The sequence below is a fragment of the Papaver somniferum genome, chromosome 1 (genome assembly GCF_003573695.1).
Source record: "Papaver somniferum cultivar HN1 chromosome 1, ASM357369v1, whole genome shotgun sequence".
NCBI classification, from domain to species: domain Eukaryota; kingdom Viridiplantae; phylum Streptophyta; class Magnoliopsida; order Ranunculales; family Papaveraceae; genus Papaver; species Papaver somniferum.
The window spans coordinates 184,140,556-184,212,644 of NC_039358.1; the positions used below are offsets into that span (position 1 = coordinate 184,140,556).

At 37.5% G+C, this 72,089-nt stretch overlaps 1 pseudogene; it reads left to right on the plus strand.

Moving 5' to 3' along the window:
* The first annotated feature begins 25,822 nt into the window (after positions 1 to 25,822).
* Positions 25,823 to 54,852, plus strand: LOC113355534 (annotated as a pseudogene).
* The last annotated feature ends 17,237 nt before the right edge of the window (positions 54,853 to 72,089 follow it).

The window sequence follows — 72,089 nt, forward strand, 5'->3', positions numbered from 1 at the left end:
CTAATATAGAAAAATAAAATGACTACACTTAGCACGTGCAGCAAGCCGTTAAACAGCTAGGTGGCCCTACCGGCGGAGTGTTGTCTCCGGAGGGTTTACCAGAGGTGTACCCACAAAACCTTTACTCCAGACCCTAGCTATCTACACAGAACCTTGGAAGGCACTAAAGAATCTCCTTGGTTGGCATACTCTCATTGACTACAGGAGGAAGTACCCTGATGCGAAATTCCAATTGTTGTACACGAGTTTGCACTCAAGCATACTAAAATTCATATAAGTGACAGAGCTCTACTCAGATAGTTTCTGTACATCATAACTGGAGTCAACCAATCACATGGAAAGATTAAGAAGATGGATGTAGAGAAAAACGTAGATGGTTTTCATGTAGACTAAGGTGAACCTATCTTAATGGAATAAGATACCGGTATGACTAATATCAACACAGCTGGCATATACAAGGGAACCAGCGGGTGATAATCCTAACTCTAGGTCAACACAACTGGCATATACAAGGGCACCAATGGTCGACTTTATTGAATTTATTCCGGTTGGTCTGATGGTCTGGTCTCAAATTTTTTTTTCATTTTTTTTTTCATTTTTTTTTATATATCTCAATCACTCTATTTCACCCAATCACTTATAAGAAAAGAAAAACAAAAACAGAAGGTGAAGGTGAAATGGATTCAACGAGATATGGCGAAACTACCATGTTTCTTTTTATTTCTAACACCTGAGATCTGTGATTTTATGAATAGACTCTTTAGATGTTTCCATCTAATCAGATTGGTTCGTCAACTCCTACAACCAAGATATTCCCATCCACTTAGATTGGTTAGTCCCAACCTTAATAAGCATAGATTTCTAGGCTCTGGAGTTTATTTATTGCAACTAAAAAGTTTCTCCCATACCCCCAAACTTAAATCTAACATTGTCCTCAATGTTCTAAAGATAAAATTAAAAACATGAACAAGGAGAAACTATTACCACTTGAAGCAAAAGAGATAAGGAAAGATATTACTGTGCCACAAGAATATTGGGTTACCTCCCAATAAGTGCTAAGTTTAAAGTCTTCAGCCAGACTAAGAAAGGATTAGTCACCTTATGGAATCATAGAGTAATAGCCGGAATAACTGCGGATCACCAAAACCAAATAGGGCTATCACAAGTAAAAGGAATCTGCAACATGCCAAGAAAATTAGCAAATAAAGCACACCCTTGTCTAGTTTCCTATTTAAGACAACTACATCTAGCTGTGGTTCAGGTTTGGGTTCTATAACTGGGTCTAGATAAAATATTTTCATGGGCTGGAGTTCCTCAAAAGCAGGATCCTGAAGATCAGGTTGTAGAGTCTGAAAATACTCAACTAAGAACTTAGAAGCACATAACAATAACCTGAATAATTGGGGATCCTCTAAGTCAATCAGATTTGACTCACACTATTGACCACAGTAGTGGTCATTCTTAAGCAAATGTGTCGACCCTAATTTTCTAAAGTAATTCGGTTTAGTCTCAAAACTTAATAACTGACACATCTGAAACTCATATGTTCCCACAATTGGAAGGAAAGTTTTTGGTGGGAAAACAAAGTCAATTTTGGTATCATATCCTGGGTTAACCACATCAACCAGAGGATGGGTTTCTAACAACTGAGCTCTCTTACGGACACAACTAGGTTCAGGAAAAAGAGTATGAAGATAATCTTGTAAGATGGTTGAGGCACAAATGTCAAGTCCTACACGAGGGAACTTTCTAAGAGTTAAAGGTAAAGCACAGGGAGAATAATAATCACCCCCAAACTTGGATTTTTGGGTGTCTCTAGATAGACTAACTACAATTTCCCTAATTTCTAGATTATCGGAATCCTGAAAATGGTCAATTGCTTCTTTTAGGTTATACTCAGGTGATGCATCCTCACTCATATTTAAAAGCTCTACGAGTTCATCTTCTTCGTCTAAGACTATTGTTTCTAAATCGCTAGACTCTAAAACATTATTCTCAGAATAAACTCGTTCCTCTAAATCATTATCGGCTTTGTAAACAGGAAATACTACATCGTCTAAAACGAGGGTATCTCTAGTAAAATCCTCGTCCTTTTGAATAGGTGAATAAGTATTAAAATTATTTGGATTTGAACTAGAAATAATATTATCATTATAAAGCTCGATTGGAGTAACCATTTCCTGATCACCATTCCTACATAAGTATGATTCTCCATCAACAATATCCTCATCATAATAACATGAAAGAGATCGAACCTCATCCAAAATAGTGTCTCCAATTCTATCCTCGTCATCTTGATTAGGTGAATAGTAACTATCCTCATTTTCAAGGGTAAAACTGGGAACACTGTGTTGGAAATTCATATAATTTCGAGTAATTATTTCGTTCGTCTCAGCTATCCGCTTGAGGTGGTCTTCTAAAGAAGGTTCACTCATTATTGTAGTTCTTTCGTCTATAATTGTACTATTCATCTCAGCTAACTTACCCGTCGACTCAGCTAACTTCCTGAGGGACTCTTCTAAAGGAGGAATAGGAACAAAGGGATCATAAAAAGGACTACTTTTCAATAGTTTAATTGTATCCTCTAGAGACGAAGAACTAGTACTATTATCTTCTTTCTCGTAAGACTGATGCACGTGTGGATAGTAATTGGGCTCACCAGGGTATGACCCATATCCTTCCAAAGGTTGGCGTTCCCAACCACTATTCACACTATGGTAAGAGTAATGTCCATATTATTCAGTTGGATAATCATATTCATTGTGATGGCTATTATAATACCAGTTTGACATCCTAACTGCAAGGGAATTCTACACAAGCACAAACAAGGCTGACTCGACCACAACAAACCTATTTTATCTAGCAAACAAAAAGCATGATGGCTCCCTTAGATTGTTTCTAGACCAGCTTCTAATCCTTCGAAAGGGAATTCGTTACAATTTGAGCAAACCCCTCTGGAATCAATCCGAGTTAAAGTAAGTTGAATTGAGGTGAGGGAAGCTCAGTGGAGCTTTGATACCCAAGGCCTCACCGGAATTACAAGGCGGCGCAGTCACGCAATCAACTTACAGAAACCATCATGAACTTCGAAGTATGCTTAAAAGAGTAACCAATATTTTTCGAATGACTTTCCTATTAAGCTCGTTACCCTATCGGTCTCGTTCTAGTCAGTATTTTAAGCTTAGGTTCGCGTAGGTTACGTGTTCCTAAGGTGGGCAAGAAGGAAACGGTGATGAAATCCGAGTCCTTATCTTGATTTGGCCAGGCCTTTCCCTTTACTAGAAAATTAAATCCGATTTCAGGTCCTCAACATATATGCATACAAAATCATCTAGTAAACCCGCTGACAGGGGATTCGCGGGTGTTTAGAATTCTTACCTCTCGTTCCAGACGGGGTTGAACCGTTGAAGTCGACTCGGGCCACGACTCCTATGTCATGTACGAACCCGAGGGTCCGAAGCGATATCGTAATCGCCGTCCTTCCCTGTGCAGTTTATATTTGAAACTACCCTTCCGTAGGGTTTAAAAAAAATTAATGTCCAATGTCCAAAAATAAAGTCCAAAGAGAAAAAAGGTCCAAAAATAAAAATATTACAAAAATATAACCCTAATTACAATTTCTGAAAAAAAATAAAATAAAATAATATACAAAATCTTCTTTTTCTTCACTCCTTTTGGATTTCTCTTTTCTTTCCTTTTTGAGATTTTCTTTTCAGCACTTTTTTTTTCTTTAGCTTAGCTCCAAATCTGAAAGCAAACAAAAATACCAAAACGCGTAAAAAAGAACAAATAAAACCTAAAAACAAATCTATAAACAAATCTGCGTCGGCGGCGCCAAAAATTGATCGAATTTTATATAGTGGTAAATAGAGTTGTCGTTCACTCGTACTTGATGAATTGATTTTAAGAATTAATAAACTAAACTAAAAGAAAAAATATACACAAAATATTGTCACAGGATGAAGAGTGTTACTGGGACTAGGATTTCGTCGAATTCATAACATAGGGTTCAATTTATTTATTCTCAACAATTAAAGCTCAATGAATAAAATTAACATGGACTCTGGTTTTTCCAAGGTAGATTCTCAAAAGATTAGTTGTAAATCCTAAGCATGATGTATCAAAACATTTAAGCTAAGCATACCTCATCAAATTAAATGACAACCAATTAATTCAAATCATATTTCAATTAAAATTAATGCAAAATTCTTAAAAAGAATTAAATAATTTTACCCATGTATGAAATTCGTCTTCCTCCGTCGTCCCAGTATTGGGGTTTAGCTCATCACGTCGAAAACACACTTAAAATATTTATTCATGGCTCAAAAAGTGTTTACAAGATGATGAAATGTAATGAGAAGAATAAAACAATGATTTTGCTCTCCCAAAACTCCCCTCTCTCGATCCCTCTGTTTGGTCCTACTAGCACCCTATTTATATACAATAACCCATTACTCAAACATCTTTTCAAAATCTTCTTCCATAACTCCATCAGATCTTCTCTTTAATGAAAGATATCTCATGAATAATTTTTTTCTCCGTTATCACAAATCTTCTTTATTTGCTAGAATAAAATCCTAGGGATATTATCTTTTTTTATTTTTTAAATAAAACCCCAGATTTTCTTTCTCCTTTTCAATAAAAACCAACTCATAAATATATTATCTCTTTTACCTTCAAGATATGGAAACTTTATGTATAATACGAAAGAAGATATCTTTGCCTCGAATCTTTAAAATATCCCATAAATTCCGTGAATTTGTTTCAAATTGAAGAAGGAGAGGGTGCCTCTATCCATTTGTTGGGTGCCTTTAACAAGATTAGTGCTCTTATCTGAAATGAGGATGCCTTTGACACTTTTAAGCCAATTCTTCCAAAAATGTTTATTCCCCAAAAATACCTACAAACACAAAAAAAAACACTGTAAATAAATACGAAATCGAGTGCCAACAATATATAGTATTGAGATCAATTTAGACACAAAAATGTGTCTATCAGGCTCTTCCAAGACAATGCTCCTCTTAATTTCCCAATTCCATTCTACACCGGGTGCCCGTGCATGAATATCATTATCCGAAATGGGTGCCTAAAAATCAATCCGGAGATCATAAATATCGTGAATGTTGTAAAATAAAAGGCGAACTCCAGACAAGACCATTCCAAGTTTTGGAGTACTGAAACCACCATTCTCATAAATATGATGCGGGGGTCGCGAATGTGACTGGAATGTCTCATTGTCCAAATTGAAAGATACTATCTGAATATTGTCATATAAATAATGATTCATCCAAAAAATACAACGATGTGCGTACACACCCGAATCCCAAAAAGTAAAGGGAAATATCCGATGTTCCTCCATCCCCTGTTGTCGCCTAGAGTGTGTACGTCCACTTTACCGTCCACTTGAATTTGAACTACTTTGTATTCACCGGTATGTTGACAAAATCCGAACCCCCCTACGACGAATCGTGGATCCCAACTAATTTGTGGCGTTGGTGTTGGATCGCATATTTTTGGTAGATGGAGGTGCTCACCCGTTGTTGGATTCATAATATAGATAGGATCTTGTATGCTGTGGTATGAAACATAAAAACATACCAGACCATTACAAGATCCAACGATTGGGTGTGACATGTTTTCATCATAGGATCGGTCCAGGTACCATTGTTTCCAAATAACATCTGATAGAAATCTACCATCATCGTGTAGTAATCTTCCTCCTCAATTTGTTCTCTGTAGAAGAGTTGCGTAACTTTTTCTTCTGTCACTTTTTGAGTGAAACCGAAAAGGAGTCCAATTATTTTGTCTGCAAGGACAGAATTCCACTCTTTGCATACACATTTGCTTGCCAAAATACCTTCTGTACTTCGGAGGAGGTGTAGTATCTCGGGAGTTAAATCCGACAACATTTCCATTACTATTACTGGTGAAATATTTTTTTTTAATGTAGAAGTATTTAGGATTTCGTTTTTGTTGAATGCTTATATAGACATCCAATGAATGCAATATGTGTCCCCACACAACACACCTGTTGAAATTTTCACGTATTTTGGTGTTTCAAAATCTATTCGGTTAATGTGAAGCGTAATACGAAGGGGTGCGAACCGTTACACCGTTTGGCCAACGGTCGCATCCTTAATCAGCATGCCTTATTTAAAAATCCAGATCCAAACAAGAAACTGATATTTTCACGTGTTTGTGTGAGATTTATTCCAGTTTATCAACATTCTATTTATGTGTCCATTGCAAATTTAAAAATTAGGGTTATGACCATAGTATATTAATCTTTTTAAGACAAGAAATTAGGGTTATGACCATAGTATATTAATCTTTTGAAGAAAAAAAATGATCCCAATATATATTGTTATTGCCAATTATATATAGCTGTAATTTATGGTGTTGACCAATATACGAAAGCCAAAAAAGAATTTGGGCATGGTTATAGCGCTTGGATGGACGGAATTGTTGCGCATGGCTTTGAGTAGGTGTGAATTACCGAGGGAATTACACCAAAAATAGAAATTTATTCAGAGAAGATTAGGCATGGCGAATCATGGAGAGAGATACTTCAGATATCTACAGATTTGGCAAGAGTTTAGCCAAGGCATGCACATTAGCGAAGAGTACATGATTATGATCTACTGTAAGATAAAGCATATATGTACTCAATCAACATGGTTGTGTTTACGCAATTTTTTCGTGCTATTTTTCCGTATTTAGATAAATCATACTATATACTAAAATCAATGTGGTGTTGTACGCGTATATGAGAATATATTTATCAATATGGAAACTGTTATATTTTGTTTATTTGAGGGTAATATGCGGAATACAACTAAATTAGGTAATTGGAGATAATGCTCCTAACCTAGAAAAAATTAGTGTTTTTCAATATATATATATATATATATATACCACACCAGCATAAAAGATAGATTGATATATTAGTGGAAGAAAATGAGTTCCAATAAGAGGATTAAAACAACTCCAAGGATAGTAATGGTTGTACTTACAAAGCTAAGGATCACCATAACTATTGATTGCGTGTGTAAGGTTCCTGGCATGCCCCTGTTAGCTGAAGTTCAAGCTCACGTTGACAATATTACTCTTCCTGCTTCTGCTTCTGTTGAAATGGATGGTGTCCATGCTCCCATTCCTTCGAATGAGCCTGTTGGTGAAACTGTGTCTGGCGCACCAGAAATACCCAGGGAGATACCTCTAGAGCAAAAGGTACTTGAAGTTCCAGCACAACCTGCTAATGCTGCAACACGAGTACCTGATCCAGTTGCGATGATTTTAGTTGAGCAGATAATCAAAGAAACTTTTGAATAATGTGGTTTTTGTTTTTAGAAATTGTTTATTTTGATTAATTATTTTTTGAAATATTGAGGATGTTGGTATTATTTTGCTTGGTTTAGTTTTATAAAAATATTGGTTCTTTAAATTCTTTGCTTGATATTTGTTTGTTAATCAGTCATTTGTAATTAACTCGTTGAGTCAACACAATTCAGTGGTCAGAATACATTCTAGATTAGAATTAGATGTGTATATGCCTCCACCAGCACCAAGTAGTTTTGTGGGTCAGTGGAATCATGTAGGTTTCACCGGACTCAATCTTGAGTCAAGTTATTACGGCTTTGACAGATGATCTACTGCTTGTTATACCTTTTGTTAATAAACTTAGACTCAGTTATAGTTTTTGGGTGTAGGATATTGTTACCATTAGTGAATCAAGATTGTAGTATGTTTTGAGAAGCAGTTTCTGCACTTTAGATAAAAAACGTCTAGAATAGGATTAGTACCTTACCTTGTACCAGGATTCTAGTTCTGGATAGAATTCAGATAATGCTTTAGTAAATTCATAGATCATATAATACATTTCAACATACCACAGTTTAGCATACCATTGTTCCTTCCATTAGAAATCACAAAGACATCTCCAGCATACCAAATGTAACCCACTATATTCAAATCAACACAAAAAGAAACCGTAATTGCAATTCCATTAACCAGATTTATAATTACTAGTCAAAACCACCATATTTATAAAAAGACCCTAATTCCTAAGTAGTTCCATTACAATCAAACCCATTCACAAGATTCACATCAAAACATGACCCAAAAACCTAGTCTGTAATTCCCTCAAACTTCTAATAGATTAACTATTCATACTAGGAAAAACTAGACTGTTAACCCCCCCCCCCTGCAAACACACACCTTAATTACAAACAAACTAAAACTGTTACCCCCTGCAAAACACCTTAAAACCATTAAACCTTAAAACTTTTAACACCTTATCACCTTAAAACTGTTAGCAATTACCATCTGCATAACAATATCAAAAAAATCCCACCTGTTCCAAAAAAAGAAAAATATCCGAATAGCAACATAACCACAAGAAAACATCTGTCAGGAGATTCAATAATATGAGGAAAATCAGCAATGAGCAAAATGATAAGCAAACACCTACAAGATTTCTTTGAATTTTCACGAAGAAGCTCTTAGTCCGATTTCACAAAATCGAAGCTTTCCCATCGAAATCTTGTTGATGTTCCAGGGATGAGTATTCAGAATCATCACCGTTGTTCTTATTGCTCTGCTGACTGCTATCGTCGTCGTTGTCGATGCCCATCTCATGATCGCTGTAATCATTGCTATACTGACTGCCTTTTTCAGCTGCACTTCCATAACCTTCATCACCTGCATCTTCACTTCCTTCATCATCTTCATTCTCTTCCTCCAAATATCCAACCTCAACTGGTTCACTATTCTCATCAACACCATCAATTGTTTCTCCATCAGAATCAACATTCAATCTCTCATTCATGGTTCTTGCAAAAAGCCTAGGGATTGCTTTTTCTGCTAAGAACCTTTCATACCATGTATCCTCAATCTTCTCTTCCTCCTTTGTTTCTCCGTCTCAGAATTTCTCTCATGATCATCACTTCTCTCAAAATCATTCTCTTTCTCTTCAGAATCACTTGAGGTTGCATTGCGGGTCTTTCTCCAAACAAATCTGCTCCTTCTCCCCTCATCTCTCTCCTCTCTTTCTCTGGCTTTCCTCACATCTCTTGCAATTCTCTTCCTCTTCCATTGTTCATACAGTGGAGCATTTTCCTGACGAACTTTCGAACTCAATCAGACGATTTCTCTCGTCAGTCTCTTGCTGCACAAAATCCATCAAATTCTCCAACTCTCTAGTAGAGAGAGTCTTGGCAACTTTCTTGGCGAACTTAAAAGGTGCAGAAGGATGATTATCTCCGTTAGCATTGTTTCCTCCTAGATCACCCATTATCTCTAATCTATGTTTTCTTTTCTTATTTTCCTTGCGTAATTTAGGATGATTTTGTGTGTTTTGGAAATTCTCTGTTTAATTTCCTTTTGTAGAGAAGATGACATTAATAGTCATTTAAGGCATTCGGTGGAACGTATAGTCCCTTAGCAATTCACGCCTATTCAAAGGCATGCGCAACATGTCCTAAACCCATCATAATAACTCCTGCACACCAACATTTCTAATGGGAGTGTACCAAATTAGCAGGTGGTGGGTTCAAAAATCATAAGAGAAAACTGGTTTTGCCTTGGGGCTGGTATGCCCCCCACTAATTTGGTACACCCCCATTAGCCTAATTAAGGAGTTGATAGACAGTTCAACCAAGCACTAATTATCATATTTGATTTTTTGGTAGATATTGTAGCGCCAGCACCTGTTGAGGGACATGATGTGTCGCTGGTGTACTGCATCTATAATGGAAATGTTCTCACCTGAAATGGCTTAACATTGATGAGATTTTTTAGGTGTACAAAAAATGGTCAAACATAGTTAGGTGTACAAAAATTGTCAAACATATGGTCAAATACCAAATAAAATCAGCACAATGGTCAAACATAAGGTCAAATACCAAATAAAATCAGCACACTTGTGTATATTTGACATAATTATTTGATTTGATAATTAGTTAACAGATGGGCCATATCTTGAACTGCAGCATGGTTTGGTTCAGGCATCATGCCGTATCTCAATACCCTGGTCCCTGAGTCCTGACCAAAAACAAAATAGGTCAAGCAAAATCAAATCAGCACTGTGCCACATAATGCCTAAATTTTAAAGAAAAATAAAAAAGGTCTAAAGAGTTTCGAACCTCCAACCTCAAACTTAAAATAACTAAAGTGAACCATTGTGCCTCACTAACGTTTTTGAAATTTGATTTCCCTTCAAGATATTTTCTATTTTTGTTGTTGTTGTTGTTGTTACCGCTTAACATCTAAATTGGAGCACTTATTATTGTACTAGCTAATTCCTTTGTTACTAGTGCCTTGGATATATAATAGTATCTTTTCTTTACTACTTTAGGCAACTACATTGCACTATTTTACTCCCAATTCACATATTCTTAAAAGCAAACTATAAATTATTACGGAGTAATATAGTACTAGCTAGTGCCTTGGAAGATCATAAATGCTTTTTTGTGCAATTTGTTTTTTGAATATGATAGGGACTATATACTGAGTCTTGTATTAGAGTTGGAAAACAGACGCTGGTGTATTGCCATATCTTGATTTCTCAAAATACATCATTATTATCCTCTCCTGACCCGTCCCATCTCTTAATTGCACACATCGTTATCTTTAAGAGTAAAACGAGGCGGTAGCCTAATTTGAAGGCCATAACTGTAGCATTATGATTCACCAGGGTTCGCATGTTTGGCTCATGTATCAAGTCATATAAGTACCTGACTGAGTGACCAACAATAAGATCTAATTAATAATAAAATAAAATAATAATATTTTACATCGACGAAATTGGGGATGGTCATGGGGAGGGTATGGGGCGGGTAGTGTCAATCCCAGTCACTTCCCCGTTCGTAAAAAAAATACCCATCCCCGCCCCGTTACCCATATGAATTGGGGCGGGGCAGGTATGGGGAATACCCATATGGGGCGGGTTTCCCATGGGTTACCCGTAACACCGACTTAATACATAAATTTGATTATAATCAAAACTTAAATATGATTCAAACAAAAATAATAACGTAAGAATGACACATTCTGGAATCTTAAATTCAGTAATTTATCTTAAAGTGAACAAAAGAATCTGTTAATGACTTATTAGTTTTTCTGTTTTTTCCTGTCCCGTTCTATCTTCGTCCACGTTAACCGTTTCATTATCTGCTTCATTTTCTCTATTTTAACTTTCAGAGAATGTGTTTGATCACAAAAAAAAAGAACGAAAGTGATGAATGTACAAGAACGATCGAGAATATGATAAATGAAAGAAAGCTCGACTAAGTGGTGGAAGTATAAAAATTATACACATTGTTGCATAAAAGTCTAAACCCCTAACTTGTGAAAGATACGGGGAGGGTATGGGGCGGGGACCTTGAATCCCGTCCCCACCCCATCCTCGTAGCTTAGTTTTCGGGTATTACCCATACCCGATCCCATCTCCATTTGTGCGGGTAAAACCCTACCCGAACGGGGCGGGTACCCACAGGGATGGGTTTGGGTGGGGCAAATGGCCATCCCTAGACGAAATAGGCAAATGCGCAACAAGCTGCGCCACGAGCCCTTTTTGAATTGCAACCTAACCTATGGAAAACAAACTCCCTCGAACCATGAGTCATGACATTACTGTGCATGACTTTCTGGACTCTTCTGAGGAGTCCAACCGCCTCCGGAGCTAAAAAACCAAAAGTATCAAAAGCAAAAGGAATAAAGGTATGCCCATTATCAAGACACGCTTTCTCATGTTTCGCTATCTTACCTGAGGCAACCCTCAACGCCGCTTGCCCGACTATAAACGTACCATGTCCAATTCCTACTAATGGAGAAACCCCAGTAAGATTAACACATGCATGTTTTCCGTTATCCCACCCAAAAATTAAAACATCTGCTGGTCTGAGCGTCGATTTCCCTTCGAGTGGATCAGTCAAAAAATTGACAGCCGCTTCTTTCTTTGCAGAAATACCGGCTCTCCATAGTATATCATATAAAATATCCCTCACATGATCATGTGTATGTTTAAAACCAGGGTCTACCTTACAATGAACTGCATGTTCCCCATAATTGGAATAGCAAGTAAGAAATCCTGAACATGCCCGGCTTGCAGACAACCCGTAAACCCTATCCATGTCTTTAACTGGTTTACCAACAATTAAAATCAAAAAATGGTCAAACATAAGGTCCCTGCACAAATTGTGTATATTTATTTATTTAATTTTAATTAGTTAACAGGGGCCATATCTTAAACTGTAGCTAGCATGGGCAACTACCAACACTATGTCAACAGTGCCTGAGACATAGTCTATTCTTTCTCCCAAACGATCAGCAACAGAAATCTCTCTCGAATCCTTTCTTTTTCGTCGAAATCGAATTCCAGTTTCATCTTCATCAATTTCACACCCTAAAATCTCCATCAATCTTTACTCAATTTCGACTTAGATCACAGAGTTTGGATTTGGTTGATTGAATATTCAATCTTCTCTAACCTGTAACCCTAAATTCAAAGTTGGGTGAATTGAACGAACCACCACCACCATCACCATCACCAAGTTCGTCCTCTGCTTTCTAATTGAAGACTGGGTGAATTCATTGAATTAATTCCACGATGATTATCTTCATGTAATATTCATTTGGGGTTTCTTGGAGATTCATCTGCAGAAAACTTCATCAAGAACAATGAATCAATTGATTTTTCTGTGAAAGATCGATTCAGGCCTAGATTTAAGTTTAATCGATCTCTCATAGAAGTATTGCTAGTGATTCATAATTTTGGAAATACAAATCTTGGTCATCTTCATCTAAGGTATTTCTCATTCATTCATTTGGGGGTTTAATGATTTTTCAAATTGGAGGTTACACACTACTGATTTTGAATGGTACAATTTCTGATGGTGATTATGAACATCTCTATCTTTTAGATGGTGTATTATGTTTGCTGTGAATGATATCCTGTTTTGAGAATGTTTTGGTGATTATGAACATCTCTATCTTTCAGATTTTATGTTTATTATGTTGCTGTGAAATGTATCCTGTTTTGAGAATGTATTGTGATTATGAACATCTCAATTGCATGATTTATGCCTCCACCAAGTAGTTTTATATGTCAGTTGACAGATGATCTTAAACTAAGACATAGTATTTGGTTGTATGATGCCATCATTCGTGAATAAAGCTTGTATTCTGTTTTGAGAAACAGCATCTCAGGAGTCACTGTGATTTTTATTCACTGTCAGATTGTATAATTAAATTAGGTGTGCATAAGGCTCCACCAAGTAGTGCTCATGTCAATTATGTGCAAGTCGAATACGACGCAACCAACGCAAGCCAATTATTGTTAGTCACTGTGATTTGATCTTTATATCTAAAGATCAAATATATATGGATGTTCGTAATGTGTCCCTTTGCCAGATTGTAGATTAAGACTAGGTGTGTATATGCCTCTCTATCAAGTGAATTAGACCTGATAGAAAAACACCAAAGTGACTTGTTGTCAATATGCATTTGTTTTTGATACATCTTAGTCTTGTACATGATACAGTTCTTTGATTGTAGTTTTAGTTTCTAGAATACACCCTGCATCTCCAACATTATCGACGCACAATCATTGGACAATATAAATAAGCCGACTTCATCATATTGCATTTAAAAAAGTTACAACCGTTCTGTTCATTCAGTGTTGAGCAACATTTACATGTTCATAAACCTAAACATACCCATTTACAAGTATTTCACCATCTTACCCACAAAAAATCTAAATATCAAAAAGAAAAAGAAAAAAGCAAAATAAACATAACATTCCCCTGCATTTTCAGTCTCCATTGCCAGACCAAAAAAGAAAATAAGATTCAGTGACTTACCATTTGCATTAGACCCTCTCTATTCAAATTCTTCTCTGTACTTTGATAATAGCTATTTCTTAACATTATGTCATCATTTCCATTCGAGCACTTACCCAAAAATCCACCATCTCTCTACAGAAGAATTCAAATGTCGATAAGGCTTACCCATTGTCATACCCATCACTCGGAATCAGAATCATCAGATTCATCTTCCTCCTCATCAGACGCCTCTTCCTCATCATCAGACCCCTCTTCCTCCTCGCCAGGCCCCTCTTTCTCCTCATCAAACCACTCTTCCTCCTCGTCTTCATCTGCATCGTCCGCTTCGGAATCGGTCTTTTGGGCCAACAATGCATCATTAATCCCAAATATCTCATCTTGGCAAAAATCCTCAATCATCACTCTTAGAGCAGATTCTGTATCACTTCGATACCCAAAAAAAGCAGCAGGCTCTTCATCTTCGGAAGCATCACTGTCTTTTCTTTCTTCATTACTGCCCTTTCACCCAACCTCATATTTTTAGCATGCACTTCCCAGAACTTCTCCTCCTCTTCTTCATCTTTGAAAAGATCAAAACGACGCTTGTTTTGCAAAATATGTACCGTTTTTTCAACGGGTTTCTCTTCTGCTTTGATTACATCCACTGCAGCATGCATCTCTTCCCAGAGTGTAGGGACTTCAATATCATATAACAAGTCATTTACTCTCTTGTTTACCTTCTCCAGATCATCCTTGTTCATCTGCCCAATCATCTGCATAGTAGCTGATAGCCTTTCACATCTTTCTTTCTCTTCTATCTCTTTGAATATAGGGACTTCAATATCATATAAAAAGTCATTTACTCTCTTGTTTACCTTCTCCAGATCATCCTTGTTCATCTGCCCAATCATCTGCATAGTGGCTGATAGCCTTTCACATCTTTCTTTCTCTTCTAACTCTTTCAGTAGTTGCTCTTCAGTCATGGGGGCTTTACCCTTTGGTTTGTGTTGATCATCATCACCAGCCATTTTGATTGATTTGATTTGATTTGATTGAGAAAAATTCAAAAAACAGTAATCTCCCTCTACAAATTCTCTCTCTGAATTTTTTTGCTCTTTGACCTTTTGGTTTCCTTGTTAATCCCTTTTGTTTCCCTGTTTATTCTCTCTCTGGAATAAACTATATTCTTATAGGGTCACGGCTATTCCCAAGAGAAAGCTTTAATTGAACACGTACCCTAGTCTAATTGGCACCTATTCTAACCCACAATGTCATAATGACGTGATAAACCTAGGTAAAATGGCATTTTGGTTAATCAAAGGAGAATTTTTTTTTATTTCCTTCTCTTACTTGCGCGGGAGAAAACTGGAAGAGGCGAAATAGAGAAAACCTAGGTAAGGGATTCTTTCATTCTCTTATCAGATTAAATTCAAACTTGTTTAATTTCATGAATGGGGGATGTTTTTATTTTATTAATTTGAAATTACTATTGCTAGGGTTTCAGGTATATACCTTTCCCAAATCTAAAATGGTTTTCTACTGTATTATGTAAACCTAGGGTTCTGTCAATTTTAAGAGTTTTTTATGATCTTGGCTGTGATTTTATATCTTAGTAAGAATTTTAAGAGTTTTTTATTGTCAGGGTTTCTTTTGTTTTGTTCAGGTCTTTCATATTTTTATGATCATAAACCAATTTAGGTCTTTCATATCTTAGTATTAATTGGTTGAAACAATTGATGTTTTGTGTGATTCTTGTGACGGAAATTATGGAATTTGGTTTAGGTTGAGCTAATTTTTGTTACTAGTGGATGTTAATGGATTTAGGAATTTGATTTTGTTGCTTTAAGGAGTAAAAGTTACATTGTAGATTACGCCGGCGTTGTTATATAGCTGGAAAGGAAAATCTGTTACTGTATTCTATCGATTTTGTTTTTCTTCACTTCGCAAAAGTGTTCTATCATGCTAAGCAATTGGTTTAACATGGAAGAAGGCGTATTTGAACCCGGGTTTCGACAAGAAACGCACATGCACTCCACTTGTAGCCTATTAGAGAACCTACTCATTCCCTACCTCCACATATAACAAATGGCATCGTTTGACTCCGCGGAAGATTTGGCAATCACCGAAGCATGGGCAGCCGAAAGTCGAGTTCTAGATCGCTCCTCGACCGAGACTCTTTGGGAGAAGATATATAACAAATTTAGCCAAGATTATGGGAACCCGAGAGAAAGAAGTGTTCAACAAATCAAGGATAAGCACAACATCATCCTAGATGCGGTAGCTGGGTTTTCTAAAATCAAACACCGGATCTGGCACTCAAGCTACCTGAGCTTGTCCCCTCTACAACTTGTACTTATCTTTATGGTTTATTCGGCACAATACTTTTTTCAATTTATATGTAACCAAATAAGTTTGTGTGTTGTTTTTGTAGCACAAAACCGTTAAAGCGCGCAACTTAGAGGAAAAAGGGGAAGCATTCACATTTGATGAAATCGTTTACTTCATAGTATTCATATTTTCGGAGTACCACCAGCTACGGAGTACCACCAGAACTCAATGGTGGGTGAATTGGACTCCATACTCTTATTTGGCTTCCAGATAGCAAAGGCCAATTCTCTGTTAAGAGTGTCTATAATGTGTTGTCTAGTGCATCTAATACTTTTGCAGGTACTAATTCTATTTCTCCACAGGTATGGAAAGCTTTGTGGAAGTTAAATTATTTGTTTGGAAGTGCTTAAAAGATATAGTCCCAACAAGAGATAAACTAGCTAGATATGGAAATTATTTGTTTGGTTTTAAATATCAATGTTAGTAATATTATGGTACAACATTGTTCATTTAGGAGCTAGATTCTCTTTTGGTTTTCTGCAGGAAATAATATTACCTTTGGTGCAGGACATTTGAAGCATCAGTTTGGACAATTTTATGTTCAAAGATTTTTCAGAACATAACTCCAAATAAGACAATGTCAATAGATGTCATTAATAAACTTGTGCCTCCTGGAACTAATCTTGTTTCTTCTACTAATGGGGTTGTGCAGCCGCTAAGATGGAAACCTTCTCATAATGTTTATAAATTTTGATGCTTCTTTTAAGTCAGATTCATTACAAGGTGGAATAGGGCTAATAGTTAGGAATTGTGCAGGTAGCTGCATTCGGGTGCAAGGACAATGCTTCAATGGAGGAATGAAGATAGGAGTTGTAGCTGAGGAGCTGGAATGTAAGGCTATGCTGGCAGCTGTTACTCTGCAAAATCTTTAATCATGTTATCTTTGAATCATATTGACAAACTTTAATAAAATCCATCAATGATCAAACCTATTATGTTAATTGGATGAATCAAGCTTTGGTTTTAGATATTAATTCGAATTGGACAGAACACACAAATATAGTAGTGTGTTTTAGTTCACTTAATTCTAATTGGGGCCATAGCAGTTCTTACGATTTTTATTTTCAACTGCACCAACACGTACTCCACTTTATACAAAGATAGTTTTTTACTTTAGTACCGTTATAACAACTACAACAACACGTACTCCGCTTTTTACTTATCATTTTGATTTATTTATTTATTTTTGATTCATTTTGATTTATTTTCTGAATTCGGTTACGAACAAAAAAATCTTAAGTATGGAATGAATATTAATTGCATCGCATCTAACTCCAGTCATTTAGAGCCGTCAAAGCAGAAAATTATGCAGCAGGATAACAAGATTTGACTGAGAAAATTCTAAGCATAGAACGTGTAGCATGCAAATTGAAGGATATTTACCTACCTATTTTACCAAATTATTTACGATATACACTTAAATATTTTGCCAAATTATTTATTAGTAAAGATATTTCCAAATCTCCATTTACCCTACGTGTTCGTCTCTCTCGTCTTAAATCATTTCATGTTTCTGCTCTTAAATCTTCTAACATCCCCCTAGAAAACAAAACAAGTTGTTTACTTTGATCATCTGATTCATCTCCTGGATAAACCATATATTCCCCTGTCAGTTTTGCTTTGCGAATTAATCGGATCGACCGTGTAAGTAATTCTTTTCAGTACTGCTTTGTTAACTAAGATTGTAACTCTAATGGTCATAGTAGGGTAAATATCGTCTTCACATGCAACTGTATGTAGGTAGATAACCTCTGATTATTTGTATGATTCATATATGATAACTGAACTCACAGTGTGATTTGTGATTACTCTTTGTGACAAGTTTTATTATTTCGTAGTTTTATTCGGACCACAATAACATTTTCACAAGATGTTGACAAGTTTTTTCTCCGTCCAGGTATCTGAGAATTCATAATGGATCCTAGAGTGGATCCTAGAGTAATGGATAAATCTTGGATGTATACCGATAGAACTAAACCGCATTATCAAGACGGAGTCGATGCATTCATAATGTTTGCTACGCATACATTCCAACAGGATATTGTGACTGGGAAACGGAAACCATATAACAAGGGAAAAGTTAAGTTTCTATGTCCATGTGTGAAATGTCTCAACGTCTACGTGCACAAGGCAAGTGAAGTTAAGTATCACTTATGTACTTCTGGATTCATTCAAAATTATTCCGTATGGACTAAGCACGGAGAAGAAGATGAGTCATCATGGTGGACACTTCTGGATGGTAATGGCAGCGACGGTCCGCACTCTGATGAACCGGCACATGTTGCAGAGACTACATAAATGGTTAATGCTTTATTAGGAGAAAAAATTCAAAGGAATCTGAGAAGATGCAACGGATACTCAATGATGTTGGGAAACCCCTACGCGAAGGATTTAAGGATTTTACAAAGATATCTGCAATGTGTGAATTGTTTAACTTGAAGAGCAAGCATGGAGCTTACGACAAGTTCTTTAATGAACTTCTACCACTGTTACAATCCATGCTCCCTCCAGGAAATGAGATGATGAAAAGTACATATGAAGCTAAGAAGGTGATGAGAGATTTGGTTTCAGGTTACGAAAAGATACATGTATGCATCAATGACTGCATTCTCTATAGGAGGAAATACAAGGATGACATCAAGTGTCCCACCTGTGGGGAATCAAGATGGAAAGTTGACGACACCACCAAAGAGGTGCATGAAAAAATTCCGGCAAAAGTCTTGTGGTATTTCCCAATTATCCCAAGACTGAAACGGTTGTTTCAATTAAAGAGAATTGTCGAATATTTATTGTGGCACGACACCAGAAAGAAAGAAGAGGGTGTTTTACGGCATCTGGCGGACTCACCAGCATGGAAAAATATAGATGAAAGATATCCCATAATTCGTGATGATCCTCGAAATCTGCGGCTAGGCATTTAGGCTGACGGGGTTGACGTAAACAAAGGCATGCAAAAACAGCACAGTGTGTGGCCAATTCTGACAGTGATTTACAACCTTCCGCCAGAGTTGTGTATGAAGAGAAAGTTCACCATGCTGTCATTAATTATCGATGGGGGGCCTTGTAAGGACATTGATGTTATGTTACAACCGTTTGTCTAGGATATTAAGGAATTGTTTGAGGGAGTCCAATGTTTTGATGCGCTGAAACAGGAGATGTTTACTCTACGTGCGGTTGTTTTATGGACAATAAATGATTACCCTGCTCTCGGTACACTGTGTGGTTGCCCCTACCAGGGACGAGACGCCTGTAAGGTGTGTGGGAGAAATACTTACTATGTCAGGATAAAACATTGTAGAAAAGAGGTTTATACCGGGCATAGAAGATACCTACCATACGATCATCCATTCAGACGTCAGAAGGGGTTCAATGGAAAAGAAGAAACTGAAAAGGCTCCGGAACTTATGACCCCGTCAGAAATATACAATGAGGTAAAGATTATAAAGAATAAATGGGGAAAGGGACGGAAGAACATTGTGGTGGAATTCGTGCAGGATAACCCTGGAAGAGGTGGAAAGATGAAGAGAATCGAAAAGACCATCGACCCAAAAAGGGGAAGGGGAAGGAGAAGGAGACTGAAAGGTGCTACTGGAAAAAGTTCAATATATGGTTCCGGATCCTCCCCTACTGGCGGTATCATGTTGTCCACCATTGCATAGATTTCATGCACGTCGAAAAGAATGTATGCGAGAGTATCGTTGGAGCATTGTTGAACAATGAATTTAAGTCGAAAGACCACCTTGCTGCTCGAATGGACCTGAAGGAGATGGGTTTTAAAGACGAGTTGCAACCTCGGGAAAATGGGAAAGGGGGATATATACTAAAGGCAACATGTCAGTCATTAAGCCCAGAGGAAAAGGACAAGTTCTATGCAACATTATCCGAGATAAAGGTTCCACAAGGGTATTGTTCAAACTTTTCAACACTGGTGAATCGAAAAGATCGAAAGCTTATCGGACTAAAATCGCATGATTATCACATACTAATGCAACATTTTTTTCCCATTGCGATTAAATCAATTATGCCGCAGCCAACAAGATATGTTATTATCGGGTTTTGTTTTTTTTTCAGGGCAATATCTAGCAAAGAAATCAAGGTGGCAGAGCTAGAAAAATTGCAGTCGGATCTCGTTGTGACGTTGTGCTTGCTCGAGAAATACTTTCCTCCATCCTTTTTCGACATCATGGTTCATTTAACTGTGCATCTTACCAGGGAAGTGCAAATTTGTGGTCCTGTATTCTTTCGATGGATGTATCCGTTTGAAAGGTGCATGAAGGTCATAAAAAGGCATGTGTGAAACAGAAACAGACCTGGAGGAAGCATTGCTGAAGGGAACCTTGTGGAAGAGACAATTGAGGTTATCAGTGAGCACCAACAAAGCATGAATGATACAGTCGGAATTCCACCAGACAAACTCAACACATCTGACACTGGCGAAGATTCTTATTCTTTCAGGGGAAAACCAATGTCAAATCCTAAGTTTCCTCGTGTTGATAAGGATCTGTTTGATAAAGCACATTTCTATGTATTGCGGAATTCGCCTGAAGTTGCTCCTTACGTTGAGTAAGTATAACTAGATCTAACCAGATAACCTCATTTTTTATTTAGTTTTTGATTCTGTGTCCGAATTTCTGTAAAGATAATAACATTAATCATTGCACTGACACGAGAATTTTTTGAAGGATAAATATCTTGGTATGAGTGATAGACAGCTATATCAAAAACATCGTGAAGAGTTCGCCAAATGGTTACAAAAAGTGGTAAGAGTTTGCAGAAAATGTCACTCTTGCTATGTAACTTTTGCGTTGAGACGGAGGCTAATCCTTATAATGTATTTCAGGTTGACAGTGAGTGGGCAGACTCTAGGGAAAACTTCAATCAGGACTTAAGGTGGCTATCAATCCCACCGAATGCACAAGTAGAGACATACGAAGCATATCACATCAATGGATGCCTGTTTCGCACAAAATCTCATGATGGTTCTGTTAACCAGAATAATGGGGTTTACGTAGAGGCAACTGACACGCACATTAGACAAGCGGGGATTACCCTTATTCTGGCAGATTAATATGGTGTTTTACAAGAGATATGTGTACTGACATATCATTCACTGAAAGTGCCACTTTTCAGGTGTAAATGGGTTACCAAAGCAGGGGTCTCAAAAGACAAACTTGGCTACATTTTAGCTGAGCTTGATTAGTTGGGACTCCAGGATGAACCTTTCGTTGTAGCCTCCCAAGCTAAGCAGGTATTTTATGTGCCAGACCAGGAAAATAAAAGAAAGTCTATTATGTTAGGTGCACCTACCCAAATCTGGAAATATGCTAGTGATGAAGTCGACGAGGAATTCAGTACGACAGTTATTTGTCGGAATGAGTATAAATTTCCAAAGGTAGATAAACTTGACCTGGAAAGGACATCCAGGGATGATTACTATCGGGACGACATTAAGGGTAGAACTGCAAGGAAACCACCAGCACCAGCACCAATAGCAGTCCCTGCTTATCGAACGACTGCATCTGAGCAACCATTTCCAAGGACTAAGCGACAAGCCAGGTGATATAATGTAGTTGTTTGGATTTTTCTGTTAACTAGAGAATGAATGTGTGGATTGTTGGAAAAAAATTGATTCTTAAATCATGGTGGGGTTTTGTATGCAGATGGGTTTTAGCAATGTTGGATGAGTTTGGATTTGGCTATACTGATTATTGAATTAATATTCTGTCATGCTAGGATTAGTAGTAATAGTACTAGGCTTGCACATAGATTTTTTTTTGGAATTGGGCGTAAAATCTTTTAATTAATCTTACTCCAACAACATTTTATAAACTGGAGTAATATCCACCATCTTAAACAACATTTTATATACCCTATTGATTCATTAATTCAATCATTCGTACCCATCTCTACTTAACAATCATTGGAATTTTAGAATCATTCACCAAGAACATTGCTTGTTTGTACATTTACAAAAACAAGAAGACAATAACAAAAACAAGTCCAATACTACAAATATTCCTTTAACATTTATCAGCTCATTGAGCATTATATCAAGTTTTTTCAATTTCCGCATCATCACCACAAGTTCACACAACTATCAAACCCTCAAAAGATCAAAGCTTTAAACTACCATTACAACTACTATTACATATTCTCAAAATACCTTCACCAAAAGGCCATAACCCAAACCCCTTTCATTACAAACCATTACTACAAACTTGAAACAACGACTACCCCTTTCAACTTTACAATACAAACATAAGAAAATTCCCTGTATCTTACTACTTTCCCACAAAATCAAAATAAAAGGAAATCCAAAACCGTCCGCATCAACTTTCAAAATACAAAGAAACTTGTCATCTTTCGCACCAACATCAGGAAGAGTAGAAGGAAGGAAAATTACCAGAAAAGCTGTTTTGCAAAAAACTTGTTGATCGTTTTCAGGATTTATGCAATGCCTAAAAATCTAGCCTTTCCTGGTAACTCTGATGATCTTACCACCGTTCATCCTCATCAGTATCCAGACCCTCTTCACCATAGTCCTCGCTATCAGATGGTGCAGGAGAAGTCCCACTGGATGATGATTCATCATCACTATCCTCATCCCCTTCTTCCATTTCTTCCTCACTTGACTCATCATCAAGATCAGCGATTCGACAGCTCACCTTCACTGCAACAGGTTCACCCTCACTCATGGTGCGAGCAAAAATCTTGGGATTGGAAAGTTCATATTCAAATCGTCTTCTCGCCTTCTCATCATGATAAGAATTCATCCTTTGCTTGTCCTCCGCAGCATCCGAATCTAGGTCACTGGTATCCACTTCCTCCACTTCATACTCATACCCTTATGAGGCCTCGGAATCACTTTCTGTTGAACTTCCAAACTTTGGGGTCTTGGCCTGCTTCTCATCCTTTTCCTCATCCTTCCGTTCTTGCCATTCTAAGAACTTGGGTAGCCATGCATTATAGAGAGCCTCAAATCTCCTTTTCTTCCGCTCCTGAACAACCTCTTCTGCCTCTCTCTGACGAGTTTGCTCTTGAATCCGATGATCAATTTCAGACTATGCATCTTCTCTTAACTGCTGCAATTCCTCTATGCTCAAAGAAGGGAGAATTGACTTGGATTGTGCAAATTAAGGTGTTACTGGTGGTGCATTTGGAAGATTTCCGATGGAATTGGTTGAATTCTGGGAAGGATCAGCCATACTCTCAATTTAGTTTGCTAAACCTAAACCTTTCCTCTTCTGTTAAAGATCTCTCTGAAAATGGTAATCTCTCTGCTAATTAACCCCTCAATACCCCATTGTGCCAATTCAATTCCATTTATGGCGCTTAGTTAGCCGTCATGTCACTTTGTTAACTACGCCCATTCAAAGCCATCCATGTCCCCTTCACTCTAATAACCATCATTACCATATCAAGACCTATTTTCAACACCTAATTCCCATTAAGACTTTTACCCGCTTTGGAACTGCCATTAAGGGAGTATCTGGTGGGTCGCCAAACTTTGATGTTTATCTTTGGGGTCTAATTAACTTTTTATGTTTTATGCATACTAGGAGATGGCAGCACCAGTTGGGAGGCTTCATTGCAACCTGCTAAAAATGCTCTTCCTGCTAGAACAGTCCTTCATATAATAGCGTGTCCAAAAAAAGAAAATTTTGGCCATATTACGTTTTCAAAGTAATATTAACAATAATTAAAGCAAATACTAATTAACCACTAAACTCAAAATGGATATTAAGAGAAGTAATAAGGGAGAAGGGAGAATTTCTTATTCACTTAAGAAATTGGGATACAAAATACAATATCCTAAGGGAGCTATTTATACAAGTCTTAAGGCGTTAGCTTATATACACCACCTAGCATTACATGTCACACTACATGTAGGATGTTATGTAGCAATAACACCCCTAGCTTGCAAACCATGCAATTCAACACCCACTAGCTTTAGGTGTTAATCTCATCCAACAAAGTAGCTTACAATTGCTTAAGTAGCTTATACAAGTTGCTTATACAAGGTGCTTATGCAAGGTGCTTGGTGTAACTAATGGTTCTAAGTGGATAGCCACCATATCCCATGCATATTATAACATGCCACACTTTGATTTGGCGTGTTTATTAAAATGTTGAGTAGCTGAACCAGTTTAGTTTTTTCAAAACACCCTATAGACACGTCTAAAGATGGGCAACTTGGTGGATTGATACGTTACCTAACTTCTTTGAGGTCATGCGTTCGAATATTGCGTTCGAAAGCTTTTTATTAATTTTTTCAGAAGGATGGGCTTGTTCAGAAGGATGACAACATCTTCTTCTAGAAGTTTTAAGGTAATTGGGCTTCCACTTGCCACTTCAAGCCCGTCTCTGACGAAAATAGTTGAGGGAAGTTGCGGTGCGGTACTCGGTTTCGACTTCGGGTCACGGGTAGCCCGCTTAGAGAGTCCGCTTGCCAAATAGCTGCCAAGTGTTTGTTGCCGCCTCTTAACGACCAATAAGTTGGGGTGGCGTTCAATAGGTCTTTGCATGCACTTAGTAGGCATGTGCCTCCACGATATCTCAACTAATTGATCTCGATGATTGAAAAAGGATGGGTGAGATGTGTTAACTGTTGGTCTTCTCGTCCATAAGGCCTTTTTGGAAGAAATCAGTTTTAATTTCCAATTCTGTAACTCTGTAACTTCACATTCCATCTCCACAAAATCCCTTCAGTGTTCCAATTGTTGAAGCTATGTCTAAGCGAGGTTATAATGCATATCTAAATCTGAATGATAGCCCAGCCATGTCTACAAATCAGGAATCCATGGGTAGACCAAAGGAAAAGAAGGCTAAGATGAATATGCAAGAAAACCAGGTATTGATTTTTGATAATCATGGAAGAATTGTTGGGTTCAAGGTGTTGAAAGTGAATTTCATAGTTGTAATTGGCTTTATTAGTAACTGTGATGGTGTTATTGATTGGGATTCCCCCATTTCTCCAATTTGACAGGTAGTAGAGATAAGAAGTAGCAGCAGTGAGGAACCAAAGCCAAACATGCAAGTTGGTACTGGAGGTGTTGGAGAAGTCAAAGAGTATAGGGTTGTTATGCATGATAATGCAAGTGCTTATGTGTTGGATCCTCAACTTCCTCAACTCCAAGGGGCTGATGAAGGGTGGGTGGTGTATGCCGTTCATCCTGACAAAGGCTAGTTTGTGATTAATGAAGGTGTGGTTCTTGTAGGGGAGCAACAGGCGGTTTGTGGTGGTGCTAGACAGGGGTTCTATTCTGCACCAGTTCCAGTTGCATGCAAAGCTAAGATTCGGGAGAATGACACTCATGGCCTCCCCAATGATGTGGTAGTCTTCCCCAATATCTTCATGCTGGCACTCGTGATGCGACAGTTGGCAGAGGATGCTTATGATATTGCAATCTTCGGACCAGGGGAGATAACTGATTATAATGAGATTCCTAAGGATTTAGTAGTGCCTATGCCTCCTCCTAGGGGAAACTATTCTGTGCCAAGGAGGAGGGATGCACCAGAAAGGAGTGGAGCTAAGAAAAAGGTTGTTGGAAGTGGTGTGTGGACCTCTGGGGTTGCACCAGGAGCTTGACCAGTATTCAACCATCCCCTTCCAGATGGTAAAGTAAGTATTCCTGTAAATATTTTTTGGGTGAATATTGCTGTAGATGGTGGATTTTCGACAAAGGGTAGAATTGTAAAACTATACTCCAGATTCGGTAACCGGATGAGTATTGAGGCTCATGTTTCTCATCAAATCATGAAAGCTCATGCCATAAAATCTCTGACTGAGAAGGCCGTCTCTCAGAGTACATGTATATGTGTAGTCTCCCAGCTGAAGCCACGGCACATCTCATGAATACTGAGCAATTTCAGTAATTACTCCGGATCCGGAAATCGGATGAGTATCGAGACTCATGTCTCTATGCATGAAAGCTCATGCCACCTCTGATGGATAAAGTCTCTCACGGAAGATGAAGATGTGTAGTCTCTCAGCTGAGGCCATGACACATCTCATATTGTATAGAATCGAAAGATTGGGCGGCTCCTAAACAGCATGTCTGCTAGTATAGAGCGACAACGTCTTCGGGATGTAACCAGGTTTTCCCAGACTATGCAGGAGGAATATGACACTCCAGCAAGTTCATATTGCTCAACCCTCAGATAATTAATGCTCCTAGACAGGATGCCCTTCTAGTATAGAGACAACAATGAATTATCTTAAATCGTCTGAATATCCAGCAATATTCTACGAGCCACCGCCTGAATATCCAGCAATATTCTACGAGTTGCCAATTAATCGCCTGAATATCCAGCAATATTCTACGATTCCTCGTTATATTTCGTTACTTCAATCTGTGGTTCTTCCCAGCAGAATTCCACAGGTTAGTAATAAATATTCAACGAAACAGGCATCTGAGCATCGAATAAGCCCAGACAAAAATGGTGCAAGTTTAATTAGCAGATAATGCACAGACCAGCATTTTGAATGCACGAACGAGCATTTCAAAAATACGAACGAACGAGGAACCTATGCAAAATAGGAAGGAAAAATAATAATAATAAAATATTAAGCAAAAGCGCCAGGGGACTAGGCTCACTAGCCGGCCAGTCATGCTGTGACTAGTCCCGCGCCCAATTTTATATTTTATCATATTTTTACTATCTTCACGATCTCATGAAAATCCTCTTGTTCGAGCAAATTTCCTTTGTTTCAAAGAAATTATCTAAATCACATGATTCTATCAAAAATAAAAAAATTAGGGAAAGGTGTCGCGGGACCGGGCACCAACCGGCCATGTCTTGGCCGTGGCCGGTCCCACACCTCACGTCCCATTATTTTATTATTCCATCTCAAATTATGAAAATTCCTTGATTTTATGAATTTTCCCTAAAATCATGAAAATTACCTAATTTCATGTATTTTTATCTAAATCACATGATTTTATCAAAAATAATAAAATTAGGGAAAGGTGTCGCGGGACCGCCGGCCGTCCGGTCATGCCTTGGTCGTGGCCGGTCCCACACCTCACGTCCCATTATTTTATTATTCCTTCTCAAATTATGAAAATTCCTTGATTTTATGAATTTTCCCTAAAATTACCTAATTTCATGCATTTTCTCTAAAATCATGGAAAATATTAAAACATTAGGAAAACTTGTGGGATCGGGCTCTACCCGGCCGGACATGCCCTAGCCGGTCCCACATGCCCATTATTTTATTATTATTTGGTGTTCTGTTACCTGATTTCATGTAAACTCCCTGATTTCAACAAAATATCTTGGTTTTCAACAAATCCCTTTGATTTTATGAAAATTATCTAAAATCATCAAAATTGCATAAAGTTGGGAAGAGTGTCTTGGGACCCGCGCCCATTGGCCGGTCATGCCACGGCCATTGCCGGTCCCACACTCCCATTCCCTATTTTATATTTTAATTTATGTCTCTCATCTCATGGAAGTTCCCTAATTTCGCCAAACTCTCCAATTTCATGGAATTTCCCTTAAATCAGGGAAAAATACATAAAATCACATAAGACTGGGAAAAGCACGTGGGACCGCGTGTCAGCCGGCCGGCCATGCCCTAGCCGTGGCCGGTCCCACACCTTGTGATTCCTTGTTTATTTATTATTTTCATTATCTCATGTATTTTTCTCAGTTTCAGCAAAACCATGGATTTTTCATATTTTCTCCAAATGTTGCTCAAACGTGCACCAGAAAATATCAAAATTCTCAGGACTGAAGCATGGACATCATGGTGACACGGGCGCATCCCCTTGACCGACCAAGGGTGACCCTGAGGCTTGCAAACAGCTGGTCCCGCATGTTTTAATGATTTTAACCTAATTTGCTCAGTTGCTCATATTAGGTTCGAACTCTTTCCAAGCAATTGGAAGTTCACTCAAACGACCATCTACTGGTCCCATGATGGGATTTTTCAATGATGTTGTAGTAAGATGATTCGTTCACTCAGATTTGTTGAGAATTTGTTTTAAGACTTAATAAAGAAAATAAGGAAAAATATATATACACAATTTGTCACAAGATGAAGAGACGTTGAGACGCGGGATTCCACTACTTTTCATAGTGTTATGGTTCAGTCATTAAATCTAGACAATATAGCTCAAACAAAAGAAGTTGTGACTCTAGTTCTTTGCCAAAAATAGATTTCGTAAAATATTATTTGTAAGTTAAAAGCATGACGCATCTAAATTATTTAGAACTAAGCATGCGGCATCTAAAAAAATAACAAATAATTAACAGAAATCATAAAGCAATTAAATCTATGAAAAAGTCAATAAAAGAATTAATTCATTTACCACAATCATGAAAAGTTGCTTCCTCCGTTGTCCCAGTGATAGGGTTTAGCTCATCATGTTGTTAGAAACACGCTCGAAATTCATTATTATTGCTCAAAAATGGTTTACAAATGATGAAAAAGGAGAAATATAATGAAAACCGGGTTTGTAACAGTTATATGTGTTACAAACCAGAACGACCCACAGTATGTGTCACTGATACTGTAGAAAATAAGTCTGCCTATGATGTACGACCCTCGGCTGTGAGTCGTTATCACTGTAGAAAAACGACTGTCTTTACTGGTCCGTTCTTCGTGTTCTTCGGTATTTTTCTGCTGCTGCTGCAGATTTCTCTGTAGCTTGATTTTTCGACTCTGTGGTGCTCTATTATATCCCCTAACTCTCCATTTCTTCTCCCGTGACACCAACAACCTATTTATACATCACCAATACCCTCAACCACTCGATTAAATACAATATATCTCGTCTTTACTCCCTCTGCCAAATCACAGAGATTTCTTTCTCTCTTTAACTTTTCCACGCATCTCTGGGTTGTCAAAATCTCTCTAAATTATTAGAATTAAATCCAGGGAATATTACTTCCTTAAACTGCACAAAATAACTTCAACAGAGTGAAGTCGAGAATATTTCTTCCCTGTTTTAGCTTATCACGTCTCTGTAGTATTCAACCATCCTCCAAATACGTGAAAACCCATTGCTAAAAGATTCACTCACACTGACTACACAAGCCAGACCGAGAAAATCCCATGAAATCCCGTGAATGTCTCAACCAACTATCCGTTTCCTGTTCTCTTTCATTCCACGTAAATTGGCCCAAGTTTTTCAATTCTAACAGCATTACCATTCCTTTTTAGTCAAAATAGGATATTCTGTGCTAATTCCAGCTATTTAATCTCCTTCAAACTCGTCAAAATCTTCTCTGCAAAACTTCGGGTTTTCAAATAAATTTTCCCGCCAAAACTGTTCTTCACGAGGAAGAAAAAGGTTGCCCCTTAATCAGCGATGGGGTGCGATTAGCAGGTGGGTACCCCTTAGTAATTTGGATACCCCTTATCCAGAATTGGGAGTCCGAATAACACGTGTCCTCCGGGTGCCAAAATCAACTTTTCGAGCCGAATTTTCAAAAAATGTTTATTTCCCGAAAATGTCTACAAACACATAAAACACCAAAATTAGTACAAAATCGAGTGCCAACAATATATAATATTGAGATCAAATTAGACACAAAAATGTGTCTATCATCCCACGACCACCAAGAGCCGGTCCCATGACCTCTTTGTCGGTCCCTCATATTTTCTACATCAGGTTTTATAATTTGTCGCTCACACGAGCATTATTTCAGTAAATGATTAAATCAACATTTAATCATTCTTTCATCAACTGGTCCTCAAGAGACTTTGGTATTTTTGCTCATTCGAGCATTTGTGCGTTATATGGTGAACCCGTCATCCCATGTAGTCGGTCCTATGTGATTTGCATTAAATCATCATCTCGGTAAAATTAGGGTTTTGAATCCAGAACTCTGCAGAAACGTGATTCTGAGCAGATTCGAACACTCTGATAATTTTATGTTGATTCCATGATTAACATTCGTATTTATTTTGCTCGACTCAGCAGTCAATAACTTAAATTAATATTTTATTTGGTCCAGCTACCAACAATTCATCAAAAGAACAATATTTGTTCAAACTAGCAATATTTGCTCAATTAGCAATATTCCCTCGAATCGGCAATATTTGCTCAAACCAAAGAATATTGGTTCAACTATCAATATTCAACAATTTAGCAACACAGTTTTGCTCGTCTTAGGTTATAATGATACCGTCTCAGCAGACATACATTTAATTCATGAGATTCAAAATATTTTCTAATCATGTTCAACTCAGCAATACATGGACTCATCGTCCCACAAAGTCAGCAACTGACTCCATGAGATTTCAATCGTGTCACATGGGGGGATATTAACTAGGGTTTTGGTCTGGCGGTCTACAACACGTGTGTTCAACCACGATGAGAATGTAAGCAAGTCGTGCAATCAGTTGGAAGAGTCAGCAAAGTAGTGGGTGGAAAGTTAACCAAGTCCTCCGCACGATGAGTAATTAGTTTAACATGATTTCTCACTTCCCCACTCTCTGATTCCAGCAACTGTCACACTTCATGGGATCATGGTGTTTTCAACTCCAGCATTATAAAATGTCCCTGAATCCTGATTGATAAGACAGAAGTTTTCGAACACTCGAACAACATTCGCCAAGACGAGCAATTTCTCATCAAAGTTCATACATACAATCTTTCGTGTACACAAACTCACAGAAATTACTCTCAATTGAGAAAAATTCAATCATTCAGAGTATTTTCACGCTGAATTTACAACACACCTACAATCTCAGATCACCATTGATCTCACGTATTTCTCAGCTTCCCTCCTACAGATCAACCCATCCTCTCTTGTGACCGAATTGACTCTGGAACGACCATTGTTCTTGGTTTAGGCCGGGGTCTTACAGATTGATCTCTCGAACTTAAGTCACTCCCTTATTGCAGTGCATCTGTGTGAGGTTCAACATTTCGTTCGGTTCAAGGAGTCTCCACACGGTCGACTCTTCAATTCCGTAAAAACCAGCAAATCGTTTTTCCCCACTCATAGATTGGCGACCACAGTAGGAGATTAATCTCTCGGTTGCAATCTCACGATTTCACAAGATGGATGGTCTTAGATCTGGGTTAGTTACAGGTTCCAACACAAACGACGCTAGTACTAGCAACAACAACAATGACAATCAGAATATCCCGGAAACGATTCCGGCCTCCAACACTGACGGTGGTGACATTACTCCTCCTCACGCTGAAGGTCGTCCCCTGTTCGGTCGACACCCTGAAGAAGTCAGAGGAAATCCACCACCTACCATTGCCTGATCTTATCAAAGTGCAGGAGACTCTCGCAAAGAATCAGACGGACATGGCTGATACACAGAAGGAGCTGTGTGATTATCTCAAAACTCTTACTGATAAGATGACAGAGACGACTCAAGAAAAGGGAAAAGGGAAAAGAGAAGGAGAAATCCTCAGATGTTGTTGATCCTGAAGTAATCCCAATCCATACAGTGGATGATGATGAAACTGGCAAAGCTGCAGATTCATCAGCAAATGAACCATCAAATTTCATTACTCGGGAAGACGTGGAGCGCCTTTTGGAGAATCGTGGAAAAAACAATACATCACATGTCCATCGTCACCAACCTCCTTATCCTTCCGCGACGCAGAGGATTCCCCTTCCAAAAGGTTACATTTCTCCAACTTTCACTCTGTATGACGGAACTGGCAATGCTCGAGAACATGTCTCTCTTTTTCTCGAAGCCTTGGGAGAGCATGAACATAACCATGTTGTTCGTCTCAAAGAGTTTTAAAAATCCTTGAAAGGCAGAGCATACACCTGGTACAACAACATCGCACCGGGGACTATCAACAATTGGGGAGAAATGATCAACGCCTTCTACAGGAAGTACTTTTTCGTGTCAGAGCAAGTCACTCTCTCTAATCTTGGAAGAATGTTCCAGAGGGTCAGTGATAATCCCAATGATTACGTAAAAAGATTCAGAGTCCAGGCCCTGGACTGTCATGACCCAAATGTCCCAGAGCAGCAGCTGGTAGATTTGTGTATCAACGGCATGCTCCCAGTCTACAGAACTCTACTGGAGAATCTTCGATTCCAGACTTTCTCAGAACTTCACGAAGCCGCGAAGAGATCAGCAACCACTGCACCTGCTCTGTTAGAAAGAGCAAAGTCCACAAATACTGAGGAATCACGTGACACTCGAGGAAGCAGACGCCTGATCAACAAGCAGTACAACCTGCAGTCCTCTACAAACGCTGTTGCAGAAGGGACCAAGCGCAAGGCTGAATCCCCGAACAAGCATCCTGCAACTCCTCCAAAGACGCAAAAGAAGGACAAACCAGAGACATAGGCTCCTGGCCAACGCACAGATGCTCCTGATGATGCACCTGATTTTACTTTCCCCATTGGAGAAGTGCTCGAACTATTAGACGCCTGGATCCAAGATGGTGCAATCAAATTGCCATACGTCAGGAGAGACCCAACTGAGGAAGACATGGAAAATCCTCGTTATTGCCGATTCCACAGGTTCTTCAATCACCCCACAAGTAGCTGCAAAGTTTTGAAACGCATATTCAGAAAAAAGGTTGAGTCAGGAGAACTTAACCTTGGATCCGAAGGAGTACACAAAGATCCTCTTCCTGTCAGGACTTTCTCTATTTCTGAAGCACCAGTCAAGGAAGCAGTTCAGTCATTCATAGAGCATGTTTGCGAATTGCTCTATCTATCAAAATCACAAAGAGGAGACATGTTCACATCTTTGAACCACATAGTGTCTGGGAAACGCCTACTGATTCCAGAAGTACCTCCTGAACCATCAGAAACCGACAAAGAAATGTATGACTGGGGACTTCTCACCACCGTGCATATTAAAGGAAATGAATTCAAAAGAGCATTTGTTGATGTCGGAACCACCGTCAACATCATCCCTTTGAAAAATCTCAGAGCTGCTGGCATTACTCGACAAGAGGCTACTCATGCTCCCACACCTATCAGAGACCACGAAGGAATCTCCAGAGATGCATACGGCTTCATCATTCTCAAAGTCACGGAGAATTTGGTCTGCACTGAGACCAAGTTTTACATAATTCGAGAAGATCCTGGATATGACATGATCCTTGGAAGAACTTGGATTCATGCTGGAAGGGTAACTTCAAAGCTTTCAACACACTCTGTCGCCGACAAAGACTCCAAGTCAGAAGAAGAAGTAGAGGACGCCCCACCGTTTGAGCATCTGGAGGAAGTAAAAACCTTGATGAGACTTACGCAAGAACCTGGGGAAAATCCACATACCTTTGTCAAGAGGTTTCGAGCTCAGGCAAGTCTTATTCCTTTTCATGCTCTAATATTACCAATGTTCAAATACGATACTTTGATTCAAGGACTTCTCCCTACAAATAATTTAGCAATTACCAAAAGTTATGAATGGATAACTTCACCTCACCAATATTATACCCAATGGTTGGGTTCAGAGCTTCTCCAAGTCGGTCATTCTATCAAGAGGTTTATTGTTGAGGACCTGGCTAAGCACGACAGACAGTATGCTGGGTACTTTCCTCTACATGAATGTCCATACGTTCCACAACCATGGAATCAGCAAAATATATTCAAGGCGCGAACTACTAAACCAAACAAATTCAAGGAAGGGGATTTGGTTTTCAAGGCGGCTAAACGAGATCTCCACTCTGCAAGGAGCTCCAATTGGGAAGGACCATTTATGGTTGCTAAGTCCATAACTGGAGGATACTACAAATTGATCAACACATATGGTAGAACCCTGCCAGTAATTCAAGAGAATTTTCTTAAGGCGTTTATATGAAATTATTAGGAATTTGAGGTACTGGGCGTTTGAGCACTCATGACGTCTGGATTTGGCATTTAGGATTTTCTTTCATTGTATTTTCATCCCTCCAAAACGTTTCCAATACTTGCAATCAGTATTTGAATTCAAAAATTTATTCAGAAATTCAATTCACTTTACTTAAAGAAAATCTCTATCAAATCCAAAATCAAAGAAAATTCTCAGTCACAGACTCGACACCTATCAAAGAATCAAAACCCAAATAAAATCTCACATCTCTCACAGAGTTCAATGTTCTTGATATTATGGAAAGGAAACTAAAGAAAGCCATCAAATAAAGATTTCTGCTCTTCTGCCTCCTCCAAGACTTTCAAGGCTGCCTTTTCCGCCTCCAGGTTCCTGGTTAGTTCGGCAACTTCATTCATCTTCTTCAACACGTCATCACTGGTAGGGAAGGGAACATCACCCTTTACTGCTTTCCTGATAGCTTCAAGTCTTTGACGGAGCCACTTCAGATTGAAGCCAAGATCTTCAGCATTCTTCAAGTTGTACTCCCAGTCAAAGAGTACGTCTTGGGTAGCAGCATTTCTGGCTATAATCTGGATATCATTTATAACACACAAGATGACTTCTACTTGTCTCGTCAAGAAATAACTGCGTCCTGGATCCTGAGTAACAACAATGTGTCTATACATTTCCCACAGTTCCTTGTACATAGCAGCATATCCGATGGGAACGCTAAATCCTCCAACAAGTTGGTGATATGGGAGTAACTCACCAAATTGAGGATCAAAGGAAATCCCTGCAGTAGGATCCTCGTGCACTATCATCTGGTTCTCAGCTACTGGAGCAGCATCGATAATCATAGAGACGATTTCAGAGGAAGTAGCTTCTGCTATTTCGGGTTCGGGTTCCACCGTCTGAGGCACAATTGGAGTTTCTTCTACCTCCACGGGATCAACGACCAGCACTTCATCATCTTGAGTCACAAATATGGAAGTATTGTCATCAACAACTCCTAGATTTCCCAAACCATCATTACTGGATTCATGATTCCCAACTTCGTTGTTAGGCACCTAATGCGAAGATTACATGGGATTAGAATGATTCAAGGGGATAAATACAATACAATCATAAAATTTAGAGAGTAAGTGAAATAACATCATCTAAGTTCCTTATCATACATCTAAGATGTGTACAAGTAGCATCAAAGTCATGAAACACATTTTCATAGAAACTAAGCTGAAGAAATTTTACACTGCCCTGTGTTCAATGACAAGATGGGAACAATTGGTGTGGAGTCTAGAGTTGGGTTATATACCATTCTCTTCGTATGGAGGTCCTCTACAACATGTAAAAATTTCATGGCAATTGGGCGAACGATCTAGGAGGTGTGATCAAAATATCGGGCAACATACAATCTGAAAAAGTTCTGAAAGTCTCCTGGAAGTTTACTATTTCGTCTTTTTCAGGCCCTAAACGTGCTCAAAACTTAAAAAGCTTCACATTTAAGCTTGGAAATTTTCCGGGCATGAATATGCATATGCAGATCATGAAAATCGGACTCCAGATGAAGATTTTACGGCGTTTTTAGTAAAAAACTGGGTTCTGAATTTTCTGACGACGAAGTTCGACCAAGTTTTTCGTATATACACATGGATTCTCATTCATTCATTCACAAATCTGCACTTTCATACTTCTATGAAGAGGATGCAGGGTATATTCTCACTTTGGGGATCTCCGAAGTACTCAAGGAATTATGATTGTCCGTATTAACGACAAGGGGCTCATTACTTCTATTTGGCTCCGAATCTTTGGAAGTGCCTTCGTCTATATTCTCAGAGGAAGATCGAACATCAACACTTTCCACCTCCATGACGAAATCCTCCTAGAAATATTATCAAGTAGTTAGCATTTTCACATGAAACATTTATGTCTGATGGTAAAGGAAATTACTCACGGCGACTTCTTCTTCAACGTTCAAATCAGAAGTCGTCTGCCCAGTAGCAGAGAATCGAAGACCGTTAATACTAGACTGAGCAAATTCCTGTGACCAAATAACAAATATTGGTTTTGAGATCCTGATAATACGGATGGAAGAAGTCACAGCGGAAAAATATCAACAACTCACCAAAAAGGCGATTGGGGACTTTATGGTGTTGGGCAACAACTTGCAATTCTTTCTCCTGCCTTCTCCACCGTGGGCAATTGCCTCCGCCTATGAGAAATTCACTTCAATTCGAGGTCTCCCAGCATGACCCTCCTGCAAAAGAAATTGATGTGATAATTAAAGACGATTATACGAGTTGTATGAGGAATATGCAAAAGAATACATACTGGTGAACCTCCTGGAGATGTCTTTCGCTTGTCACCACCAGAAATATTCCTTAGTCTAGGACGAGAGGCACTCATTTCAGAAGAAGGAGGATCTTTCACTAAAGGTTGGACGGACGTCACATAATCATTAAGACGCTCAAGCTGCTGATCCCAGAACTCCACGTAGCCTGGAGTCATATACGTAGTTCGATCAGCACAAGGGAACCAATAAGAGCTCCCTTCATCATGTGTGTGATCTAAGAAAGTCTTAAGTTGTTCCACTGATGGTCTTCTCCTTCTGAAGGTTGGAACACATTGGTCCATACCCATCTGACGGGCGGCTCTGTCAATGTTATACTCCTCCACCGAAAAATCTCCATATGTTGTTGATATTAGATGACCGGGAGTGCAACTCAGCATGAAAGATCTTTCTCCATCGCTCAAATCAGCACCAGATTTCAAATACTTACTTTCTCCAGCATTGAAAGTCGTCAATTGAGAAACGTGAGGAGGAACCACCACCCAAGGACAGAAGTTGAACTCAGACTCGTCATCTAATACGTCAATGAAGCGTGTCTTGGACTGAATTTGCTTTGTAGACCAGCGCATAATCCTAACGTTTTCTTTCTCATTGAAGATACGTCGAGCATCAGCAGAGTTCAGACTTTGTAAGACACTACGGGGAATGGGTGCATAGTTTCCAAAACGCTCCCACATCAGAGCTTGGAGAAACATCGTGTTGGCGTAGCATCCAGTCTTCATGAAGCCGTTCGAAACACTGGAGTCTACGACGAAAGAGTCCAGGTTAGAATATAAAGAGCCCAAGAATAAGCTACCTAGCGGAAGTTGTTCACCTTGATCCAGCTTAATAGCGAAAGGAATTACAAACGACTTCAACAAGGTACCATCATTTTCAAACACATCCCTAGACAGCCATAAGCACAAGAAAGCAACAATAGACAACATACCGTCGGGTTCATCAAGAGGGACTTCTTGTGGCCACCAATGTGTCAACCAATGAGCGTAACAACCTTTACCAAAAACCTTGTTGATTCTCTCCATCTCAGCTGTTAAAGTTTTGGAAACTGCATTCTCTTCCGCTGTCCAAAGTTCTTCAGGAAAGTTACCTGTAATTGGAAGATGCAATAAAGCAACTACATCTTCCAAGGTAATAGTGAACTCTCCCCAGCTGCATATAAACGAGTGAGTTGGGATGCACCAGCGAGCAAGAAGAGCTACAATACCTCATGCGTCATGAAAGATATGAAAATCTCCAGATGTTTGAACGACCCTGGTAATTTGTGCCCTATCCAGCATAGCTCTAACACGAGGAAATCCTAGCATGTGTCTAGACCATCACGAGAACTTCTCTAAGGGGCGTCGAGAAAGCTTGAATTCAATCATTGAAGCCTGGAATAATCCTCGTTCAAGACAGAACCGAATAGCAGCACGAGGAGTCACCAATTTATTTTGAGTGACCGTCCTGGGATTGATCAGAAGGCGATATACCGGGGACTTGAGACGATTTTCAGGCTCCGGAACTTCAAAGAATGTGTCATCTATGTTTGAGACATTCTTGACTCCAGGTGTTTCGTCTTCCTCACCAACGGAAGTCTCATCCGTGCATGTTTCCTCTATGGAGATATCATCATCTTCACACCTTTCATCTCTGGAAGCATCATTGGCTGGAGAATCAGACATCCTCGCAAAGCTGCTGTGAAATCCACACAATGTTTCAGTCATCCGCGAATTCAATAAGATGATGGAATCATGCAAATTAAAACGCCGGTGTCTACAAATGGTAAATCTTGAACTCTTACCTCTTTCAATTTCACTAACAATAGTGATTGCAATACAAGAGTTAACACACGAAATTAGTTCGTTCCTTGAAACCTGCAGTAACGAATAAAACTTTATTAATCTTCAAAATTGATTTTCTCATAAAATCATATACATAATTTTCATAACGTGAACATTCACACACTGAACTATGAAATTTACAATAAGACGAGACTTCATCATAAATAAGTTGTCTAGTTTGAAGGTTACTCAAAACCCATGTCTAGATTTTACAAATCAATAATTAATGCAATTTGTTCATATAAATTTTCAGAATTTATCTAATAATAACAAATCCATGTGAATAAAATATGTCATCATGTTTCACATAAAATATGTCACGGCTACATATATATTAAAAAATCTATTTTCGTTCGTATTAGCGTTTTATTAAAAAACGAAGGTTTATGCTAGCTTTGTGAAAGCTCACACCTATTGTGATAAAATACTAATTCTCATGAAAGCTCATAAATAAAGTTTTATCACTGGACATAAATTTACATACATAAAAATATATATGTCTATTTTCCTCGAATGAGCATTATCCTTTAAAATGGAGTTTATTTCGGTTTTGTGAAAGCTCACATCTATTAAGGTAAAATCTTGGTTCACATGAAATCTCATACACTAAGTTTTATCACTGGACCTAAGTCCACATATATAAAAAATCTCTCATAAATCAGGGATTTTTATTAGTTTTCAAAACTAACGATCGAACGAACATACGTTTGATAAAACAAGGGTTTTTCTACAAAACTCACATCAACATATACACATGTATAGAATTTTGACATGGTGAAAGCATGAAAAACTCATGAAATCAGCAAACTCTGAAAAAAAATCGACTCACCTGACGGCCCGGCCGGAAACTGGCGGACGTGATCGGACGGCGGCGGCAACTCGCGGAAAATTCTGTTCTCTGTGCGACGTGAAGAGGGAGGAGTGATGATGGTGGTCGGTCGTGAAGAATAAAAAAAAAAGGATTAATTCCCTTTTATACCTAATTTTATTTCCAAAACCTAATTCCATAAGGATTTCCTTTTGGGCCCGGCCCATGAATCCTAAACCAACCAAGGTTCCACCATCGAATCAGCGGTTCTACATCAATTTATGTTCACTGGATGATGTTCTATTATGCCACATAGGTTTCCGCTCAAACCATGGTTTGCTCATTCAGTCGAAATCCGGTAATATCTTATCTTATGACAAGTTCAATTACTTATTTTGTCTGTACCTGGAAAATCACCATTCAATGCTGACTGAGGAACATGACTGTTCCTCACTAAGCAGGGGACTTAATGTAGATGGTGGATTTTCGACAAAGGGTAGAATTGTAAAACTATACTCCAGATTCGGCAACCGGATGAGTATTGAGGCTCATGTCTCTCATCAAAGCATGAAAGCTCATGCCATAAAATCTCTGACTGAGAAGGCCGTCTCTCAGAGTACATGTAGATGTGTAGTCTCTCAGCTGAGGCCACGACACATCTCATGAATACTGAGCAATTTCAGTAATTACTCCGGATCAGGCAATCAGATGAGTATCGAGACTCATGTCTCTATGAATGAAAGCTCATGCCACCTCTGATGGAGAAAGTCTCTCAAGGAAGATGAAGATGTGTAGTCTCTCAGCTGAGGCCACGACACATCTCATACTGTATAGAATCGAAAGATTGGGCAGCTCCTAAACAGCATGTCTGCTAGTATAGAGCGACAATGTCTTCGGAATGTAACCAGGTTTTCCCTGACTATGAAAGAGGAATATGACACTCCAACAAGTTCATATTGCTCAACCCTCAGATAATTAATGCTCCTAAACAGGAATCCCTTCTAGTATAGAGCCAACAATTAATTATCTTAAATCATCTGAATATCCAGCAATATTCTACGAGCCATCGCCTGAATATCCATCAATATTCTACGAGTCGTCAATTAATCGCCTGAATATCCAGCAATATTCTATGATTCCTCGTTATATTTCGTTACTTCAATTTGTGGTTCTTCCCAGCAGAATTCCACAGGTTAGTAATAAATATTCAACGGAACAGGCATCTGAGCATCGAATAAGCCCTGACAAAAATGGTGCAAGTGTAATTAGCAGATAATGCACATACCAGCATTTTGAATGCACAAACGAGCATTTCAAAAATACGAACGAACGAGGAACCTATACAAAATAGGAAGGGAAAATAATAATAATTAAATATTAAGCAAAAGCGCCAGGGGACTAGGCTCACCATCCGGCCAGTCATGCTGTGACTAGTCAGCGCCCAATTTTTTATTTTATCATATTTTTACTATCTTCACGATCTCATGAAAATCCTCTTGTTCGAGCAAATTTCCTTTATTTCAAAGAAATTATCTAAATCACATGATTTTATCAAAAATAAAAAAATTAGGGAAAGGTGTCGCGAGACCGAGCACCAGCCGACCATGTCTTGGCCGTGGCCGGTCCCACACCTCACATCCCATTATTTTATTATTCCTTCTCAAATTATGAAAATTCTTTGATTTTATGAATTTTCCCTAAAATCATGAAAATTACCTAATTTCATGTATTTTTTTATCTAAATCACATGATTTTATCAAAAATAATAAAATTAGGGAAAGGTGTCGCGGGACCGCCGGCCGGTCATGCCTTGGCCGTGGCCGGTCCCACACCTCACGTCCCATTATTTTATTATTCCTTCTCAAATTATGAAAATTCCTTGATTTTATGAATTTTCCCTAAAATTACCTAATTTCATGTATTTTCTCTAAAATCATGGAAAATATTAAAAACCATGGATTTTTCATATTTTCTCCAAATGTTGCTCAAACGTGCACCAGAAAATATCAAAATTCTCAGGACTGAAGCATGGACATCATGGTGACACGGGCGCATCCCCTTGACCGAGCAAGGGTGACCCTGAGGCTTGCAAACAGCTGGTCCCACATGTTTTAATGATTTATCCTAATTTGCTCAGTTGCTCATATTAGGTTCGAACTCTTTCCAAGCAATTGGAAGTTCACTCAAACGACCATCTACTGGTCCCACGACCACCAAGAGCCGGTCTCACGACCTCTTAGTCAGTCCCTCATATTTTCTACATCAGGTTTTATGATTTGTCTCTCACACGAGCATTATTTCAGTAAATGATTAAATCAACATTTAATCATTCTTTCATCAACCGGTCCTCATGAGACTTTGGTATTTTTGCTCATTCGAGCATTTGGGCGTTATATGGTGAACTCGTCATCCCATGTAGCCGTTCCTATGTGATTTGCAGTAAATCATCATCTCGGTAAAATTAGGGTTTTGAATCCAGAACTCTGCAGAAACGTGATTCTGAGTAGATTCGAACACTATGATAATTTTATGTTGATTCCATGATTAACATTCGTATTTATTTTGCTCGACTCAGAAGTCAGTAACTTAAATTAATATTTTATTTGGTCCAGCTACCAACAATTCATCAAAAGAACAATATTTGTTCAAACTAGCAATATTTTCTCAATTATCCTGGGATTGAGGATACATATGCAGATATTGAAAATACGACTCCAGATGAATATTTTACGGAGTTTTTGGTAAAAAACTGGGTTCTGAATTTCTGACGACGAAGTTCGACCAAGTTTTTTCATATATACACATAGATTCTCATTCATTCATTCACAAATCAGCACTTTCATACTTCTATGAAGAGGGTACAGGATATATACTTACTTTGGAGGTCTCCGAAGTACTCGAGGAATTATGATCGTCCGTATTAACGACAAGGGGTTCATTACTTCTATTTGGCTCCGAATCTTTGGAAGCTCCTTCATCTATATTCTCAGAGGAAGGTTGAACATCAGCACTTTCCGCCTCCATGATGACATCCTCCTGGACATATTATCAAGTAATTAGCATCTTCACATGAAACTTTTATGTCCGATGGTAAAGGAAATTACTCACAACGACTTCTTCTTTAACGCTCAAATCAGAAGTCGTCTGCCCAGCAGCAGAGAATCGAAGACCGTCAATACTAGACGGAGCAAAGTCATGTAACCAAATAACAAATATTGGTTTTGATATCCTGATAATATGGATGGAAGAAGTCAGAGCGAAAAAATGTCATCAACTCACCAAAAAGGCGACTGGGGACTTTATGGTGTTGGGCAACAACTTGCAATTCTTGCTCCTTCCTTCTCCACCGTGGGCAATTTCCTCCGTATCTGAGAAATTCACTTCCATTCGAGGTCTCACAGCACGACCCTCCTGCAAAATAAATTGATGTAGTAATTAAAGACGATTATACGAGTTGTACGAGGAATATGCAAAAGAATACATACCGGTGAACCTCCTGGAGATGTCTTTCGTTTGTCACCACCAGAAATATCCCTTAGTCTGGGACGAGAGGCACTCATCTCAGAAGAAGGGGGATCCTTCAATAAAGGTTGGGAGTCCATCACATAATCATTAAGACGCTCAAGCTGCTGATCCCGGAATTCCATGTAACCTGGAGTCACGTACGTGGTTCGATCAATACAAGGGAACCAATAGGAGCACCCTTCATCATGTGTGTGATCTAAACAAGTCTTAAGTTGTTCCACTGATGGTCTTCTCCTTCTGAAGGTTGGAACACATTGGTCCATACCCATCTGACAGGCGGCTCTGTCAATATTATTCTCCTCCACCGAAAAATGTCCATACGCTGCTGATATTATGTGGCCGGGAGTACAACTCAACATGAAAGATCTTTCGCCATCACTCACATCAGCACCGGATTTCAAATACTTACTTTCTCCAGCATTGAAATTCTTCAATTGAGAAACGTGAGGAGGAACCACCACCCAAGGACGGAAGTTGAACTCAGACTCGTCATCTAATACGTCAATGAAGCGTGTCTTGGACTGAATTTGCTTCGTAGACCAGCGCATAATCCTAGCGTTGTCTTTCTCATGGAAGATACGTCGAGCATCAGCAGAGTTCAGACTTTGTAAGACACTACGGGGAATGGGTGCATAGTTTCCAAAACGCTCCCACATCAGAGCTTGGAGAAACATCGTGTTGGCATAGCATCCAGTCTTCATGAAGCCGTTCGAAACACTGGAGTCTACGACGAAAGAGTCCAGGTTAGAATATAAAGAGCCCAAGAATAAGCTACCTAGCGGAAGTTGTTCACCTTGAGCCAGCTTAATAGCGAAAGGAATTACAAACGACTTCAACAAGGTACCATCATCTTCAAACACATCCCTAGACAGCCATAAGCACAAGAAAGCAACAATAGATAATATACCGTCGGGTTCATCAAGAGGGACGTATTGTGGCCACCAATGTGTCAACCAATGAGCGTAACAACCTTTACCAAAAACCTTGTTGATTCTCTCCATCTCAGCTGTTAAAGTTTTGGAAACTGCTTTCTCTTCCGCTGTCCAAAGTTCTTCAGGAAAGTTACCTGTAATTGGAAGATGCAATAAAGCAACTACATCTTCCAAGGTAATAGTGAACTCTCCCCAGCTGCATATAAACGTGTGAGTTGGGATGCACCAGCGAGCAAGAAGAGCTACAATACCTCGTGAGTCATGAAAGATGTACAAATCTCTAGATGTTTGAACGGCCCTAGTAATTTGTTCCCTGTCCAACATAGCTCTAACACAAGGAAATCCCAGCATGTGTCTAGACCATCCAGAAAACTTCTCTAAAGGACGTCGAGAAAGCTTGAATTCAATCATTGAAGCCTGGAATAGTCCTCGTTCAAGACAGAATCGAACAGCAGCACGAGGAGTCACCAGTTTCTTTTGAGTAACCGTCCTGGGATTGATCAGAAGGCGATATACCGGGGACTTGAGACGATTTTCAGTCTCCTGAACCTCAAAGAATGCGTCATCTATGTTTGGGACATTCTTGACTCCGGGCGTTTCGTCTTCTTCACCAACGGAAGTCTCATCCATACACGTTTCCTATGTGGAAATATAATCATCTACGCACATTTCATCTCTAGAAGCATCGTTGGCTGGAGAATCATACATCCTTGCAAAGCAGATGTGAAAATCCATAAAATGTTTCAGTCGTCTGAATGCAAATTCGACAATGTGGTGGAATCACGCAAATGGAAAATGCCACTATCTATAAAATGGTAACTCTTAACTCTTACCTTATTCAATTCCACTAAAGTAGTGATTGCGCTGCAGAGGTTAGCACACAAAATTAGTTCATTCCTTGGAATCTGCATAACGAACAACACTTCATTAGTTCATAAAAAATGATTTTCTCATAAAATCATAGACATAATTTTCATAATGTGAACATTCACACAACTGACCTCATGAAATTTACAACAAGACACTATTTCATCGTAAATAAATTGTCTAGTTTGAAGGTTACTCAAAACCCACGTCTTGATTTTACAAAGCAACAATTAATACAATTTGTTCACGTAAATTTTCAGAATTTATCTAATTAGAACAAGTCCATGTGAATAATATATGTCATCATGTTTCACGTAAAATATGCCACGGCTACATATATAAAAAATCTATTTTCCTTCGTATTAGTGTTTTATTAAAAACGAAGGTTTATGCTAGTTTTGTGCTCACACCCATTGTGATAAAATACTAACTCTCATGAAAGATCATAAATAAAGTTTTATCACTGGACATAAGTTCACATGCATAAAAGTATATACATATTTTCCTCGAATAAGCATCGTCTTCTAAAAACGGGTTTATTTCGGTTTTGTGAAAGCTCACATCTATTAAGGTAAAATCTTGGTTCACATGAAAGCTCATACACTAAGTTTTATCACTGGACCTAAGTCCACATACATATAAAAAGTTCCTTCTAAATCAGGGATTATTATTAGTTTTCAAAACTAACGATCGAACGAACATACGTTTAATAAACAAGGGTTTTTCTACAAAACTCACGTCAACATATACACATGTATAGAATTTTAACATTATGGAGGCATGAAAAACTCATGAAATCAGCAAACTTAAAAAAAAAAAAAAAAAATTGCACGTACCTGGTCGGCGTCGGCGGGTGGAAGACCGGCGAATTTTCTCCTGCTGCTCTTTCTCGGAGTGAAGATGAGAGGGAGGTGAAGGTGGTGGTCGGTTGTGGGAGAAATAAAAAAAAAAGAAAAAAGAAGGATTTAATTCCTTTTATACCTAATTTTATCTCCAAAACCTAATTCCTTAAGGATTTCCCTTTTGGGCCCAGCCCATGAATCCTAAACCAACCAAGGTTCCACCATCGAATCAGCGGTTCTACATCAATTTATGTTCACTGGATGATGTTCTATTATGCCACAGAGGTTTCCGCTCAAACCATGGTTTGCTCATTCAGTCGAACTCCGGTAACATCTTATCTTATGACTAAGTTCAATTACTTAGTTTTGTCTGTACCTGGAAAATCACCATTCAATGCTGACTGAGGAACATGAATGTTCCTCCCTAATAAGGGGACTTAATGTAGATGGTGGATTTTCGACAAAGGATATAATTGTAAAACTATACTCCAGATTCGGAAATCGGATGAGTATTGAGACTCATGTCTCTCATTAAAGCATGAAAGCTCATGTCATAAATCTCTGACTGAGAAGGCTGTCTCTCAGAGAGTACGTGTAGATGTGTAGTCTCTCGGCTGAGGCCATAGCACATCTCATGAATACTGAGCAATTTCAGTAATTACTCTGGATCCGGCAGTCGGATGAGTATCGAGACTCATGTCTCTATGCATGAAAGCTCATGCCACCTCTGATGGAGAAAGTCTCTCAGAGAAGATGAAGATGTGCAGTCTCTCAGCTGAGCCCACGGCACATCTCATACTGTATAGAATCGAAAGATTGGGCGGCTCCTAGACAGCATGTCTGCTAGTATAGAGTGACAACGTCTTCGGGATGTAACCAGATTTTCCTCGACTATGCAAGAGGAATATGATACTCCAGCAAGTTCATATTGCTCAACCCTCAGATAATTAATGCTCCTAGACAGGAAGCCTTTCTAGTATAGAGCCAACAATTAATTATCTTAAATCGTCTGAATATCCATCAATATTCTACGAGCCTCTGAATATCCAACAATATTCTATGAGTCGTCAATTAATCGCCTGAATATTCAACAATATTCTACGATTCCTCGTTATATTTCGTTACTTCAATCTGTGGTTCTTCCCAGCAGAATTCCACAGGTTAGTAATAAATATTCAACGGAATAGGCATCTGAGCGTCGAATAAGCCCTGACAAAAATGGTGCAAGTGTAATTAGCAGATAATGCACAAACCAGCATTTTGAATGCACGAACGAGCATTTCAAAAATACGAACGAACGAGGAACCTATGCAAAATAGGAAGGGAAATAATAATAATAAAATATTAAACAAAAGCGCCAGGGGACTAGACTCACCAGCCGACCAGTCATGTCGTGACTAGTCCCGCGCCCAATTTTATATTTTACCATATTTTTACTATTTTCATGATCTCATGAAAATCCTCTTGTTCGAGCAAATTTCCTTTATTTCAAAGAAATTATCTAAATCACATGATTTCATCAAAAAATAATAAAATTAGGGAAAGGTGTCACGGGACCGAGAACCAGACGGCCATGCCTTGGCCGTGGCCGGTCCCACACCTCACGTCTCCATTATTTTATTATTCCTCCCAAAATTATGAAAATTCCTTGATTTTATGAGTTTTCCCTAAAATCATGAAAATTACCTAATTTCATGTATTTTTATCTAAATCACATGATTTTATCAAAAAATAATAAAATTAGGGAAAGGTGTCGGGGGACCGCCGGCCGACCGGTCATGCCTTGGCCGTGGCCGGTCCCACACCTCACGTCCCATTATTTTATTATTCCTTCTCAAATTATGAAAATTCCTTGATTTTATGAATTTTCCCTAAAATTACCTAATTTCATGTATTTTCTCTAAGATCATGGAAAATATTAAAAAATTAGGAAAACTTGTGGGACCGGGCTCTAGCCGGCCGGCCATGTCCTAGTCGGTCCCACATGCCCATTATTTTATTATTATTTGGTGTTTTGTTTCCTGATTTCATGTAAACTCCCTGATTTCAACAAAATATCTTGGTTTTCAACAAATCCCTTTGATTTTATGAAAATTATATAAAATCATCAAAATTACATAAAATTGGGAAGAGTGCCTTGGGACCCGCGCTCATTGGCCGGCCGGCCATGCCACGTCCTTTGCCGGTCCCACACTCCCATTCCCCATTTTCATATTTTAATTTATGTCTCTCATGTTCGACTCAGCGCTACATGGACTCATCGTCCCATAAAGTCAGCAACTGACTCCACAATCACGAGATTTCAATCGTGTCACATGGGGGGATATTAACTAGGGTTTTGGTCTGGCGGTCTACGGCACGTGTGTTCACCCACGATGAGAATGTGAGCAAGTCGTGCAATCAGTTGGAAGAATCAGCAAAGTAGTAGGTGGAAAGTTAACCAAGTCTCCGCACGATGAGTAATTGGTTTTAACACGATTTCCCCATTTCCCATTCTCTGATTCCAGCAACTGTTACACTTCATGGGATCATGGTGTTTTCAACTCCGGCATTATAAAATGTCTCTGAATCCTGATTGAAAGAACAACATTTTTCGAACAACATTTTGCCAAAACGAGCAATTTCAAATCAAAGTTCATACAGACAATCTGTCATCTACACGAACTCACACTAATTACTCTCAATTGAGCAAAAATTAATCATTCAGAGCATTTTCACGCTGAATTCACAACACACCTACAATCTCAGATCACCATTCATCTCACGCATTTCTCAGCTTTCCTCCTACAGATCAACCCATCCTCTCTTGTGACCGAATTGACTCAGGAACGACCATTGTTCTTGGTTTAGGCCGGGGTCTTACAGATTGATCACTCGAACTTAAAGCACTCCCTTCTTGCAGTGCATTTGTTTGAGGTTCAATATTTCACTCGGTTCAAGCAGTCTCCACACGGTCGACTCTTCAATTCCGTAAAAACCAGCAAATCGTTTTTCCCCATCCACACGATGATTCAACGGTTCCGTGAATTTCGCTGCTTTGGCGGTTCTCCTCATTCGTATTCTTCTTTTTAATGGCGACGTGCTTCTTCTTATACTTCTCGGGCGTTTATTGGCACCGCACTTCATCAACAACATTCATGGCCAATCTCAGGCGGTTTCTTCAATCCCCATGAGATTGAGGGAGGGTGTTAGAGTATACAAATATTATATGGAAAGTTTTAGTATTTAGGGTTATATTTAGTATTTGATATATTTATCATGAATTGATTTACAAGTATTAATCTTGCACACCAAGTTATGGTGTCGTTATATATATGTAGGATCAGAATTTCGCGACAACGATACGCTCGCGAAATTCTTAACAACGCATTACAAAAATGTCGCAGAGCACTTTGAGAAACGACACAATAGGTGATATTAGCTTAAACATAAGAAAAATGTAATAACTTTGCGAAGATTATAAGATCTGCGAAATTAACATTTGTAAGCTTGCGATGATCCGAAATTAGGGGAAATGATAGTTGTACCCCACCACGTATGAGTTGTCATCCACTATGTAAATACCTATATAAAGAGAAAGGCAGGAGAGAGAAAAGGGAGGATAGACACTTTTGAGGGAGGACACATTGGTAGAGAGAGGGAGAGAGAGGAATTTGTATTATTATCTTCTTCTTCTTCCTTCAAGAACCGAGAGCTCCAAATACTCATTAATGGAGTCTCCATGTAATCAAGATGTAATTACAAATAATCATAGTAAACCCTAACCCCGTGGATGTAGATCAAATTGATCGAACCACGTAAATCTTGTGTCCTCTTACAATTTTAGCATTCTTATCATCATTTTTATGTTTAGATCTACAAATTATTATAAGGGGTGTGTTGTAGAATTTCCTGCAACTACATAATGGCGCTAGAAACAGGGAACGAGTAAAGGATTTATCCTTCCTGTAACTTGTTGATTCAAGAAATTTTCATGAAGATTAGCTACTGTTCATATTTTTCTAGATCTACAAAATTTAGGTTCAAAAATGGAAATTTTATGGAATAAATCACACTTTCAGGGAGTAAACGTCATCAACAATTCAAAGACATGAAAAGAGTGAGAGAAAAAATTAGTTGTTGTGGTGAAATTTATGGAGAAAATGGAAGCTTCAGTGGAAGATTTTCATGTTCAGGAGAAGAAGGCAAATGTGAAAGAAGTTAAGGAAGGACGAAGAAAAGATAAGAGGCAGATGCTGCAATTTCTATCACAAACAGAAATTCGCACAGATGGCTTGAGCTGGAGCGAGTAAGCGATAGGTCACGGGTTCGAACTTCGCCGAGACACATATTTTTCATTTTCTTCTCATTTGCATGGGAGAATAAAAGAATAAGAGAAAAACATTGTGTGTTTATTTCGCAAAGAGATTCTTGAACAGTTGGTCAAGCTTCGCTAGAGTGAGTTGTAAGACTCGAGTTCGAATTCCTCATCAAGCTTAATTTTTCGCAGATTATTGAAATCCTAAAGGCGAAGAAATGGAATAAAGTACAACGTTGTGTGTTTCTTTCGCAAGCAACAAGTAACATAGATGGTCAGAGAAGGAGTATGCAAACTAGAGGACATGGGTTTGATTCTCCCTGTGACCAAATAATTTTTGCTTCACAAATATTCGTTTCGCAGAGTTGATATTTGATTACTTCGCATAGTCTTTGATTATTTTGCAAGACAGGGTTAGCATAGTTGGTCAGGAGGCATGAATGCAAGCAGCAGGTCGCGGGATCAATTCTTGCTTCTCGCATATTTATTTTTATTATGCGAAATTTATACAGAATTGCCTCTTACACAGTTGGAATTTGATTACTTCGCAAGGACTTTGATTATTTCGCAAAAGAGGCTTAGCACAGTTGGTATGGTGCGAGAAAATCCAAGAAGCAGATCAAGAGTTAAAGTCTCACTTCTCACACTTCTTTTTGTTGCGCGAAATTCATACATTTCAAGGCATTTATTCATTTCTTTGACAACAACAACGACTCACATGAAAGATTAGTACCACTTCCTTGAACATTTTACTTTATACTAAGAACGAATAAAAGGATTTTTGATTTGATTTACAAAAAAGCGATTCAATCGCACGATTACAAAGATTTCAAGATTTCAAAGATTATAAAGATTACAAAGACTTCAAAATTACAAAGATTGCGAGATTTCAAAATTACAGAAAACTGAGAAAATTCAATTTATATATTTCTCTAGAATATTTTTTTTGCAGAAAATAAAAAGATTTTTGATTTTTGGATAGAAAGATTTATTCAAAACGCGATAGAATCGCAGAATTACAAAGATTTCACAATTACAAAGATTTCAGAGTTACCATGTATTAGAATTTCTCTTGAATATTTATTTTGATTCAAATGATATGATATTATGAGAATGAAAGAATGAATGAAAGAGATGACAGAAATGAAAGAATGAATGAAAGAAATGACAAAAATGAAAAGATGAATGAGAGAATAAAGAAACGCGAACATTTTGCAGAAACAAAGAGACGCGAAAATTTCACAGAAACGCGAATAAAATTTCGCAGATAGGGGCCAACCTTTATGGCGTACACTCTAGTTCACGAATAAAATTTCGCAAGAGGCAAATGTAAGACCTAAAGTGCGTCATATAAGGGGGTACCTGTTGCATGGCTCAGGGAAAGGTTACACCGCCCCCGGAACCTGAGTCATGGAGATTTGGGGTCAATAAAGCCCATCCGGGAGAGGCACCTTGGATTCTCAGCTTAAGCATATGACTTAGGTTGGGCGACTAAGGTAATAAGGACTCCCTCAGGGAGTGCAGAATCTGATCAAGGCGCCGAGGTACACGGTTGAGTCAAGAGTGCCAGGGGCGTTTGAAGCGTCCTTGCCATTCTTGACAAGTCTTGGCTTATACAGCACTCGGCCCGAAGAAAACCCCACTTAGGGTGCAGTCTCGTAACCATAATCCCTATAGGTAAAAGGGATAAGAGGCTGAGAAAACAACTGGTTGTTGTTAAGACCGGATGGGAGGAGCTAACCTTGTATGGTAGAAGTACGCCTCCTTGAAGGGGCAACCAGGGGGGAGATAAGGGCGGCACCCTCCATTAGGGAGCTGATAAGTGTCTTAAGACGCAAATGTCATGAGGCTTTTTACTCGCAAGGGTATTAAGGCTTGTCATATTTGTGCAACAATCCTGAAGAGGCAATAATACTAGAGAAAAAGATAAGACGAGATCAATGGGTTATTACATGAAAGTGTGAAGACGTCCTGCGATTTCGTCGCAAGACGGCAATGTCATGGGGATTTATTTTCGCAAGAATATTTAGGCCTGTCATATTGTCGCAACAATCCTGAAGAGATAATAATACAAAAGAAAAAGTTAAGGCAAGATCAATGGGTTTTTGCATGAAAGTGCAAAGACGTCCTGCGATTTTGTCGCAATGACAAGAGTTGGCAAAATAAGACCTTTAATTAGGAAGGAAAAATAAGACCACATAAGAAAATGAGTTAGCAAGTAAGCTTGCGAGAATGATTATATGTAAGCAAACAAGCTTGCGAATATGTACATGGAAATGAAACTGAGGCAGTGAAAATGCCGCAGACTTGATATTATGATCATACTGTTATGAGATACTAATAGTGCAGGAAAAAGGAAAGATGAAACACAAGTAAGAACTTGTGAGGAATAATAACTACAAGAAGAAGAATGCATACACTAAAGAAAAAGCCAGAAAATGGAGAATGGAGGCAATTTAAAGTTACATCAATTTTAGCGTGTAAAATGATCTAAGTAACGCAAACATTAACTATAAATTGCAATAGATAAGCATTCTCATCATACAAGCATCATACTCGCATCATAAAAGCATTGCACAAGCATTTCATGGCATAAACATCGCATACACATTTCATAACATAATCATCACATAAGCATTAGATTCGCAGAATTGTTCAGAATTTCGTAGAATTGTTCATAATTTCACAGAGTTATTCAGAATTTCACAGAGTTATTCAGAATTTTGAAGAATTGTTCAGAATTTCGCGGAATTTTTCAGAATTTCGCAGAATTGTTCAGAATTTCGCCGAATTATTCAGAATTTTGCAGAGTTATTCAGAATTTTGCAGGTTTATTCAGAATTTCGCAGAATTGTAAAGAATTTCGCAGGATTGTTCAGAATTTTGCATAGTGATTCAGAATTTCGAAGAATGATTCAAAATTTCGTCAAATGTGTCAGAATTTTGCAGAATGTGATTATTCCGAACGATATGATTATTTCGCTCAATTATTTCACACAATTATAAGCAAATTGAAGAGATTATACTATCGCATGAGCACAACACATGAGACAGAGGCAAGACAAGAATGAGGAAACAATTCGCACATTCAACATTTTTTCAAGGATTCTACCTTCATAGATAAAGAACAGAGGCAACATGGATTACCAAGAAAACATTTTATGTTCTTTATCTCCTCGGAAAGAATCATTTCCAAAGAGGACGTTCATTAATGAACAACAAGAATCCTCACCAAAAATTGAAGTAATAATTTCGCACGAATAGAGGCAATACTTATTATTCAAGAACAGATACTTCTTATTTACTTCGCAACGCTCCGGAACTTCACAAAAAAATAGAGGCAAGTACGTACTTTTCAAGTCCAATACTCTTTCGCTCGTTCCTTCATCAACAAAGACCAAAGACTACTCCAACAACACATATCTCTCTCCAACAATGGATTTTTTCCTGAAGGTCGCTCTTCAAGCAATATTCAAGAAAAAAGAGGCAAGATGTAGGATCATAATTTCGCGACAACGATACGCTCGCGAAATTCTTAACAACGCATTACAAAAAATGTCGCAGAGCACTTTGAGAAACGACACAATAGGTGATATTAGCATAAACATAAGAAAAATGTAATAACTTTGCGAAGATTAGAAGATCTGCGAAATTAATATTTGTAAGCTTGCGATATCAACGCAAGCCAGATCCGAAATTAGGGGAAATGATAGTTGTACCCCACCACGTATGAGCTGTCATCCACTATGTAAATACCTATATAAAGAGAAAGGCGGGAGAGAGAAAAGGGAGGATAGACACTTTTGAGGGAGGACACATTGGTAGAGATAGGGAGAGAGCGGAATTTGTATTATTATCTTCTTCTTCTTCCTTCAAGAACCGAGAGCTCCAAATACTCATTAATGGAGTCTCCATGTAATCAAGATGTAATTACAAATAATCATAGTAAACCCTAACCCCGTGGATGTAGATCAAATTGATCGAACCACGTAAATCTAGTGTCCTCTTACAATTTTAGCATTCTTATCATCATTTTTATGTTTAGATCTACAAATTATTATAAGGGGTGTGTTGTAGAATTTCCTGCAACTACAATATACCCTACGGGTTCTCAATGTAGATCATCCCATTCAATAATAGAATTATCTTTTATCTTTATATCTCAAGTTCTAAGTGAAGGACGACACAGTGGGACGATATACAAGCAAAGTTAGGGAATTTACCTCCAAAGCCTGCTCCGTTCAAACCCCTTGTTTTCACTCCGGCAGAAGATGAGAGTTCGAAACCAAAGGACAAGGCCTCGCTAGAGAATAAAACTGAAGAAGACCTTGAGGATCTCGAAGATGATCCTGAACTTGATGATGACCGTTTTGTTGAAGAATACATGTTGGCATATGTATATGCAAATTTCAGTCACTATTTGATCTTATAGAACAAGTTGTTGTTCTTTTCATACTACTTGCTTTTGACAAATTTACTGTTTTGTGTTAAAGAAAACAAAGACTAGTAGAGATGAGAGAAGCTGCAAAGATAGCAAAGTTCGGATCGGTAATGCCGATATCAGGTGCAGATTTTGTTCGCGAGGTGTCCCAGGCTCCACCAGAAGTTTGGGTTGTAGTATGTTTGTACAAAGAAGGGTAACATATCAGTACGAGTTCCCAGTTTTACATTGTTTCTTTTCCAGCAATTTGGTTCTTATGGTTGGATAGTTGTTGTCATTTGGTCTTCTGGTAACTTGTTTTACTAACATTTTTATGTTGGTCTTTATGATGCTTAAATGTACTTGATTACCTGCAGAATTGCGGAGTGAGGGGTACTCTTACGGTTCCTGGACGAACTAGCTACAAGATATCCAGCAACAAAATTCGTCAAAATAATATCTATAGAATGCATTCCGACTACCCAGATCGTAACGTTCCTACTATTTTGGTTTACAATAACAGTGATGTCAAAGGAACATATGTAGGCTCGCATCATTTTGGACGAAGGTACACTGACTTGTCAAGCATTTCCTACTTGTGTTGTTTATAGTGTTTCTTGATTGTTGTTTTTCCAAGGTCTAGACAAATTATCAAAAAAACCGAGTCATGCCTTTTGAAATCGAAATGATTTGTGATCCTTCTCTGTCGTCAGCGGAGTGGATATTTGTATAGATTTTCCTGAACAACTACGTTTTTGAACTAATTAAATTTCAGACCTAGAGGATCCTTGCCCTATCTTTAATATAATGAAAGAAACCCCGTATCCATCTTGTAGAGCTTCGCTACTCTAATTTTCGACGTTTTACTTCGCCATGATATTCCGGCTGTTGCTTTAGTCCTCTGCCAATCCGATCTTGTACTTAATGATTGCCAGAGTTCAAGTGAATCATCTAGAGATGCAATCCTCGATCAAGTCCGAAGAAACTTTATTGAGAAGGTTGTAACAGAGCGTGAAGATGCAGATGACGACTACAATAGTGATTAGGAAGTGGTAAACTCTTATTACCTAATATTCAGAAAATAGAAGAGACGAAGATTAGATTGGTCATGTTCTGTTTGAATTCAAGTAATTTTTTTTTTTTTGGGTTTAACATGTAGGTGTCCACTTCTTTTTTTTTTTTTCCAGAGGTAACATTATATTTAAACCAAACGGAAACAAAGTACAAAGATTACAACATAGGAAGCAGCTTATGCTTAATACATAAGGGGGTGTGTTCTCCCAAACACTAGATACATGGGATTTCCTAGCTAACTTAGACAAAACATCTGCCGCTTCATTCATTTTACGCGACACATATTTACATAGTGAACTACCTAACGAAGTTAATATGTTTTTACAGTCTTGAACATAAGAGAAAAGTGTCCAAGGGATGTTAGAAATATCACCATTGATAGCATTAACAAGTTCAAGATTGTCAGAGATGAAAGTGATGTTCTGAACATGCATATCTTGAGCCTATTCAACAGCCGCCAAAAGGGCGCGAGCTTCAGCTTCTAGATTGATTTCGCGCTTGTTTGCCAGCATCTGGCTGCTGCAAATCTACCATTGGCTCTATAGAAGATGATCCCACAGCCTGCAGAAGAAAACAATTTCCCTAAGGAAGCATCCACAAACATTAAACAAGTGTCAGAGTATTGATGCAACATTGAATAATGAAAACGATGCCGATTAGAGCAGTTCCCAGCTAAGAGCAGTTCCTATCGAATTTCATTCTGCTCCCACTATAGACTCAACAAACATGAAAAATGGATGGGCAAACCAACAAATTTGTTGGTTTGTTAAGTGAGATGGAAGAACAAGTGCGCGCTTGATGTAGAACCAGACGTAGGAATCAAAAAACGCGGGCGTTGGAAGCAGAAACTCGGGCATTGGAAGCTTGACCGCCCCTCACAATTTCTCTCTCCAAATCCGGTTGTTATATTTAGGGTTTATTTTTTATCATTTATTTTATCAGTTAAATAATCAGTGGGACCCAACTCTTATTACTTTATATTGATAAAATCACTAGTGGGACCCTAAAATATCATATTTGTTCATTTTGCCTTGGTTTCCCATAGTGCAAAAACATGTTTGTTCATCCACGTGGCTCAACAAAAAAAAAAGGTTTTTATTCATTGCCATAGGAATTTCCCTAATAAACTAATTTCTCAAGTGAGGATGCAAATTGTAGATGTCATCTCAAGTGAAGATGCGAATTGTAGATGTCAAACAACTTGTAATGCAAGGGTTGGATTCCCTAAAAATCTTATTCATTTTTCTGACAACCTTTGTGTTTTGACTTATCGCGATTATGAGGAGCAAAGCCTTTGCATAATCTCCCAGATTCTATGAAACTAATCCTGAAACGTAGTAAGAATACCCGAGAGATGCAAACAAATGGTGGGTGAGGCCCTTGCATTTTTATTTTTATTTTAATATAAGAAAGAACATACATTAAGAACTCAAACTTTAGTTTACATAAAGGGTGACAACCTTTGTGTTTGGACTTATCGCGATTATGAGGAGCAAACTCATGGTTAAACAATCCTGACAAGCCTTTGCATAATCTCCTAGATTCTATAAAACTAATCCTGAAACGTAGTAAGAACACCCGAGAGATGCAAACAAATGGCGGATGAGGCCCTTGCATTTTTATTTTTATTTTAATAGGAAAGAACATACATTAAGAACTTAAAATTTAGTTTACATAAGAGGAGTATTTCATGAGATCTCCAAACTCTTGAGCGGAGACTCGATCCGCTGACTTTCTACTTGAGAGTCAGGATCCTAGCCAACTGGGCTAACCCATGATGGTTAATCTCCCAGATCCTAAGCATAACCGTGTCCTCAACTTGAGAGGCTCTAATCTTATCATAGTTTCAACAAAAGACTTATGTTTAGACTGTGTCAATTCTAAAGCTTCTAACTGTTAGAGCATTGATCGGTCGAACTCACAAGTGTTGCTATCTCAAGATTGTTGTCAAGTTTAGTTGTCAAAACAGATATCTTGATTTCTAGTTAATAATTAATTAAGTCTCGGATTAGGATAAAAGATGTAGTTGAGAAACGGACATCACGGCAGTCATCATTGCGTTCTACCATTTGAAGGCGAAGATCAACCGAAGCTTTTGGAGAACTTCTTCAACAAAATGTAAGTGAAGACTGAATGATACATGTGTATCTTCTTCTCCCCGGGAAATAGTGATCCTCAAGACGGATTGAGGATATAATTGTAATTAGGAGGGATTACTGATTTAAGGCAATATTCCTATAGAAGGAAAATAGATTCCTAAGAGGTTTGGGAAACCAAACCAAAGTAAGGAAGTATACCTAGATAAGGAAATACTTCCTACACAAGGTAATATACCTAGATAAGGAAATATACCTAGAAAAGGTATTATTCATAGATAAAGAAATAGATTTCTAGAAGGTTTGAGAAACCAAACCAAAAGCTATAAATAGAGATGTTTATCTCATAGCTAAGGACATCTAGAGAGTGTGGTTTGACACCTAGAAAAGGAGTTTTAATACGTAGACCTAGAGAAAGCTTGTAGACAAATACATGTGTTATTTTCAAAGGCAAGCTTTAGCAAACAGTTTAGGGTTAACTACTGTTTAGAGAGATTGTGAACGTAACAAAGAGATAATTGTAAATTGTTTTCTTGTTCATAATATTGATACGTACTGACCTATGTACCTTAGTGACTATTATTATAGAGGCTGAATTCAGAATAATAACAGACGAAAACTAGAAAACAGAACACACTAGAAAATTATCTTCTCTAGATTATGAATAAGAAAACTATTACAATTATCTCTTTGTTACGCTCACAATCTATCTCTGTAGGTAAATAACCTTAAAGTATTTTCTAAGCTTGATTTTACAATAATTAATTCCCTCACAAACTTCTCTTTAGGTGATTTGTCTCACAAACCTCCCTCTTTTAGATGTGTTTGTATCACAAACCACACTCTAGATCTAAGTGTGTCTGTATCACAAACCATACTCCAGATGTCTTAGTTATGAGCTAAACATCTTTATTTATAGCTTTAACGGTTTCCCAAACCTTCTAGGAATCTATTTCCTTATCTAGGAATAATTCTTTTTCTTGGTATATTTCCTTATCTAGAAATATTACCTTGTCTAGGAATAATTCCTTTTCTAAGTATATATTTCCTTATTTAGAAATATTACCTTGTCTAGGAATATTTCCTTATCTAAGAATACTGCCTAAAATTCAGTATTTCTTCCCAAAATAGAAGTTTATCCTCAATATAACTTGAGGATTGCTAAGTTCCCAAAAGAGGAAAGATACACATGTATCATGGGCCCCTCCTTTAAGAATTTGAACTCCTGTGGAAGTTAGAATTGGAGATAAGGGACTCAAGAGTTCCTTTATCCTTGCTGAACCATCTCGCCTTGCTGGGAACTTGACCTTCACGTACAATTATAAAAATAACATTCTCTCCTTGTCTAATCTTAGTCAGTCTTAGCTCCATAATGCAATTATCTTCAATTGGTTCTTCTCGATTAAACCACATGTCTCCTACACGTGGAAAGATCCTCACCATCATCTTTTAGCAGTGGATCAAACAACTTCAAGTGTTCGGCATTAATAACCGAGAACATTCTTTCCCATCCATGGTCATCTTGTTTTTATAATGTATTCCAATTTTCGAGCAACTTACCAAGTTGTTTGTAGAGATATCTAATGAAAACCATAAACCACAAGAATCTTCCCTAAAAGAAACAAACCTTGCTCTGATACCAACTTGATACGTATTGATCACTGTACCTTGGTGACTATTATTATAGAGGCGGAATTCAGAATAATAACAGACGAAAACTAGAAAACAGAACACACTAGAAAATTATCTTCTCTAGATTATGAACAAGAAAACTATTACAATTCTCTCTTTGTTACGCTCACAATCTCTCTTTCTAGGTAAATAACCTTAAAGTATTTTCTAAGCTTGCTTTTACAATAATTAATTGCCTCACAAACTTTTCTTTAGGTGATTTGTCTCACAAACCTCCCTCTCTTAGATGTGTTTGTATCACAAATCACACTCTAGATCTAAATGTGTATGTATCATAAACCACACTCCAGATATCTCAGTTATGAGCTAAACATCTTTATTTATAGCTTTAACGGTTTCCCAAACCTTCTAGGAATCTATTTCCTTATCTAGGAATAATTCCTTTTCTAGGTATATTTCCTTATCTAGAAATATTACCTTGTCTAGGAATAATTCCGTTTCTAAGTATATATTTCCTTATTTAGAAATATTACCTTGTCTAGGAATATTTCCTTGTCTAAGAATACTGCCTAAAAATCAATATTCCTTCCCAAAATAGAAGTTTATCCTCAATATAACTTGAGGATTGCTAAGTTCCCAAAAGAGGAAAGATACACCTGTATCACTGAACCACTTAGTTCTCAAGTTATATTCACCTTTCTATCTATGAGACGATGTTGCGTAACTAATTAGACTATCGTAAGCATATAAAGAATTTCGAGTCAAGATTCATCTTGTAATTAGTCCTCGACATATGACTAAGCTTAATGAAAATTTTTTCATACTTGATGAATTTTGGTTAAGGAAAATTTATTGTTCGCAATCAAAATCATGGTTCAAGAATTATCATTCGAAAACAGCCTGGAACAGTGATATATGTCACTAATGTTATTCGAGAATGTTTCGAATCGATTTAGAGAGAAATATAAAACTACTATAAATTCAGATACAAGACAATGTACATATCAGTCTTAAGGCTGTCATTATATAGTTGGCGTGAAATTTGTCATTTTGCTTTTATATAAGCTTTTGCCTCTTAAGAGGAAACCCAGTCACATTTAGCATATAAGTAGCGTTCTATAAGAGGCTACGTGTACTGCTCCAATTGAGTTTACCAAATTATGATTCACGTTCTCAAATTTAATATCTTCTCACTTGATAATGATGAGATTATAATGCCCGCGGGCGCTGGTACCAGTTGATTGATTTTTTTTTCAAGATATGCATATACTGGAAAATTTTGTGGGATCGTGAAAAGGTAAATATGGCCGAATATTCATTTACAGTAGCTACTGAAATAAATTATGGTGGTTGTGAATCCCTCTGCAGAGGAATATCGACATATGTGATTGGCTGACATGCAATCCAGATTAGTTTGCATTAATTTCTCGAATGATGCATTTTTAGATCCAAAACTTAACAACTTAAACATGCCAAGCCTATAAATTATAGGTTGGCGTAGTCATAATGCGTCGTTATACGAGAAATTTGTACTTTTTTTAAAAAAAATGATTTCATGGTCTTATTTATTTTCAGACCCTAGGATTGTTTTACTAATTGTTCTCTTCATACAATGCACTTGTCATGGTAGTCTTTGAAGGACTCATATAGCATTCACAGAAGAAATATGGTCGGAGAACGTATTAAATTTTTAATCCCTTGAGGATTCAAATTATATTTAGGCAGCCACCTTATTTGCTTACATAAGGTTTAACAATCCTTTATGTGTTTTTAAAAATTCGGTGCAAAACCAAAAATCCGGATTAATTAGTTGATGATTTCAACGTTATAGGTCTCTTGAGGAGTCTTAAAAAACACAAAAAATCCATGCTTTAGCATCATAAATATTATTTTTCTTAAATCTGCAGTTAAAATATTATGCTTGCTTAAAACTTGTCTATAATATAGACCATAGTTATTATTTCGGTGCTTGTTTGTATAACACTCATATAGTTGAGTTGATTAGCATCCATATTTACGTCAAAAGTTGTACTCTTTTCCCTTCGTTTCAGGTTTTGTCCCATGTGGTTTTCCTGACAAGGTTTTAACGAGGAAACATCTCGTTGACATTTAATTTTCTTTCAAAATGTTGATATTTGTGCTCTTTTTTCTTCCTCCAAATTTTTTCCCATAGGGTTTTACTGGCAAGGTTTTAGTGAGGCAAATTAATTCAACATGGTGGTCATCCAAGGGGGAGTTGTATGGATTTTGGTTATTTGGTGGATTCCCACCATTAACTAGGTCATTTTGTTAGACCACATGAACATAACCATCTCTTATGAATTTGGATATCATTATGATCCATAGTATGACTACAAAATTCGTACACCTATAGTACTGTAACTGCATATTTCCATTTTGTTGAAGAAATGACATCAACTACTTCTACAAATCATCTTCGATAAGCTAGTAATCCAAGAAGAAAGTCCTCAATGTATTTAAAGAAGCGTCAAGACTCGAGAACACTACCATTAGAAGACTAACACAAAAGAAGACTTCATCAACTGGGAAATTTCTCATGAAAGCATTTCTATCTCCAGCATTCAAGAAATTCGTTTATCGAAATTGGCTCGACTTGAAGATTTGCAAGCCAAGATTTAACCGAAGTACTTATCAGGGGGAGTATCAAATTAGAAGGTAATTTAATGGACTATCACGTTGTACTCTTTTTCCTTAATCAAGGTTTTTCCCATTGGTCTTTCCTTGTCAAGGTTTTAATGAGGCAACATTTTCGTGTCCAATTTCTAAGTTTTCTCAATTGTACTCTTTTCCCTTCGATCAGGTTTTGTCCTTTTTGGAATTTCCTGACAAGGTTTTAACGAGGCAATTAGCTTAGACACAATGTCATCAGGAGGAGTCTTATAAACGTGTAATTATGTTAAGAATATCTAGGGTAAATCTCGTTTATTACTGGGATTCCCTTGTATCTAGCCCTATAAATAGAGGCTGTAATGTTTGTTATTTTACACATCTAATGAGAATTCTGTCTACCTCTTCTCCCAATTTTTTGTCTCATTCTCTTTTCACAACATTGTCTTCTTTTTTCGTTCTTTTAGATTTAACTTTTACTCCAAGTTTTCTAGTTACCAAAGTCTTTGGTTCACTTTCGTTTTGATCCAAGATCCAAAACCTGTAGCATAAAGATAAATATCCAAAGAAACGTAAAATAAAACAAAATAAAAATACCACTAAAAACAAAACCTAAAAATAAATTTGAAACTCTAAATTCGCGTCGCCGACGCCAAAACTGTTCGGAGTTTGATAGAGGTAAGAAAAAAAATTCATTGCTCAGACTTGCAAATTTGATTATTAAACTAAACAAAAGCATGTGATCGAAGATACTTAGGAATAAAAGAATCTTGCAAAATAGTTACAAGAAATCTATTCATCTTAAATTTTGATGTATTGCAAGACCTATATATTTATATTACAATTTTTATTATTCTCATATGGAGGTAAGTTCCTTAAGACGGGACCGGTAAAAAAAATGACTTATTCCAATATGTATTTTATTCTTAAATATAACTGGCCCAAGTCGGGACCAGAAATTTTTATTCTTATACGGAGGTTATTCCTATATGGAGTATTCTTATATAGAAGTTCCACTGTATAAATATTCCAAAACCCTAGTCACCTTTTAAGTCATCTTATTTCTAAATTCACTAATAATCAGGTATTTTCTCAAATATTAATTATACTCACCAAGCATAGATTATCAATTGATTTAACAAAGTATAACCTATCAAATTGAATTATAAGTAATTAGGAAAAGTATGCAAACAATTTAACACTCTGTCAAAGCGGTAATTAAGTGAATTATAAATTAAAACTAAAGAAAATAAAATAATTACCTATCAATCATGTCGTAAATAGTTTCCTCCATTGCGTTGGTTATGTGAGAATTAGCTCATCATGGTAAGCACCCTCTCAAAGTATTGATTCATGTTCAAAAATTGTTTACAAAGATGAAACGGAGAGAAAATAGTTAAAACCGAAAATTTGCAACATTTATGTTCGTTGTAAACTTACTGTTACAGAAAACGGTAAAAGCAGAACTATCGCAGGAATGATTGTTGCTTCTAGTGTGAAAGGTAACAGTTAGTGAACGACAGTCTTTGGTAGTATTTTGTTCTTCGTGTTCTTCACAGCAGCAGCAAAAAAATCACTGTAACTCTTGATTCTTCGCTCCCTATTCTCTCCAAACTCTCTGTAGCCTCTCTAATCACCTTCAGCACCCTTTATGTACTCAACAAGACCCAAAATACTCCATAATATCTTCGGAGTAATCTGCAATCACTTCTTTTATCTTTTATCCAAGTTTTGAGAATAATTTCCATTTTTATGTTCTTCACGCTCCGCAGCTGTCAAACTTCATCCCAAATCGTTGAATACGCATCCCAAAAGTAATCAAACACTCTGCAGCTACACGCCATACGCAGAAAAACTCAGGAAAGAGTAAAGAGATCTCGAGAATATCTTCACCTCAGTTTTCCTCCAAATCCATGTAACATTCCTATTTTCCCGATCCCAAACAACTTATCATCCTTGTTTTGATGTAACAGGTTGGTACAAATTCATTTGAGCGATTCAATCTCATTAAAACCCTTCAAAAATCCAATCAGAAAAATACGCAGCTGAAAATGTTTGAATCTTGCGTTCTCCTCCAAATTCTAAGGAAGAAGATGGGCAGCCCCATATCCAGTATCAGTGCCCCTTTAGCAATGAAGTTCCCCTATCCAAATTTGGCGTGCGTTTATCATTTATCCTTGGTACCTTTAGTAAGTTTTATGGTGTCTTCAATAATTTTTCGAGCCGATTTTTCCAAAAATGTTTCTTGCCCAAAAACACCTACACACAGATAAAATACTATAAAAAGTACAAAAATGAGCAACAACAAATTATAAAATTGAGAAAAATTAGACACAAAAATGTGTTTATCAGTCAGACTATCTTTTACCTGATAGTTCTTGTATCCTGATCTTGCTCTTGATCTCGTTCTTACTGATTGTTGAGGTTTTCGTGATCTTCAATTCGGAACAAGATAGATAGAAATCACAAAGTTCTCTTTGTCTCAGACTTTGTGATTCCTCAAGATGGATATCTAAACTCTTATTTGATTTATTTGTCTTGTTTCTAAGAGGTGGATAATACTCTAGGCTTCTGTTAGAGCACTGCTCGGTCGAACTCGCAAGCGTTGCTCTCTCAAGATTGTTGTCAAGTTTATTTGCCAAAACTATAAGTCTTGATTTCTAGTCTACTTATAGCTAAGTCTCGGATTAGGATAGAAAGTGTAGTTGAGCATTAGACTTCACGGCGTTCATCGATTGAAGACGAAGAACTACTAATGGGAGCTTGTGGAACTACATCAACAAAAGGTATGTGGAGACTTGAACTCATCTATCACTCAAAATTCTATCTACTTTATCTCCTATTTGAGACAAAAGTCGTATAGCTATATAGACTTCGATAATACACATTTGATATTTCGAGCTGAGTTTAACTCGCTTACATATTTCTCGAAATATGTGTTGGTAAGCTTTCACTTAACCCAAATTCATCTTATATTCTTGACGAAAGTCAAAAGATGATCATGTGAAAATCGCTTGGTAACATCTTACATGATTTGTGTGAGACGGTCATTTGATGTAGACTCGGAATGTTTCGTATTGATCATTCGATCACTTGAAAATTGCTTTGAAGCTAATAGTTTGTGTGAGACAGCTATTCCCGTCTTCCAAGAATGTTTCAACTGTTGAAATGAGAGTTTAGAACAATTGGATTTAAGCATAGTATGCGTACTTGCATATATGTAATCCATGTCCAGGAACCATGGTATGCATACCCGTATGCTTACTGGTTGGTTTGTGAAGTCCCGGAACCTGGTATGCGTACCGGTACGCGTACTGGCGTAAGGTTCAGGTCCGGAATTTTTTGTTGAGTTTGGATGGTATGTGCACCAGTTCGCGTACTGGCAAAACCCAAACTTGGTCCGGCTACTTAGGTATGCGTACCCGTATGCATACCTAAGTGGATGATGTTCTAAAATCGGTTTGTCCATGAACTAATACATTTATATAATAAGAAATGCAATCTTTTGAAAACCGTGGCTATAATTTTCATGACTTGATTCGCGTGAATCAAAATCGATTTTGCTTAAATAGTGTGTTATATACTTCTATGAGAATATAAACAATTGAACAACTCTAAAACTAGTTTCATTTGAGTCATTTGAACTAGTTATGGTTAAGATGAATAAGGTTGATGTGAAAGTGTTCATATGGCTAACTTCGGTTAACTATTGTTGAGACAACAAGGTGTAAACGTTTAGGTACGATTACTCATAACTAAATGAAGGTACATTTCATTTGGGTGTAACAAGCTAAGTTCGATCTAACGGTTGAAAGATATTAGCTTGAGTCTAATCAGGTTTTCATCTAACGGTGAATATTGAATGCTTTGTTACCAAGGTAACATTGATTGCAAGCCCTGATTTGAAGACTATATAAAGGAGAACTCTAGCAACTTGGAAACCTAATCCCCACACCTCATGTGTGATACTAGTTGCGACTAGAGTCAATTCTCCTTTAACCTTAGGTTTTTTACGAAACCCTGTAGGTTAACGATTTAAAGACTTCATTAGAGATTCTGAAGCCAGACCAACTATTTTCTCTGTAATTGCGTGATCTGTTCTTGCATTTTCTATCTATTGAGTACTATCTTCTCTAAGATTGGCTCGAGATTTAATCTCCGATAGGCAAGATAAAAAGTAATCACAAACATCTTCGCCTCATTGTTTGTTTCATCGTATTGAGTACTATGATGAAAGTGTGTTAAACGTGTAGGAAAATGCATTAAATAAATTCATTCAAGTAGTATCTTGAACTAATATATTAATCACAAACACAAACACTTTCATCAAGTTAGGAATCAAGTTTCATCGTATTGAGTACTATCTTTTCCTACAATTGAAGCAAAAAATCACAAACACAACTACAGAAAGTAGGTAACCAAGGGAAATAGTGATGATTTTAACTAAAGTATACTAATGAAAGTAAAAACAAAAAGAAAATAAAGGTAGTGATCAAGGGAATAAAATACTGGTCCGAAGTTCCATCTTCCATCACCAAACGTGTTTGTCGATCGATTAAAGTAAACATTCAATCCTTTTCATACCAGTAATACTAGAGCATCCTATCACAGCCTTACTGTGCCAAAGCTCCTTGTATTGCTAAAGGCGCAAGAGCCACTCTTTGAATCCTTCTCAATTAAAAACTTGGCGCAAGCGCCATTCAAGTTTAACCTGGTGAAGAAATGGCCTTTGTGATTTGAGCCTGAAAAGGAGAGTGTACCAAGTACACCACCAACTTTTTGTTCGGCAACTTGTATGGACAAAACATAATACAATTGTAAGTAGATCTAAATTAAAGATCCTTGTACAATACGTATAAAGAATTTTTTTGTTTGTATTCCACAATCAATATGTCTAGACTAAGAAACCCGTGAACCTGATTATGTCTCGTTATTGATCATAATTAATAAAGACATAAAAACTAACTAGATTGATTACGTATTACTTGTGTTATTTTTATTATAAAGATAAAGCGATATATACGGAAAAGGAAAAACACAAGATACCAGAAGTTTTGTTAACGAGGAAATTACAATTGCATAAAAACCCTAGTACCTCGTCCAGCTTTGCACACCAAAACATATTATACCGCTACGTACACTAGCCTATTATCAGGATTCGGACTGGAATATAGTTGATACTGAATAAACCCTCCAAGCAGTTCAGATGTAGTTGTGCTCCTTACGTCTCTTGAACCTCGAAAGGCTCTACGCAATTGATTTCCGTAGTTGACGTCATTTAAAGCCTAAGGGTTGCTTCAACCTAAGTGAAGACTTTTGATACCAATTTGCCCCTAACAGATAAGCTTATTTGATTTCCCTTTTGATTTTCTGATCTAGGTTTGGAAATCTGTTTGTAATAGACAAAGTCTAGCAAATCTCACGAATCCGGAACACTTACGCTCAGTTAGCTGAGAAGATGAAAAAGCAGAGGTCTAACAACCACATCCAATATTTCGCTTAGCAATCTATATGGACAAATCCAATAAAATTCCAAGAGAATCAACTAGACAGTCAGACTCAATCAATGGAAATATATCCAAGAGTTTGTATCTCGATTTCTCAATTCAATCCGCAATCAAACAAATAGGAATTTACGAGCCTGATTGAATATAAAAAATAACTTGGACGGTATCAAAAACCAATATCCAAGTGTCAATCAATTTAATCAACAACCAAAGGTTGGATTCACAATTGATTGAACTTATGCACGACCTGTGATATTTCAATTATATAAACAAATATAATGCGGAAAAGAAATAACACAGACACCAGAAGTTTTGTTAACGAGGAAACCGCAAATGCAGAAAAACCCCGGGACCTAGTCCAGATTTGAACACCACACTGTATTAAGCCGTTACAGACACTAGCCTACTCCAAGTTAACTTCAGATTGGAATGTAGTTAAGCCCTAGCCAGTCTCACACTGATTAAGGTACAGTTGCACTCCTTACATCTCTGAATCCCAGCAGGACTCTACGCACTTGATTCCCTTAGCTGATCTTACCCACAACTAAGAGTTTCTACGACCCAAAGTCGGAGACTTGATAAACAAATTTATCTCAAACAGAAAAATCTATTGTATAGATAAATCTGTCTCCCGCAGGTAAACCTATGAGTTTTGTTCCGTCTTTTGATAAATCAAGGTGAACAAGAACCAATTGATATACCAAACTTATATTCCCGAAGAACAGCCTAGAAATATCAATCACCTCACAATAATCTTAGTCGTATGGTAGCGAAACAAGATATTTTGGAATCACAAACGATAAGACGAAGATGTTTGTGATTACTTTTTATCTTGCCTATCGGAGATTAAATCTTGAGCCAATCTTAGAGAAGATAATACTCAATACGATAGAAAATGCAAGATCAGATCACGCAACTACAGAGAAAATAGTTGGTCTGGCTTCACAATCCCAGTGAAGTATTTAAGTCCTTAATCTACATGGTTTCGTGAAAAACCTAAGGTTAAAGGAGAATCGACTCTAGTCGCAACTAGTATCACACAGGAGGTGTGGGGATTAGGTTTCCCAGTTTCTAGAGTTCTCCTTTATATAGTCTTCAAATCAGGATTTGCAATCAATGTTTCCTTGGTAACAAAGCATTCAATATTCACCGTTAGATGAAAATCTGATTAGACACAAGCTAATATCTTTCAACCGTTAGATCGAACTTAGCTTGTTACACACAAATGAAATGTACCTTTATTTAGATATGAGTAACCGTACCTAAACGTGTACACCTTGTTGGCTCAATAATAGTTAACCGAAGTTAGCCATATGAACGCTTTCATATCAACCTTATTCATCTTAACCATAACTAGTTCAAATGACTCAGATGAAACTAGTTCTAGAATTGTTCAATTGTTTATATTCTCATAGAAGTATACAAGACACAATTGAAGCAAAATAGATTTTGATTCACTCAAATCAAGTCATGAACATTATAGCCACGGTTTGCAAAAGATTGCAATCTTTATTATATAAATGTATTAGTTCATGAACAAACCGATTTTAGAACATCATCCACTTAGGTATGCATATGGGTACGCGTTCCTAAGTAGCCGAACCAAGTTTGGGTTTCGCGAGTACGCGAAATGGTACGCATACCATCCAAACTCAGCAGAAAATTTCGAACCTGAACCTTATGCCATGCGTACCGGTACGCATACCAGGTTCCTGGACTTCACAAACCAACCAGTACGCATACGGGTATGCATACCATGGTTCACGGACATGGATTACATATATGCAAGTACACATACTATGCTTAAATAAAATTGTTATAAACTCTCATTATGCATACCATGGTTCACGGACATGGATTACATATATGCAAGTACATATAGCCTTTTCATTATATGATGAATTGAACTGAGATAATGGGACTGAAACTGAGAGTTGTTGTCGCTGGTATGCAGTTGAGTGAATCAACGAAGTATTTGGTTGATTGTTGGAGTTCAATAGGTGCATTCCAAGATGTGTGTTGCTGCTGGTTAGCCGTGGCCATAAGGGCAGATGAAGTTGGTGAAGTTCAGGTGGAGTTATTGGCAGCGGGCAAGAAAGAAAATACCAGTTCGCTATGTAGTGGTTAATCAATGTTTAAGGGCTACAACCTGATTTAGAAGTCGTGCAAAATATGGAAGTTGGTTACCAGTTTTGGACAGTGTTTGGGTCCGAGAAAACAGCCAGAAAAGTGTTGTCTTGACCATCAGTTTTGTGATTTAAACGGCTGAGATTTGGAAGCTGGAAGAGTTGTTACTGAACAAGGATTGCTGGGCTGTTTTAGGTCACGATTTTACAGGGCAGAGAATCTATATAAGGGAGGCACAGAAACAGAAGAAGCGACCTCTTCCTGACCAGTTTTATGCTTGCAGATTGCTCGACGAAAGTTCTGAAAGAAAAGCTTCATCAACCTGAACCTGTTTTCTGAAGCTGCAGTGTGGTTTGCTTTCGAGTTTGCTTTAGCCCTGAATCTTATTTACTTTGAATATACCTTTGTGCTCAAACCAAAACTATGAGTAACTAATAACCTTATTGATTGGGGAGGATTTCAAAACTCCGAACATGTTTTATTGATCAATCTTATGCAAGTTATTCTTCCGATAAATATCTTTTGTTGATTGTCTTTTACCGTTCTTATGACCATGAGATGTATGCTTGCTATCTAAGTGCGCCAATTAGGTAACTCGTTTGCAACTCTAATGCTAGTATCGAGAACTTTAATCCGTAATTGTTGGAGTAATATTTACAAAAGTAGCGGTGCACTATTTGTTGCAAAGGGATTTTTATGCAATAGTGTGTAAAAGATAACCCTAGGTTAACGTGTCGAACTTACGAGCATGTGACTAGGAGCAACTTGATTCACAAATATTAATGTAACTGTTTGAATTACATCTAGAGAGCTTATTTTAGGTGGTTCACTTGATTAGAATCCGCCAGAGAACTTATTCTATGTGGTGATTTTTGGAGTCTAAAGATTCTTTGAACTTATAACTTGTCTAAAAGTTGTTAACAATCGAAATTAATTGGAAGTAGAACTTGTATGATTAATAATATCTTGTTTGGCAGTGGGGAATTAATCTCTAGTCAATAATATCTCATAATTTGAATTACAATCTTTGCAATCTTAGGACTTGTGTCTTTCAACAAAAACAATTTGTTACAAATAATAACTTAAAACTTACACCTCCCTGTGGATACGAACTCAACTTTCCTCACTACTTCTTTATAGATTTGTGTAGCATAAGAAAATTATTATTGATAGGTTGACAACCTCATCAAGTTCATCTTATATTCTTGACGAAAGGCAAAAGATGATCATGTGATGAGTAACATCTTACATGGTTTGTGTGATACAATCATTTGGTGTATACTTGGAATGTTTCGTTATGATTATTTCAATAACTTGAAAATTGATTTGATGCTAATAGTGTGTGAAAACGGCTATTGTCATCCTCTAAGAAAGTTTCAATGATTGAAATAGAGTATAGAATACTTAACCATCATTGGATTATGAACATAGTATGCATTCTTGCATGTATGTGATCCATGATCGGAACTATACTATGCATACCCGTATGCGTACCTGTTAGTTGTGAAATTCCGAGTACCTAAGTACACATACCCGTACGCGTACTGGCTAAGGGTTTGGGTCCGGAAATTTCTGCTTTGTTTGGAAGTATGCGTACCCGTTTGTATACTGGCGAAACCCAAACTCAAACCGGGTACTTAAGTATGCGTACCCGTTTGCACACTTGAGTGGTCAAAGTTCTAAAATCGGTTTGTTCATGAACTAATACATTTATATATTAAGGAATGCATTCTTTGCAAACTTTGTAAGTATGTGTATATTTTTTTGTTTTGCATATGTTTGTTTGCGAACAACAGTTTATGATCAACAGCTGCGATAGTCAGATTTCACGGATATTGGTTTCCGTTATTTTGAAGATTTGTGGCCATATTAATAATCACATGCGAGGTGTAAAATTGTGACATCCTATTTGTTGCCATTTTTTTTGTATGTATATTTGTGATGAATAGTTGCGGCATCCAGATATCATGTGATATCTGTCATTTGAAAGCTTCGTGGCTATAATAATAAACTCATGCAAGGTATAAAATCCTAAAACCTGTTTTTTTGTTTAATGATTTTTTGTTAATGATTTTTTTAGACATAAAAAAGATACCGAATATTTTTTTCCTTAGATATAAAAGATGCCGAATATGTTGACAATCTCAAATTGCAAAAATTACATTAATTCTAAGATATTAAAAGATATTATTCCCAGAAAAAAAAACACGGGATTCTTAGAGTTGGTCTTTCATTGTAAAGCATCCAATAAAAGTGTGAATATTTTTTTTTCATAACATTGTTTATTCTGTGCAAAAATAAAATAAGTGTAATCTCTAACTATAAATGAGTTTTAATATTTTTTGCTTAATACTATTTATCCCATACAAAAATAAAATAAGAATAATTTCTATTTTTATTCCTATAGTGCGAGTTATGCTCGATATTTTTGGACAAAAATATTGCAAAAAAATATATGTGGAAATTTAATTCTATTCCAAAGCGGTGTAAAAAGATACTTAATATTTTTTCTTGGGCATTCCTAAGATTCTTCTTAATTTGTTCTTCTTTGGTTTGTATTTTATTTTGCAGTTGCTGCCTTCCTGGTGACAGGAGCGCAATACTAATGTAACGTAAGAATAAAAATCATTTTTTTTCTAGGGTTTTTGTTTGACTTAAATCATTTTTTTGGGCATTCCTTAGATTCTTCATTGTTCTTCTTTGATTTGTATTTTATTTTGCAGTTGCTGCCTTGCTGATGATATGAGCGCCAATACTAAAATGTAACGTAACAATAAAAATCATCTTTATTGTTTTTTTCTTTTTTTTTTCTAGGGTTTGTGTTTGGCTTCTAGGGTTTGTGTTTGGCTTAAATTGTCTCATATACTTTAAAAGTCTAAATAGTGTTTGCGTTTTTGTTTTCAAGGTCTCCGGATGTTTTCCTTTGATTTAGTCGAACAATGAACACGAGTTCAAATTACTTCTAACATCATCGCAATCTTTTGGTTGATCTATTCGTTATTTTCCAGCATTTGGTGATGGTTTGTTTCTGCCTGGAGCATTTGGGTCTCCGCTGCCAGGTGGGTGCACTTCCGTTTCCTTCAAGGCTTCAACCCGTGAGTGGAAAAATATTTATATGTAATACCTTAACATCTCCAACACCATTAATTGGAGTTTATGATCTGATATCATATCTTGAAATCTTACTCTTTTTAACAGTGTTTTGCGATTCAATTTTGG